This window comes from Notolepis coatsorum (assembly GCF_963971535.1).
Source record: "Notolepis coatsorum genome assembly, chromosome: 11".
NCBI lineage: Eukaryota > Metazoa > Chordata > Actinopteri > Aulopiformes > Paralepididae > Notolepis > Notolepis coatsorum.
Genome location: NC_140175.1, coordinates 80,257,777 through 80,329,865, shown reverse-complemented (window position 1 = coordinate 80,329,865; position 72,089 = coordinate 80,257,777). Strand labels below are relative to the sequence as shown.

Below are 72,089 nucleotides of genomic sequence, written 5' to 3'. Positions count from 1 at the left end.
GTTTATGGTGGGTTTTGAGCATGGCCTTAAAGGTCCGTAGAGTGCTTGCAGATTTCAAGTTGAGTGGGAGCTTGTTCCAGAGTGTCGGTGCTGCGACTGCGAAAGCCCGGTTTCCCTTCATCACCTGCAGTCTTGTGTGGGGGATTTTTAGGCAGATTTGGTTGTTTGATCTAAGGGATCTGGAGCTGGTTGATTGGACAAGGAGTTATTTTATGTAGGCTGGGGCGAGACCGTTTATGGCTTTGTATGTGACCATGAGGATCTTGAAATTAATTTGTTGTTTTACCGGGAGCCCTAGTGGTCAACAGTGTCAGACTGTGGCTGTACTGGACAGCTCCTAGTGGTCAACAGTGTCAGACTGTGGTTGTACTGGGCAGCTCCTAGTGGTCAACAGTGTCAGACTGTGGTTCAGCTTCTTCCCCCAGGCCATCAGAGCCTTGAACACTGAACTCTCCACACACAAGCACACATGAGCACACACACAACACACACACTGTACACGCTCACACACTAGCAGCCACTTTAACATGAGCAAACACACACTCATGCTGCACACGCTCACACTTATGGCCACTTTACAAAAGGAAAGGTCACTTTAAGAATAGTATAGTATAACTTGAGATTGTATAATATAGCATGTACATAAAGACCCAGTGCCTCATCCGTAGCTAACACAGTGTATTGCACTACCACAGGACCTAGCATGTCCTACCATGCTCTGTAAATAACTCATGTACATATACCGATATGCCCTACTCTGTTTACTTGTTTTATTGCACAATGTCGTTCTATTGGATTCTATTATATATTACTCTTGTATTATGCACATCGTTGCGGGCAAGACCACCCGCATTTCATTGTATACTCGTATGCCGTGACAAATAAAACTCTTGACTTGACTTGACTTGACTACTGGGCAGCTCCTAGTGGTCAACACTAAACAGTGTCAGGCTGTGGCAGCTCCCAGAATGTATGTAACTGTGTTAAGGAGGGCATTACTGAAAAAGAGCATCTGTGCTCAGAGAACCTACCATGGTAAATAAAGAAGAAAAGCATATATATATATATATTTCCCTCTCTGACTCTTTTGTTGAATTTCTTGATTTTTAAGCCAGCAATTCTGCACAACTCCAACTCCAGGTTTAGGGGGAAATCTTTCCATTGAACAAAATAAATAAATGCAGCATCATGTGACTTGAGTAACTGCAGTAATCAATTGTGCAGTTTGGATTTTTAGTTACATAGTACGTATTTATAATATATATTTATTTATTTGTCTTAAAAGTAACATACTACATAAAACACAACACAATGCCACACACACACACAAATGCACATGCGCGCGCACAGGGAGAACTCACAATGAAGGAGAACCCTAGTTGTATCTTGGCCGTGGTGATTTGTTTCTGCTGACTGCTGTAAAGCAGGAGTTTGTACTGAAAGTAGAGAATAACATGTTTACACATAAGATAATTTCATGTGGTCATTATTGGCAATGGTATGGAAATGGATGTGACTGCTTCCAATTTGGTGGATTTTTATTTTTTAAATGTTTACAACAGAAGACCTACAACCAGGTTCCATCTGTCTTTTGTCTCCAGAGCAATAGTAGTGCTGAATGAGAGGGTCGTGCTGAATGAGAGGGTCGTGCTGAATGAGAGGGTCGTGCTGAATGAGAGCGTCGTGCTGAATGAGAGGGTAGTGAATTAGGAGACAGCATGCTGGAGCCCATTGTCTGTCATTTACATTTTACACAAGCATGGAATTCAAGATAAGCTGCTTCCAATTTGGCTGCAGGAAACGTCTTGTTTCCTCTGCTTCTCGCTGGCTGGATATGTGTCTGGATATGTATTAACCTAAGAGCTGTATCCATTATCTTTATGTAATTATCTAGTGGCCAGTGTTGTAGACTAAGACCAGCTGGATATGTGTACAAGAATATGTTGTGCCAGTGGGACGTACGGTGTACAGGTAATGGCTTTTCAAAGCTGTACATTTTATAATCTTTGAATGTACAGTAGCACCATCATTTGGCCAACATGTGTGAAATTTGGTGTCAGGCGTTGGCACACCGATAGTGTCATTGTGGCAAATTTCATGTCTCTATTGTGTGATTTAGCGCCACCATGTGGCCAGATGACACAAAACGTTGCACACCTCTTCCCCATCACAGAGGAAATGTACAGGACAGAAACAGTACAGGTGCATGAATGAGCCCATGAGGTCAAGACTCTCAAGAGGACATACTGTAAATAACAGACTGGGGAGGGTATGAGTTTCACAAGGTGATGTTTCCTAGGAGTGAGGTAGAGTCTATGGAAATAATTTAAGTGAGTATGTTTGTGATTAGGGTTTTTAGATGTGCAGTCTAAAAACCTGGTACAGAGAGGGTTAAGTTACCTCTCTGGTGTACTGTAGTGGTTAAGTTACCTCTCTGGAGTAGTGGTTAAGTTACCTCTCTGGTGTAGTGGTTATTAAGTTACCTCTCTGGTGTAGTGGTTAAGTTACCTCTCTGGAGTAGTGGTTAAGTTACCTCTCTGGTGTAGTGGTTATTAAGTTACCTCTCTGGTGTAGTGGTTAAGTTACCTCTCTGGTGTAGTGGTTAAGTTACCTCTCTGGTGTAGTGGTTATTAAGTTACCTCTCTGGTGTAGTGGTTACTAAGTTACCTCTCTGGAGTAGTGGTTAAGTTACCTCTCTGGTGTAGTGGTTATTAAGTTACCTCTCTGGAGTAGTGGTTAAGTTACCTTCCTGGAGTAGTGGTTAAGTTACCTCTCTGGTGTAGTGGTTAAGTTACCTCTCTGGAGTAGTGGTTAAGTTACCTCTCTGGAGTAGTGGTTAAGTTACCTCTCTGGAGTAGTGTTAAGTTACCTCTCTGGAGTAGTGGTTAAGTTACCTCTCTGGAGTAGTGGTTAAGTTACCTCTCTGGTGTAGTGGTTAAGTTACCTCTCTGGAGTAGTGGTTAAGTTACCTCTCTGGTGTAGTGGTTATTAAGTTACCTCTCTGGTGTAGTGGTTCTATTTCATACTGGTTTCCGCTCAGCATCATTCTGCACTAACCTCACTTCGTGCCCAGCACTGAATAAAAAACTCCACAATGTACCTTTACATAGCGACATCTGTCTGGCCACACCCCTATCCGCTTACCTTCATAAGCAGGTGTGTGGTCACCTACTCGCCTCCTTCTTCACTTTCACCACAAGGAAGTGCCTTGGTATATACCCACACTTGACGAGGTTGTTTAGTCGAAGAAAGTTGATACGTGTTTACATTTTTTCTTGCTTTTTTCTTCTCTCATATATTTAAAAAGAAAAAAGCTAAGTCATAATGTTTACCTCGGAGGGTCGCGCTAGCAACGTCACCCTTCACCAGCGGTTCTCCATTGCCTCCTCTGTCGTGCGTCTTGGAGCAGGGTTCAAGTTCAAGTTTCAAGTTTCTTTAATAGTTGTCATACAGAAGTACAGAATACTTTTATACAAAATGCTTCTTACTGTTACGCTCCAGAGACTGTGCAAGACAAGATAAGTATGAAATAAAATAACATAGTATAGCATGTAAATTAGAAGTAAAAAAATGAGGTCACAGTGTTCAGTATAGACATATGTACAATGTTCGATGCAGAATAGACGTAGAGGTTGAGGCCTCTTTCGTGGTCGGCAGCCACGCCCGGTAGGCGACCGATGGATAGTTTGCCTCTCCAAGGAGCTGGTGCACCAGCGCCGTCTCCTGTGCGATGGCCTGGTTCCGGCTCTGGTTCCTCTGCCTCCGGGGAGTCGTCCGTTGTTGGGCGGCCGGCTCCTCTGGTTGCGGGGGATTTGAGACGCAAACTTTTTGCGTCGGCTCGCTCCCGTCGCAAGATGGTGGCTTGTAGACGCGAACGGCCTGGTTTTGGTGAGTTGCTGGAGCCGGATGAGGATGCATCTGATTCTCCATGGCCGATGGAAACAGAGGACTACATGGTAGAAGCGGACGGGTTCTTGTTCGAAGCCCCGGTGGAGACATGTCCCCCGCCCGTCCAGGTAACACTGGAGGGGGGTGAGATGTCTCCTTGGGATTCCTCGTACGCAGATGTTGGGTTAGAACCTCTGACTCGGAGGGCGGTCAGGTGGCGTAACGGAGATTGCGTTCGTCACCAAACCCCAAAGCGGCTAGATTCGCCTGTTCGAATCCAGCTCACAGCTCCGGGGTTGTCACCAGCTTGGCTGGCCGTTCACACTAATACAATTGGCAGTATTAGAGGGTGGGAGAAGCTGGCGGGGTGGGTCCGGGTCGTTGTAAACAGCGACTCCTACAGTTCGGTCGGGGCGCCTGCTAAGCGCGGATAGGACTTGAGTGGGATAGTGTGATCCTTCCACACGCTACGCCCTCTCAATGAGAATCCGCGCTGCCAGGTGAAAAGAAGCGGTTGATTGGCTGGACGTGTGTCGGAGGAAGCACGTGATAGCCTCCACTCTCCCAGACCGACTGTGGGGGGTAAGTGCGCAGCGACCAGGAAGGGGATTGGGAATTGGCATAACGACTAACATTGGGATGGGAGAAAAATCGGAGGAAAATGGAGGGGGAAAAAGATCACTGCCTGTTTCTATTCCTGACGATCTCATAGGTCATCTATGGCAACGCCGTCCGGTGAGAGGGGTGGACGTTGTCTGTCCATTTTTCCCCTCAATGGAGGCCTACGTCCGTCAGGGACAGGTGGTCTCCCACATCATGGGCCTTACCCCCGCCTACGTGCAAGTCACGAGGGTGGTGGGTTTGGTAGAAGGCATGAAGGAGGGCGTGCCTCGGCTTGATAGGCCGATGGCGGCGCTCCTTTGTCCTGAGGTGGTGTGGGAGCCGTTACGGAAGCCGGTTCCCCAAGGGAAATCGGCGAGGCCGTTGGATTTTTGGAGTGACTAGTCATTAATCTCCGCGACGCAATCTCTGGCTGCCACTTCTAACATCGCGCAGCTGGCGAGATTCATGTCCGGGATACTGACTGATTTGCAACATGATCAGCTCGCCCAGTCGGCAGGAGCCATCCTGCATCTGATCCAGCCGCAGGCCATAGCCGCTGGGAAAGTACGTGCCCTGGCCACTCTAATCCAGCGCCACCTTTGGCTGGAGCAGGCGCGTGTGCCGGAGAAGAAGAGGACTCCACTTCTGACGGCACCCCTCTCCGATGCTGGACTTTTCGGGTCGGCACTGCAGCTGATGACCTCAACCTGCAGGGAGATGCAGGAGGAGCGTTCCGTGCTCCAGCCTCATTTCCCCCCGCCCGATGTCGCCGGTGGAGTCAGATGGCAGGCTCATCGTCGGGGTTCCGCCGCCATAGCCGCCGCTGCTACCACCGCCACTGCTGGACCTTCGGCAAAGAAGGCCAGGAGGAGAGAGGGCGCCTCCGCCACTGCAGCCGGCCCATCTACGCCCGGAAATGACGTAGGGATCGTCATGACCAGCCTCCGATCGTTTACCGTCCCTCCGGGGCTCCCCGGGGTGGTAAGTCCCGAGTGGCTCGTGGCAGGCGTCGCTGAGAAAAAAAGTTGACTTTTTCCCTCTGTGGTCTCCCCTAGTATGGGTTTGATGGGAGGGCTAGACGCTACATTCATGTTAGAGCTTAAGCAAGGCCTGCAGCTTACACTCGGTTGAAAAAGGTTTTTTTCTGCCTCGACCTGAATCTTCACATAAAGGTAGAGGTTAGTTGTGTGCTCTGTTGCTTAAACAGTGATATTGAGCCGCAACACTATTGTGTTGGTCTGCAGTAATGCTCGTATGAAAAAGTACCGCGGCTCATGCCGCTCTCTCTCTCTATCAGATTTTCTGTGTCTTACAACATGGATACGGGTGTCGGGTTCAAACATACATAACTTGGCCTTGTTATAAACCCTGTTCACAGATGTGTCTGTGGCTAGCGTGCATTGAATTAGCTTTGCGCTGTTCATTAGCATATTGGCTACTTAAGGTATCATATGGCTGTTTGTTGTTGTCGTATGCAAGGGTTGGGCTTGCGAGGGGGTACCGGATAAACCCCTCCTTCCCTCTTCTGATTGGTCAGGGGGTTTATTGGACTCTCTTTTCATTCGGTCAGGGCCAAGCTGTTAGGCAGCTTGGCACGGGGGGGGGGGGGGAGGGTTTCCCTGACTCTGCACCTATCACAGGCGGTTGAGTCCTGGGTTTCCCCCCGTCATAGCAAACGTCACTAGGCACGTTTCTATTGGACGACGGCTTCTGAGTTTTTTCAGACCCGTATGTAGGGTCTGTTATTGTCAAGTTGTCGGGGCAGAGCGTAGGAACTTACTGTTCTACTACGCTCGATATACGTGTGACTTGAGTCTGTTGGTCACATGACTCAATGTTACCGTGACTTTTCAATCTATGGCTCACGTGGGAAGTCTCTCTGAGGATTCCCGTCTCCTCTCTGTGGTGAAGGTGGCGGGATGTAAGAATGTAAAAAAAATTTACCCTCGGCCACGTCACGTGAGATTCATGTCAGTCGGTGTTTCTTTCTTTTTAATAATAAAAAGAGTGAAGAATATGAAGCACGACAAACTTCTTGTCGTTCTCCCAGGCGACTTGAAGGACCAATGTCTGGTGTCTGGTTAGACTATCCATTGATGTGTTTGGGTCTCGACGCGTACATAGTGCTGGCTCGGGGTGTTTCTGATAAGAATCATGCAGGAGGCTAGTACGCCGTGGTTGCTCGTTATTAAAACAGCGTTTTTATAGGGCAACTGGGATGGGGGATTTTTTCCTCTTCAGAGCGCCTGTTACTGGGTCTCGACGGATTCTCGTTCATATCTGGGGGATGTTAACGGAATAGATCAGAACATAGGTAGAGGGGTCTCACGCCCGTGGGGTGGACCACTGAGCGCGGTACAAATGGGACCGTCTGGGTGGCGCCCTCTTTTCATATTTTAGATCGACACGCATACCTACCCCCTCTCCTGGAGTGGGCATGTCGGCGTGGTTAGCGCACGGGACTGGTTCTGGTCGCGCTGGTCCAGGTCAGTTAACCCGTTGTCCGCCGGGGACGCAGATCTGCTGTTCTGGTACCCTGAGGGACTTGTGCTTTTTTCGGGGGGAAAAATGCCGGGTCGGCCCGGGTGTCACAGGGTTGGGCGTTATGGAGACCCTTTGTTGGGTACATGTTGTACTCTGCACTATCATAAAGGGGCTGGTTATCCATTCTTTCGCTCCTCTCTCACGCATGGCGAAGAGGGGGCTGTTGGTGTGGTCTTCTGGACCTCCTCTGGTAACCCTGTGTGCTTCCCGAGCCGCCGGGCCCGGTCCGAAGTAATGTTTCGTTGAACCGTAGGCCTGGAATAACCCTTTTTGGAAACTGAAACACTTGTACTGCGGTATAGCTGGTGTATACCCGCAGGTGTGTTTTGGAGTTTTTTCTTGAGGGGTTATAGGAACAACCACCGTATGTGGTACCAAGAGGGTGGTTGATTCCCTGGTGTGTTGGAGCAGAGTCGACTCCCGGGTTACCCGGTTGAGTGTGCCCCTGCACATTCATGACGTCTGCCAATCGTGTCAGCCTTCTCTGCCTCGACCCCTCTAGGTGGGTTTTTTTTTATTTTTTTTGAGGGTTTGTCATGGTGCGCAACAATGCCAGCATACGCCCCTTCCGCCGGGGTGCTGTTTTCAGTTGACCCCTTTGGCACCTGTCTCGTCCGCAGTGCTCCAGGCTCGGGTCTAAAGCCTGCTGCCTGGTTTCCCTGGTGCGCTGCCTGCTTCCGTTATGGTTAACCTTTTGAGTGCTTCAAAGTTACGGCCATGCTGACTGCCTGTGTTGCAGGGTCAGTGTGCCAGGCGGCGTACTAGTGGGGGGAAGGGCCCGCTCTTGGAGGGGCCCTGTCCGAATACGCTGGCGATGTGGGGGGCGGTGTCACTAAGTGACCGCCTGGTGAGGTCTTGATGCTTGGCGTCATTGACCTCTCCGGGCCCCCTTTTTCCAGGGGATCCAGTCCCTTCAGGGGGTCTGGGTCTTCCTTCGCGCTCCGCTGCTACGGCCTTGCTACGGGGTTGAGTTTGCTCTTGACCCCGTGATTTTGGGGGCAGTAACGAGGGTTGTTCCTTCCGTTCGTTCCCTGGTGGCATGCGGGTTGTGCGTGTGCGTAGTCGTGGGGTCAAGCCACGGTCTGCTCACCCTGTGCGTTGAGTTGCTCGAGTTCCTCTTCGCACGGTCGGATCCGTCTCCCTCCCATCCTCCAATAGGGAGGGTATCCCTCCATTAGGGAGGGTCGGGGGGCTCGGTCCTCTCCGGTCTGATGGTTGTGGGGGGCCTCAGCGGGGTACATTTGTCGAGCTTCTGGCTTCCGCTCAGCTCCTGTTGTGCAGAATGACTCTGAGCGGAAACCAGTATGAAATAGAACGTAAGGTTATGTATATAACCAAGTTCTATGAATACTGGTGACGCTCAGTGTCAGGACGCCACTGCGGCCCTTGACCTCGCCTTGTGGTGAAAGTTTGGGAAGGAGGCGAGTAGGTGACCACACACCTGCTTATGAAGGTAAGCGGATAGGGGTGTGGCCAGACGGATGTCGGTATATAAAGGTACATTGTGGAGTTTTTTATTCAGTGCTGGGCACGAAGTGAGGTTAGTGCAGAATGACGCTGAGCGTCACCAGTATTCATAGAACTTGGTTATATACATAACCTTACGTTAAGTTACCTCTCTGGTGTAGTGGTTAAGTTACCTCTCTGGAGTAGTGGTTAAGTTACCTCTCTGGAGTAGTGGTTATTAAGTTACCTCTCTGGTGTAGTGGTTAAGTTACCTCTCTGGTGTAGTGGTTAAGTTACCTCTCTGGTGTAGTGGTTATTAAGTTACCTCTCTGGTGTAGTGGTTATTAAGTTACCTCTCTGGTGTAGTGGTTATTAAGTTACCGCTCTGGTGTAGTGGTTAAGTTACCGCTCTGGTGTAGTGGTTATTAAGTTACCTCTCTGGTGTAGTGGTTATTAAGTTACCTCTCTGGTGTAGTGGTTATTAAGTTACCTCTCTGGTGTAGTGGTTATTAAGTTACCTCTCTGGTGTAGTGGTTATTAAGTTACCTCTCTGGTGTAGTGGTTATTAAGTTACCTCTCTGGAGTAGTGGTTAAGTAAGTTGGTTAGGTTACCTCTCTGGAGTAGTGGTTAAGTTGGTTAGGTTACCTCTCTGGAGTAGTGGTTAAGTAAGTTGGTTAGGTTACCTCTCTGGAGTAGTGGTTAAGTAAGTTGGTTAGGTTACCTTTCTGGAGTAGTGGTTAAGTAAGTTGGTTAGGTTACCTTTCTGGAGTAGTGGTTAAGTAAGTTGGTTAGGTTACCTTTCTGGAGTAGTGGTTAAGTTGGTTAGGTTACCTCTCTGGTGTAGTGGTTATTAAGTTACCTCTCTGGAGTAGTGGTTATTAAGTTACCTCTCTGGTGTAGTGGTTATTAAGTTACCTCTCTTGTGTAGTGGTTATTAAGTTACCTCTCTGGTGTAGTGGTTATTAAGTTACCTCTCTGGTGTAGTGGTTATTAAGTTACCTCTCTGATGTAGTGGTTAAGTAAGTTGGTTAGGTTACCTCTCTGGAGTAGTGGTTAAGTAAGTTGGTTAGGTTACCTCTCTGGAGTAGTGGTTAAGTTGGTTAGGTTACCTCTCTGGAGTAGTGGTTAAGTTGGTTAGGTTACCACTCTTGAGTAGTGGTTAAGTAAGTTGGTTAGGTTACCTCTCTGGAGTAGTGGTTAAGTAAGTTGGTTAGGTTACCTCTCTGGAGTAGTGGTTACGTAAGTTGGTTAGGTTACCTCTCTGGAGTAGTGGTTAAGTAAGTTGGTTAAATTACCTCTCTGGAGTAGTGGTTAAGTTGGTTAGGTTACCTCTCTGGAGTAGTGGTTAAATTACCTCTCTGGAGTAGTGGTTAAGTTGGTTAGGTTACCTCTCTGGAGTAGTGGTTAAGTTGGTTAGGTTACCTCTCTGGAGTAGTGGTTAAATTACCTCTCTGGAGTAGTGGTTTCCCAGGATGGCGACACCCACCCGTCCGTGTTTCACATACTGGTTGTTCACACTGCGAACATACAATTCAAACTGTCAATATGTGACGGATCATATTGGGTCTGCGTTGTGTTTGATGTTAAATGAGAATGTCCCGAGGGGGAGTCGAACAGGGGGCTCCCGCGTCCGCGGGCGACGACACAGGCCGCTGCACTAAGAAGTGAATTCACTCCTAACTACCGTACCTATGCGTCTGTTAACCCTGTTATGGGGAAGGGAGTTTCATTTACCAGCCCGCACTGCCACAGTCACTCGTCAACACACCTGTTTCCGTGACTGTGGACATACCCACGGGCTTCCCCGTTACAAATACACACCTGAACACACCCACCCACATCCCAGGTAGGCAGTGTTCCTGGCTCCAAAAAGCATCTAACTGATTAATCAAAGCTGATTCATTGACTTTCTTTGTTGCAAAATCCATACAAAGACTAGGAAAAACCCATTAATATGTCCCCTTTAAGTTATTCAAAGATTCAAAGATATGATTAAACTGTAGCCTATAGACCTGTTCGCTGTATACGTCAGACTCAGTGTGTGCGCGCATCACTGGGGCACAAAGGAATGTAATCCTGGTCAGAACAACGGGCAGACTACAATATATTTGCGATCTAAACAATCAATCCATGCCAAAGCTAGATATGTAAAAGGTGAAAGACACACTCACAGCCATGCTGATTTGGCAATATTAGCACATCCAGCTGTTTTCGTTTGAAACTACTTTTAGTCAGGGGAGTGCCATGGCTTCTCCATAGAGCCCTCTTCTAGCGCAGCAGCTTGCGCAGGTCCGGGGCAACTTAGTCACATGACTCAGTTGGTATTGCTGATTGGCTCAAACACGGTATGTTTGTATACAGCAAACAGGTCTATGGGCTTTGTCACAGATTCAAAGAAGTCATAAGAAATTGTTGAAAATATCATATGTCTTTAAAAATGTTATTCCTTGTGTGACATGGTTCCTAATAATTTTATGTATTATTATTATTTAGATGTATCTTCTAGAAAGACTCTCCAGGCCAGGCAGGCCTGTGTAAGGACCCTGAGTTGAGTCCAGCTAAAGTAAGCGACAGAACAAAAGATACAAAATCCTACTCACAATTGGAACGCCTGCACAGCGGTGGCCAATAGGACGACAGGAGCGGTGGATGGGGGAGGGTCTGGTTTTTGAGGAAATGGGCCTTCAATGCAAAACAACAACAACAACTATTAAGATTACGGTCTCACTAGACATGACTACATTGTGTTTGAGAGATTTAAAGAGTTGAGATATTCAAACATAATGTCTACTGTATCTCTCAAACACAATGTAGTCATGTCTTTAAAGAGTTGAGTTATACAAACATAATATCTCTTTCTGCCTCACCGTCTTACTTTAAGGTGCATTATGTCGTTTCAGAGAAGTGTTCTATGGTATATTTTCAGAACAGAATTTAACAAACTGTCCAATTATTGTGTCCCTAGAACTCTGAAGCTAGAAAGCTACCTGAAAAATTACTGTAAACCTTTATGACACATTTTAGTCAAATGTAGTGACTTTCTTCAGTTTATGTGGTGTTTCAGATACACTGGAAGTCAATGTCAGTGATGAAACGGCAGAAAGTAACTACCAATGTTTTCAGTAATGGTAAAGATTATGAAAAGATAATGTATAGAATGACTTGGAACCCACATGTCAAAAACACTGATATGGTCCTCTAACCCTTGTGTGGTGTTCAGACCTGTTTTCAATGTTTACTAAAAGAGAAATGATACAACTCATTACAACATTAAAAAAACACATTTTCATTGAGTGCACTCTGTGATACATTTATGAATCAATAATTATTTTTGGGAAAAGCAATCTGCACCTTTCTAAAATCTCTGTGGATGTATTAATGACTACTCTACATAGAAATGTTATCTGTTAAGGTATTATTTTACATGAATTGTTATGGCTTTATTGTTTTAAAATCCCATAAATGTTGTGGGTCCACCAGACCCGTGAACATTGGGCAAGTAACAAAAACGCCAAAACCTAAAACGACTTAAAAACTAAATACTTGGTATCTCATACAGGAGTCATGTACCACATCCAATGGCTGGTTAAGGTTGGCGTGTGAGATCCAGTAAGGTTAAGATTAGGGTTAAAATAGGGGTGGGTTTATACAAGAGATAGATGTCGAGGTACTTCCCAAAGGTCAGTGAATACCACGATCACAACACCAGAGGGAGTTCCACAAATCATGTTCAACCCAGATTCGGGTCAAACAAGGGACTAAATACATTTCGCAATTATGCCACATCAATGTGGAACGCCCTACCCACAGCCATAAAAAATGTGAATCCCTACCCACCTTCAAAACCGCTCTCAAAGAGCACCTACGGGAGGCTGCAATTCGAACTGGCCCCTGTAAATGTCCAAACCCCCCCTCCCACCCCCTCCTAATGTACAGTTTCCTCCCCCTCGTATGTATATATTTTCTGTTAGGATCTCTGTTTAACAGTACTGTATATTTGCATATCTTGTATGTCTCAAATGTAACAGTACTGTATATCTGTATGTCATGTATGTCATAAATGTCATTATGAATTGAAAATGGGGGACCCTGATGTAAACAAGACGAAAGTCTTTCTCTGGTCTGCATCCCCTTAACAATTGTGTGTACTGAGCCGTACTGTATTGTACCCATTCTGCAATCTGTTAATAAAGTTTTCAATCAATCAATAAATCAATCCCTTAAATCAGCATTGCTGCCATTGTGGGGTGTAATCCTAAAGTCCCATGGAAAATATGAATCGCATTTGCATGAATTTCACAAATCCCCAGGTGGTACTACCTAGAGTGGAAGTGACTCTCTTGGGTTGTTTGGGTGCGGTGAAATGGAAGGACCTGTTGCCCTGACTGGCTTCCTGGTCCAGGCCGAACAGAGAGGCCAGCCTGGCCCTGTGAAGTGAAGCATGCACACATAGACATGGCCATTAACACGACACATAAGACATACTGTACAAGCAGGGCTGGATATCGTCACCGATTACCCCATACTAGGGCTGGGCAATTCATACATTTCAATTATTATTTTGGCTTCCCATGAATACAATATAATAGAGTAAAGTGATTATTGTGCTGCATGCAGTGTTGCTCTCATTTTGTCTTGTGTTGTAAATGCAGCGCACCCTTCCTTCACATCGGCGCTCCATTTTGGTGACCCCATGACCTTTCCTCTAGTGCCATCAGTCCAAAATGTTATGCACAATTAAAATGTTCTAATTAGAGTGTCTCGAATAGCTTTCATTCAAATATTTTCAAGTTGGCTGTGCACATTCATGACCCCTAGAGGAAGAAGCCTATTTATTTAGGTGACCCCATGCCCTTTTGTCTAGTGCCACCATCAGGCCGAACTTTACATTTTCAAATGAGTTTATCTCCTGATCCATTAGTCATATAGTCAAGAAAGTGCTATCCAGATGGTGCCATAAGGACCTATCCAAGTCTGCCATATTTACACAATCTTGAATTTTTGGAAAAACATATTTTTCCTTACTCTCCCTAGCCTTCACCTGATTCTCACCAAACTTGCTGTGTGGAATCGGAGTCACATCTTCTAAATGTGTAATTTAGATTATTGATGGGCCAAACCATATGACTGCCAGATACAACCACATTTCTGAAAGACGCATTGGTTAACAGGAAATTATTTGTTACTTGTGAATGTTACCAAGTTATATGACCATATCTCTCCTCTCCTGCTATCTACTAGATGGACCACATCTCTCTGGCTATCTACTAGGGATGGACCACATCTCTCCTCTCCTGCTATCTACGTACTAGAGATGGACCACATCTCCCCTCTCCTGCTATCTACTAGAGATGGACCACATCTCTCCTCTCCTGCTATCTACTAGGGATGGACCACATCTCCCCTCTCCTGCTATCTACTAGAGATGGACCACATCTCTCCTCTCCTGCTATCTACTAGGGATGGACCACATCTCCCCTCTCCTGCTATCTACTAGAGATGGACCACATCTCTCCTCTCCTGCTATCTACTAGGGATGGACCACATCTCCCCTCTCCTGCTATCTACTAGAGATGGACCACATCTCTCTGGCTATCTACTAGGGATGGACCACATCTCTCTGGTTATTTACTAAGGATGGACCACATCTCTCCTCTCCTGCTATCTACTAGATGGACCACATCTCTCTGGTTATTTACTAGAGATGGACCACGTCTCTCTGGTTATTTACTAGAGATGGACCACGTCTCTCCTGCTATCTACTAGGGATGGACCACATCTCCCCTCTCCTGCTATCTACTAGGGATGGACCACATTTCCCCTCTCCTGCTATCTACTAGAGATGGACCACATCTCTCCTCTCCTGCTATCTACTAGAGATGGACCACATCAGTCCTCTGCTGCTATCTACTAGAGATGGACCACATCAGTCCTCTGCTGCTATCTACTAGAGATGGACCACATCTCTCCTCTGCTGCTATCTACTAGAGATGGGCACAGACTGGTATTTGTATATTAGACTATTCTAAATTATGTTGTCATTGGACTATAGCTGATGATTCTATTCTAAATTATGTTGGTATTGGACTATAGCTGATGATTCTATTCTAAATTACGTTGGTATTGGACTATAGCTGATGATTCTATTCTAAATGACGTAGGTATTGGAGTGATATGATATATATATTATATGATTATATGATATGATGTTATGTTATGATATTTTGACCATATCGCCCGCTCCTCTTGGCCTGAACTATGGTGATCAGTCAGAGAACTACAGTAGATGATCAGGCCTGTTCTCTGGTACTTCAAGGGTCAAGGGTTAGAAAGAGGAGTGATGCAAGACACTCAAACCTGGCCTGGCTACTTTACACACAAGGACACTCTGTCTGGCTGCTGAAACCTTCTCACATGCCCCAGACAAAGCTGAAAACTATGGGGGAATGTGCCTTTTCAGCACTGGATCCACGACTGTGGAATCAGCTCCCAGAAACAATTGGGGCCTCCGATTCCCTTACTGTTTTTAAATAAAAACTGAAGACACATCTCTTCCAGTGATTTTCCCTAGGATCCTGGTGTGTTCTACTTATGTGCTTTCCTTGGCCATTGTTTTAATTTATCTGCTTTTTAACGTTTTATTATGATGTATATTCTATATAGTATGCCATGTTAAAGCACCTTGAGACTACATTGCATTTTAAAGTGTTAAACAGGTCATTGTTGTTACTCTCATCACATAAAATAGGTCGTTCATAATCCACAATTGTTATCAGCTCAACAGCTGATGTTGGTTTTCATATTAGCTCACAACAAATCGCCATTGTCTCAATCTCCACACGAATGACACTGATCAAACAATACAAGATTAGAGTGAGGAGTTGAGCTATCTGTATAGAGATTAGAATCCGGAGTCCAATGTGTGCAGTCCAAACTCTCATAGTGAATTGAATCCATCAAAACGTAAATAGTAACAAAAGCTGTTTTTCAATCTCATCTATCTCATTGCATTTCCCTGTGGGAAATGTGTAGCAAATTGGGATGACTCACTCACTCACTCACTCATCCACCTCCTCACTCACTCATCCACCTACTCACTCACTCACCTCCTCACTCACTCACCCACCTCCTCACTCACTCACTCACTCACTCATCCACCTACTCACTCACTCACTCATCCACCTACTCACTCACTCACCTCCTCACACTCACCCACCTCCTCACTCACTCACTCACCCACCTCCTCACTCACTCACCCACCCACCTCCTCACTCACCTCCTCACTCATTAATTCACTCACCCACCTCTACTCACTCACTCACTCACTCACTCACTCACTCACTCACTCACTCACTCACTCACTCACTCACTCACTCACTCACTCACTCACTCACTCACTCACTCACTCATCCACCTCCTCACTCACTCACTCACTCACTCACTCACCTCCTCACTCGCCCACCTCCTCACTCACTCACTCACCCACCTCCTCACACAGACAATCTGGCAGAGACGTTTTGTCTGACTCATGCGCAGGTAGCGTTGTGGGTCTGTGCGGTTTCATGCTCGTTTTACAGAAGGTATGTTAATGCAAAATTACCCAGCCGTTGTTGTTGTGAAAATGATGACTAAAGCATTATCTACTCGGGTTTCCCTGATTAGCCCCTCAGGCAGTCTGTCAATTAATTTTTCACCCGCGATCATAGTTAGCCAATGTTAATCTCCCATAGCAACCAATCACACTGGTACGATGAATGTTTATATTTGAAAGAAGTATTATGATATTAATTTCACATCTCCTTTCAATAAAGAAAAGCTGAAGGCCACACACCCTCAACATATTGAGAGTTGGCTTTGCTCAGACAGGGTGCAGCACTAAACAGTTATAACAAAACAAATGATAGATCTGAAGCTGATAAAATGACACTCTTGACATTAATGTCCCACAATACGTTTTTTTTCAGACTGAGTTTTACATCATTGTACTGGCTCTTTTGTTACATTGTAAATTGCAAATCTTGACCTAGGTTCACAAGTAACTCTTCCATACCTTCAAAAGCAAGATCTCTTACTTTCATAAAACATACTCAACTATACCATTCACTTTGCAACGGTCTTGCACTGTATGAATCCCAGTTGTGTGATCAGGTTAGAATGAGGACTTTTGTACTGACCCATGGATCTCTCTCCATAGGTAGTCCGTGTTCCACACAGAAGACATGGCCGCAAGCTCCGGAAAAATAATGCCAAAATGACAGAGCGAGTCTCTCTCCCTCTCTCTCTATTTCTCTCCCTCTCTCTCCCCCTCTCTCTCTCCCTCTCCATCTCTCTCCCTCTCTCTCCCCCTCTCTCTCCTCCTCTCCCTCCCCTCTATCTCCCCCTCTATCTCCCCCTCTCCCCCCTCCCTCTCTCCCTCCCTCCCTCTCTCCCTCTCTCTCCCTCTCTCTCCCCCTCTCCATCTCTCCCCCTCTCTCTCCCCTCTCTCTCCCCCTCCCTCTCTCCCTATCCCTCTCTTTCTCACACACGTAAAAACAAACACAATCTCTTGTTTGTTTCTGGACCGCTTCGGGGCAGCTGGGTCACCTGACAAACTCTAATCAAGTCCCCTGTACACGTCCATAAGGAGCGGCATGTGAACTGCATTAAGGCGACATGACCGCTTCCCGTTTCTCCTCCATCAGAGGCCTCTCCTCCGAATACTAATGATCACTATCAAATAATGTCTTGATAACTTATTTGTGAACTTATAATGTTCTCTCATAACTTTACCTTTGAATTGTAAAACACCATAGCTTTCAATAGTAGCCATTGTGACATTTAAAAATTCTAATCTCACATGTGAGCTTGTACACCTGAAAGGGTTAAATGTTATTAGAAAGTGCTTATTGTGGTGCATTTGTACAATTGAACCCTTTGCACCGAAGAACCATATAAGTAAAATTTTTTAATGTTTGGACAGCCCATGTATTTGCAGTTGTGAAGTTAATCTAAAAACCACTTGGAGTGTGAATGTATACTCAACCTCGACTGTCTTTAACTATGAATGAACACAACACTAACACACCATATTTAGATAATAAAGTACTCAACCTCAACTGTCTTTAACTACACAACACTATCTTTAGGTAATACAATTTGAAAACATTGTTACTATGAAAACGTAAAATGGACTTATATGGTTCTGTGTCTGAGGCACTCAATGATTATGTTTCTGTGTCTCTTGATTCATTCAAACCTTTATTTATTCTCGAAAAGACAATTGAGGTCACCCTTATTTTCAATGTCGTCGAGACTTTACAGACATTTCAATGCACACATTACTACAATATAACAATAATAAATATTAATAACTATCTATATAGTACTTTTTTTCACACATGGACCGCAGTCCAGAGTGCCCCACAGAAATTAGTATAAAATTAACACACAATTGAAAATCAGCACACAATTGACAGAATAAAAAACAATGCATAAATTGCAGACATAAGACTATAGGTATAAAAGACAAAAAGTAGTGCAATGTAAACGTGCAGACTTAATAATGGCATAAAATAAGTACAATGTCACTCGAAGCATCTCATGACCCAACACAAACAAACCAACACAAACAAAATTAAAACACAACAACATTTTAGCCTTCCAAAAAGAAAAAAGGACGAGTGATGATACTTATTTCAATTCAAGCCTTTTGATCAAACCATTCTAATTGCCCATCATTCTTTACAGTAGCTCCAAGACCAATGTAGCAAGCATCTGACTGCTCACATTTTAATTTGAATATCCCAAAGATTGGTATGTCTTTTGCACAGAACAGTATTATTTTACAATGACATGACAGAAGGGTGAGCGTGTGCTTCTTGTAAAGCAGTGTTCAGTACGAGCTGATAAGGAACATCAGTGCATCAATAAATGACCTGTTCAGATCACCTATCAGTGTGAGTACACTGGGCCTCTGTCTGTTGATAGTCTCTGATATATCAAGCGGTTTACTACATAGCTTTACTTTGTTAAGACTTCAGTTGACAGACTGGAGAATTCGGACAGATCTTTACCTAAGACGAGCAACTAACTAACAAAGGAGCATATAGTACAGTAGGTATCCAGCCATATCTCACATTAATTAATTATGCACAACTCACCCGCTTTTTGGAAACAATACTTTTCCATCTTGATATGAGCAAAACATGTCAAAAGGGTTATTTCATTTTCAGCAAAAAAAAAAAAAAAAAAAAAAAAAAAAAAAAATATATATATATATATAGGCCTATATAGAGATAGATGTTCACGTCGCACCGCCGCTCACTGCTCCTCACTGAGCCGCATGAGTTTGACAGCTAATGATGGTGTGTTCGGTCGATCCTCGTCAACGTGTAAAGTCAGGACGAATCAGATCACAGACAGCAGATTCAACATTTCCCAGTAAGCACTAGACAGACGCATATATAGCCCAGAATATGTCAGGCTAAATATAGACCACTTTTAGCCCAAGAAGTTTAATTCATTATTGCATTTATGATATCACACAAATAACTGTAAATGTGTGAGATGCACCACTGAAGTCCATATCCCATATAGCCCAATTCTAGCCCAAACATTATTACGTATTTTGTATCACCCAAACAGCATTAAATGTCCAGAGATATCACAATATAAAAAGAGCTAGAACATGCTTATTTCATGTTGCAGGTGATTTAATCTTGAACTTGTAAGAATCCCGGTATGTCAACATCATATTTCCGAGGTTTCGTGATAATGCACATAATAAAGTGTGTTTTTGCACCACAAAAGGTACATTTACCACTTGGTCGGCCCGTTTGAGTGCAGTGTCCCGATGGTAAACTAGGGGAATATCCGACTTTACGAATGGACGGGCGGCCGATCGAACGCACCACACGTTGTTCACCTACTGTCGTAATTACGACACAGGAACCAATCAAAACTCAATGCGGTTCAGCCGTAAAGTGAGACGTGACAATATTATGAGGTCGGGAGTAGCTAAGTAAAGAAGGGTCACTTTGCTAATATAATATATACCTTTTTGTCATAACTTGAGGCTAGATTGACGAAACGTTAAAAGGCGAGTGTCTTGCTTCATTTAATTTGTCGTTGTCATTTGCTGAATTGTTCGCTATTTACAAATAAGCCCGTGGTAGATCCAGATGCTACAGTACTGTTGTAGCTGTAGCCGTTCCTGTGTCATTGATTGGTTGATTGAAAACTTTATTAACAGATTGCCGAATGGGTACAGTACAATACAGTACAGCTCAATACACACAATTGTTAAGGGGATGCAGACCAGAGAAAGACTTTCGTCTTGTTTACATCAGGGTCCCCCATTTCCAATTCATCATAACAGATATATTCATACACCACATACAGATAGACAATACTGCTACATCTATACATTTATGACATACCAGATTTACAAATATAGTACTGTTTGTGATAAAAAAAAATTGTCAAAAAAATAGACTATATATACATTTGATGTAGACTGTACATTGGAGGAGGTTGGTTAGGTGGGGGGGGGGGGGGGGCTGTACATTGGAGGTGGTTGGGTGGGGGAAACTGTACATTGGAATATTGACGAAACCATACTTGGTTCCAAGAAGAGGGTCTCGTGTATTATTGGGTTAGGACATTTACTGTACATTGGAGGGGGTTGGGTTAGGACATTTACAGGGGCCAGTTTCGAATTGCAGTCTCCCGTAGGTGTTCTTTGAGAGTGGTTTTGAAAGTGGGTAGTGATTCACATTCCTTTACAGCTTTGGGTACGGTGTTCCACATTGTTGTTGTGGCATAATTGCGAAACGTGTTTAGTCCCTTGTTTGAGCCGAATCTGGGTTTAACATGATTTGTGGAGCTCCCTCTGGTGTTACTTGTTGTGGTCATGGTATTCACTGACCTTTGGGAAGTATTTTGACATGTACATGGGTACCTTAGTCGTGTAGTGTATCTTGTAGACCAGGCCCATTGTAAGTTGCTGTACTCTGTCGTCTACTCTAAGCCATCCTAGGTTGTCAAAGTGGACAGGGGTGAGGTGGGTTCTAGGAGTAAGGTCAAGTAGTAGTCTGACCAGTTTGTTTTGTGATGTTTGTAATCTTGTTTTTAGCGCCTTTGTTTGAGGTGCTTTGGTACCATGAGGTGCAAGCATAGTCGTAGTACCCTTGAATGAGTGCTCCTGCCAGAGTCTTCAGGGTATTCTTGTAGATCCGGTACAAGAATCTAGTTGGTTGGTTGACTTTTTTTATTACATTGGATGCCATTTTGTCACAGGAAAGATTTGCCTCTAGGATGGATTGAACCTAGGTATGCAATTTCATCTTTCCTTGTGACAATATTGTCACCCACTGTAACTGAGAAGCCGTCGGTCTTGCTGAGTTTGTTATTTGATCCGAAGAGAATGGACTCTGTTTTACCCAGGTGTAATGATAGTTTGTTATCAGCGAGCCAGGTGCAGATTCTGCCGAGTTCTGAGCTGAGGGTTTTTTTAACCTGTAACTTGTTCTTGTCAGAGACCAGCAGAGTCGTCCGCGAACAAGAATAAGTTGCAGTCACAAGCTGACAACATGTAATTTGCATAAATTAGGAACAGTAGCGGCTAGTATGCTTCCTTATGGAACACCACAGCTCACTGTCAAGCTAACTGATATTCCATACATTGCATGTATTCCGGGGCGACAGTGGCTCATGAGGTAGAGGCAGAGCAGACTGAACAATATAGACTTAGACCATCAGTTTAATTGAACAGTATAGACTTAGACCATCACTTTACTGAACAATATAGACTTAGACCATCAGTTTAACTGAACAGTATAGACTTAGACCATCACTTTACTGAACAATATAGACTTAGACCATCAGTTTAACTGAACAGTATAGACTTAGACCATCAGTTTGACTGAACAGTATAGACTTAGACCATCAGTTTTACTGAACAGTATAGACTTAGACCATCAGTTTTACTGAACAGTATAGACTTAGACCATCAGTTTGACTGAACAGTATAGACTTAGACCATCAGTTTGACTGAACAGTATAGACTTACTGTAGACCATCAGTTTGACTAAACAGTATAGACTTAGACCACCACTGAACAGTATAGACTTAGACCATCACTTTACTGAACAATATAGACTTAGACCATCAGTTTAACTGAACAGTATAGACTTAGACCATCAGTTTGACTGAACAGTATAGACTTAGACCATCAGTTTTACTGAACAGTATAGACTTAGACCATCAGTTTTACTGAACAGTATAGACTTAGACCATCAGTTTGACTGAACAGTATAGACTTAGACCATCAGTTTTACTTAACAGTATAGACTTAGACCATCAGTTTGACTGAACAGTATAGACTTACTGTAGACCATCAGTTTGACTAAACAGTATAGACTTAGACCACCACTGAACAGTATAGACTTAGACCATTAGTTTGACTGAATAGTAGAGATTTAAACCATTCGTTTGACTGAAGAGTATATACTGGCTCGTGGTATTGGGTTTTAGTGGTATTGTGCATACCTAAGAATGGGGCTACTGTCCTTTGTATCAGTTTTCTGTCTGTTTTAGTGATGTGACGTTCACGAACGATCCGATTCTTTTGAACAGCTCTTTGGTACAAACGAAGGGAAGCGAGTCATACTTGGTGGGAGCCGCTATTTTTTTTGTTCGTTGTGCCCATTTCACACCTTGCCCTAAATCCATTCCCCTTTATCTGAAGACATGTGGAATCCAAATACCACGTGCACTTTTATTGTTCACACTCAAAAGTTGTTATGAATCTAGTAAATTCATAACCAGTCAAATTACATGTCACGTGGGAGCCCTTCTGCCAGTGCCTTATATAACGCGATAAGGAAGGATATAAGCAGTTGTTGTTTTTTCTGTAAGAACGAATCAGGGATGTTTCCGGGGACAGGATATGGTCGAGGAAAGATGACTTAATTGGGGGGGTCAGAGTGAGCATGAGCGAAGTAAGTGAGAGTAGCAGTGTTTGTCTGTTTGCATGATGCACAACCACTATGTTGTAACAGGAGTTGTGTACTGTACTAGAGATAGACATTAGACGCTGAAACTTAAACTTAAGTATCCATCTCATCACGCAAGTATTGATCAATACCTATATCAACGTTGGTATCGATACATCAATATTTTAGATAGATCCGCCCACAATCCCACAATGCTAGGCTAGTTTTGGCTGGCGATTTTTCCTTTTTTATTTATATATATATATAATTTTTTTTTTGTATTATAAAATTACATCTTATCAGAGATATAAATGTATATTGGAAGTAGGGCTGTATCGAATGCTTCGAAGCTTCGATCATAATGTTGACATTCAAATTCTAAATCAACATTCAAATTTTTAATTCTTAATACATTTTATTTTATTTTTTTAATCTTTTTTTTTTGTGTCTATTCAATCTGTTTAAACCAATGGGGGTTTTCTTCACAGTTGCAGTTAAAGATTAGGCTACACTAATATTATAATATTATACTATAAGACGTCACCATCACTTTCATACCAACCGTGCCCTTATTGATTATTTATGTTGATGCAACTGATGAGTTATATTCATTATAGAAAGTTGATTTAATAATAGAAAAATACAAATTTAATCAGATTAATCACTTTATTCAAATTGAGGATTTAGTTTGAAAAAAATATATATATATATATATTATTATTATTTTTTCTTTTTGAAGTAAATCTTTTTAATAGACATTTCGAAGCTTCGTTCGAATACTTCAATCGAAGCTTCGAATGTTAAAAAATAACATTCGGTACAGCCCTAATTGGAAGGCGTTTTAAGGGACCACAGCTGCATTAACCTCAGATGAAGCTAGGAGCGATCTGTTAATAGTTTTCCTAGAGCTGCAGCAATGACTGGACACTCGGGAGCTGCCATCTATTGCTAGTCCGTGTCCCTCTGTGCTGCTGGTTTATTATGTGTGTCCCTGCCTTCCAGTCAGCATGTCAAGCCCCACGCTGCTCATCCTGTACGGGAGCCAGACAGGAAGTGCCCAGGACACGGCCCAGCGGATTGGACGACAGGCCCAGAGGAGGAGGCTGCAAGTCCAAGTAGAGGCACTGGACAGCTACAATGTGGTTAGTCAATGAGGCTGAACGATTTGGCATATATCACATTTATTTGCAGGATAACTGCAATTTAATATTTTGTCCATATCGTACAGCACTGTCAATGGCCAAGATAGTGTCAGCATCAGGCTGCACTAGTCTAAACTGTTACAACATACCTCTCTGTTTCTCTTCTGTTGCATTTGCGTAAGTCAGTATCTCCAACCTGACTCATCACAAACAACCTTTGCATTTGTTAGCCGTGCTAGTGATCTAAAGTAACAATCAATCCATGCCAAAGCTAGATATGTAAAGGGTGAAAGACTCATGGTAAAGCCATGCTGATTTGGCAAAATGACATCCTGTACTTTTCGTCAGGGGAGTGCGAAGGTTTCTCCATAGAGTTTCATTGTACTTTTAGTCAGGGGAGTGCGATGGTTTCTCCATAGAGCTCCATTGTATTTTCAGTCAGAGGAGTGTCATGGTTTCTCCATAGAGTTTCATTATATTTTTAGTCAGAGGAGTGTCATGGTTTCTCCATAGAGTTTCATTATATTTTTAGTCAGAGGAGTGCCATGATTTCTCCATAGAGCTCCATTGTTTTTTCAGTCAGAGGAGTGCCATGTTTTCTCTATAGAGCTCCATTATACTTTTAGTCAGAGTGCCATGGTTTCTCAATAGAGCTCCATTATACTTTTAGTCAGAGTGCCATGGTTTCTCAATAGAGCTCCATTATACTTTTAGTCAGAGTGCCATGGTTTCTTCATAGAGCTCCAGTATACCTTTAGTCAGAGTGCCATGGTTTCTCCATAGAGCTCCAGTATACTTTTAGTCAGAGTGTCATGGTTTCTCCATAGAACCCCTGTTACTTTTTTAGTGCAGCAGCTTGCGCAGGTAAGGGCAAACTCAGTCACGTGATTCAGCGGTTATTACTGATTGGCTCAAACACGGTATGTTCATTCAGTTTGTTGTGGCAGGAACAATGTACCAAATGTTGACTCTCAGCCGACAGAGTGCTAAAAATAGTCCCCACTTGAAAAGACAAATATTACCGTTATAATTAGTTGTAGACTAATACATCCAATTCCTTGTTGTTGTTTTTGTTGTTGTTGCTGTCGTTGTTGTTGTCTTTTGGTATGAAAAGTTTAGCCCAATACGTGTTTACAAACATTACCAACGTAAACAAACATTTTACAAACACAAAATACATCAAGATACCATAATTATTTTTTTTTATTTTGTGTTAATTCTTGTATAAGAATTTCAGTCAATCAACTGGAGAATCAAAACCAGTCTCGGTTTCTATTCCGTGGGGGAGGTGGGTCTACCCTGTTGTTTTGTATCACTGACGGGTCATTTCAAGTTGTTCTGTGGTTTGAACTCCATTCAACCAGCAACCTGACCTGGTTATTTGTTTCCTTCCCGGTCGACAGGCTCAGCTGATCTCAGAGTCCCTGGTTGTATTTGTTTGTTCCACGACGGGGCAGGGAGACCATCCTGATAACATGAAGGTATGAGACCAGACCAACGGTACCTCTGTGAGGAGGCCTGGGGTGGGGCTGTGTGATTAATCACATTTAATTTTCAATTATACAACGGCATGCACATTTCTCGATTCTGATTGGCCATTTACACGTTTTTATTGGCAACAATCCACGGTCCTGGGCTCAGGACCCGCCCACAACCGAATCACAATCACTCCGCCGGCTCACTCCGGGAGAATGTTGATAGCGCCAGAATGTTGATAGCGCCATAAGCCCATAACGACTAAATATGAAGCGATTCTGTCAAGGGGAATGTGTTAGTCCTTTAAACAATGTTGGATGATGTAATTGATGGGTCTTGAGTCAATCTAGAACAAAAGAAAAATCGCGGATTGATTGATAGATTAATTGATTGATTTAAATTTCTACTTCCTTCCCACTGACTGCAGCGTTCACTCTCACACTGTCCGACGCTGGCGTACCCACAAACACACACACACACACACACACACACACACACACACACACACACACACACACACACACACACACACACACACACGCACACACACGCACACACACACACACACACACACACACACACACACACTCCTGTCTGCAACAGCGGGGGAGTCAGACTGAGAGAGAAGCAGCGCTGTTTTAAGTGAGCATGGTCTATTGAATTGATTGATTGGTTGATTGCTAATTTTATTACTGTACCCCTGGTTTCCAACTGGTTAAGTTTAGGCTAAAAGAAATAAATAAAAAAATAGGGCGAAGAAAACGTTTTTTTTCCTATAGGGCAAAGAAACCCTTTTAATTTGTTTTACCTACTTTATATAGAAGCATCTAAGAATGAAGTTCTATGGAAAGTAGGTCTGCATTCCCTTAACAATTGTGTGTATTGAGCCGTACTGTATTGTACCCATTCTGCATCTGGTAATAAAATTTTCAATCAATCATTCCAATAATACACAGTTGGATGTGTTAGTTGGTTGGATGCACTTCAAGCTGCTTCCACATGAGGCAACTTCTCTCAATCATTCCAATAATACACAGTTGGATGTGTTAGTTTGGTTGGATGCACTTCAAGCTGCTTCCACGTGGAGGCAACTTGTCTTTTTTGTAGTTGTGGGAACTACTTTTTCTGGCGGATGGTTTTTTCAATAAATCTTCGATTAATGTGTGTTTATTGTATAGAAATAAGGTTGGATGAATCTGGCAGTTGTATAAAAGCTTTACACCACTTGCAGTCGTGATTTGTGACCAATAAACCATGCCTAGGGGGGTCTAACGACCCTCGGCTGCGCCTCGGGCCTAACAACCACCCCTAGGCATGGTTTATTGGTCACAAACCACTCCTGCGCGTGATGTAATGCTTAAGTACGATTTTGGCTTCCAACGATAATGCAAACAAGATAATTAAGATAAAACTATTGTGAAAATCCGCTGTTAAAAAGTAAATCCACTGTTAAAGGTGCTATAGATTATAACATTTTAATTCAAGATTCAAGATGATTTTATTCTGTCATGTGCACAGTTAAACAGACAGTTTGCCGTACAATGAAAAATGTATTATGCTAGTCCGCCCTACACAACATCACACAATCACACAATAGAATGAACAACTTAAATACAAGCGAATACTAAATGCAAAAATCCGGCAGCGTGGCTACATGAGTAGAGCTCCGGACTCATGATCGGAAGATCACCGGTTCGAGCCCCGGTCAAGGCTGCTGTCGGAAAGTGGTGTTATTGTCCAGCAGGGGGCACTCTGTCCTCTGGACTAGTCAGTAACAATGCCCCTGTTACAGTGATAGGGACACCGTACAGCTGCGAGTGCTGTCCTTCCGATGAGACGCTAAACCGAGGTCCTGACTGAATTCGGTCGTTAAAGAACCCATCGTAAAGAGTAGCGGGTTCCCCGACGTTCCTGGCCAAATTCCCAATCAAGGCCACCTAATCATCCCTTCCCCTTAATTGATTGATATCAATCCCTGTCTCCTGAGCCGTTCAGCCAATGTGTAGTGTGATGTGTGCCAGGTGCCAGTGTATGGTAGCCATTGAGCCTGTGTAGCCCAAGGCTGGGTGCTACCAGTGGTGGTGAAGGAGGCAATTTCCACCCTACATTGTAAAGCGCTTTGAGTGTCTAGAAAAGCGCTATATAAATATATAAAATTCATTATTATTATTAAAATAAGGAGATCTTAAAAAGAAATGGTAGGGGGACCTCCAGTAGCTCACCGCGTACCTCGAGCGCTATTTCGGCGCCGGGGACAACCGTGCTCGTCACGGATCTGGGGTTAGCGAGTTCGATTCCCGGACTGCAGCCGTATCTTTCTCAGAGTGTCTTCCCCCCATCTGTACCCATTCAAACCTGTTTCTGTCGGTCATTCTTGACCAGAGAAAATGCGATAAACGCAAAAAAGAGCCAGCGGAATGGCCAAAGTTTAAAAAAAAATAAAATAAAAAAATGGTAGAAGATACTGTATATACAAGGCACGAGTGAGTAACATTATTGCACATTCCGTTCACAGTAGTCATGTAAAAAGTAGTCATGTAAATAATTAGTTTACATAATAAATCCACAGAGCGTTTAGAAAGGTGCAGAATACAAGTATTTAGCTTTCCCCCCAAAATAAATGATTGATGAATTAATGTATCATTTCGAAAATGTTTGCAGGTCCAAAATGAATGAATGTTGCAAGCATGTATCCCCTCCCTACTTCCCATTCCCCCACATGGAATGCACCTGATTAGATAAAGGACATGCTGGTGCTCTAATGCAACATCTAGTGGCTGAATAGCACATACAAAAAGAAAGAAATAATTCTGTTAAAAGTTCAATAAATAATTGTGATCTCAATATTGACCAAAATAATTTTGATTATGATTTTTGCCATAATCAAGCAGTTAGCCTGGGGGAGATAGGTGGGAACCATTGACAAATCATATGTATCACAATATCTTTGGCACACAATAGAGAATGTCCATTTTTCCTCATGTTGGAAGAAACAATCATTGCTATGTGCAAAATGACAGTTGCTATGTAAGAGAAATTATGTAAATACAATTGTAATCAATTGGTGTTGTATTACTGGATCTTGTAAACAGGTCCCAGTGGAATAGTAATATTTTCTCCAAGGGGATCCATAAAGGAATATCTTATATTGTGCTTTTTCAACGTTTTACCTACTCTACCACAGAAGTCAGGCATTTTTTTTCCGAAAGTAGTTACAAAAAATTCAAATTGCAAACCCAGATTTGTTTTGGCAGTCTGAGAGCTGTATGTTGAGTTGTTTTTTTGTGGAGGACATCTTCGGTTTTGCAGGATTTTTGGAGAAGGCATGGCACCTGAGACAAAACACACTGTATCCTATATAATTGTATTTGAATTCACCTTGTTTTTCTGTTTTTCTGTTTATTTACATTGAGTACAGCTTGTGTTATATTACGTTTTATTGTATTTTCTTGTATTTTTCTTTTTTTATGGCCATCTTGGTCTATGTCATTTGTTAAGTAATTGGTAAAGTATATTATTATATACTTATTGTTATGTGTCTTGTAAGCCCATATGGGCTGGGCATACATCTGTATGTAAGACACGAAAATAAAAAATATCAAATCAAAAAAAAAAAAAAAAAATACAGGCATCCATGTTGGAAGAAATAACTACACAAACATTCTGTACAAGGCCTCCATTTCTATGATTATTGTGGTTTTTCCAGGTGTGGCAGATTTCAACTTGTTAAAGTGATTTGGGATGGCATGGAATGTTCTTGTATTGATTTTAACCATGGGAAATTTAAACAATTATTTATGTTCCCAGCTTTTATTCTGAGAGAGAGAGAGAGAGAGAGAGAGAGAGAGAGAGAGAGAGAGAGAGAGAGAGAGAGAGAGAGAGATGGGAAAAACAAGGGAGACAGGGAAGGGAAGCTTGGAGGTGCATGACACATGTAGATTACATTTGTTGTGAGTATTGCAAAAACATGTGGATGTCACCAGTATGTTCTTCATCACACCTAGATTTTTTTGTGTGTTCATTATCCTCTCTCTATCTTCCTTAGAATTTCTGGCGGTTTCTATTCAGGAAGTCTTTGCCTGCCGGATCTCTGTGCCGCTTGGACTGTGCCGTTCTCGGCCTGGGGGACTCCTCCTACCCAAAGTCAGTCTAATCCACCCTCTTGTCACAAAGAGCCACTGACCGACGACCGCAAATACCAGTACTTTGTTTTGAGTACTTGTCTGTACTTTACTTGATATTGACCGTTCTTGACAGCTATCTTGAAGTTTTAATCTAACCAAATACCAACCTCACATTTAGTCTTCTAATTTAGCTGCTAAATAATCCTTTCGTCATTGAGTAGCGTTGTGTTCAGTAGAGTTGTGTTCAGTAGAGTTGTGTTCAGTAGAGTTGTGTTCAGTAGAGTTGTGTTCAGTAGCATTATATTCAGTAGCATTGTGTTCAGTAGAGTTGTGTTCAATAGCATTGTCTAGCATTGTGTTCAGTAGAGTTGTGTTCAGTAGCATTGTGTTCAGTAGCATTGTGTTCAGTAGAGTTGTGTTCAATAGCATTGTCTAGCATTGTGTTCAGTAGAGTTGTGTTCAGTAGCATTGTGTTCAGTAGCATTGTGTTCAGTAGAGTTGTGTTCAATAGCATTGTCTAGCATTGTGTTCAGTAGAGTTGTGTTCAGTAGCATTGTGTTCAGTAGAGTTGTGTTCAGTAGCATTGTGTTCAGTAGCATTGTGTTCAGTAGAGTTGTGTTCAGTAGAGTTGTGTTCAGTAGCATTGTGTTCAGTAGAGTTGTGTTCAGTAGAGTTGTGTTCAGTAGAGTTGTGTTCAGTAGCATTGTGTTCAGTAGAGTTGTGTTCAGTAGAGTTGTGTTCTGTAGAGTTGTGTTCAGTAGAGTTGTGTTCAGTAGCATTGTGTTCAGTAGAGTTGTGTTCAGTAGAGTTGTGTTCAGTAGAGTTGTGTTCAGTAGCATTATATTCAGTAGCATTGTGTTCAGTAGAGTTGTGTTCAATAGCATTGTCTAGCATTGTGTTCAGTAGCTTTGTGCGAGTAATACTCAGGTCTTGGTGTAGTGATGTTAATTAATACAAAGTAGGAGTATTTTAGACTTGTAAGACTTACGTAGTTCTAATCTCATGATCACATATTACTATTTTATAGTATACCATATACTGTATATATTTATCAACAACTGTTGGATATATATATTAATATATATTTATATTTATATTATATATACAGCTTGTTTTATATATATATATATCACATTTAATCACTTGTACATTTTATATTGTTAATGCACTGCTACATTTGCACTCTGGTTAGACGTCAACATCTTTTTGTTGTTACTGTACTTGTGCTGCATGATGATGGAATCAGACACAATACATGTGCTGCTTGGCTGGAACAAGAACGTCCTCCTGGGTTTCTGTTACAGGTTCAACTTCGTGGCTAAGAAGCTTCACAAGCGGCTCCTGCAGCTGGGAGCAGGTCTGCTGCTGCCTGTCGGACTGGCTGATGATCAGCACGATCTGGGGTAAGAAGCACACTGAGGAGGTGCTGCTAAAGGGAGGTGTAGTCTGACGTCACTTTAGTTTCCCGCACGGTCCACCCGTATAGGGATTTATCATTGGGAAAATGTATTATCGGCTATTGTAATAATTCTGCCTCATGAACATTGGCAAGCTTTCCATTTTTGCACAAAATGAGTTCCCTTCTATCACTAACATTATTGTTAAGCATTTTTGGTTGAAATTAAATTATATGTAATTATTTTACGATTAATTGCGAATTGTTTCATGTTGAGCTATAGATTGTGGATGAATACACACAGAAAGGTACACCATGTGTTCATGCTTTATTTGTTTTAAACGACACGATTTAGAAATGTGTCCATTGGAAATACATTGCCATTTCAAGCGAGGTGGACCGGCCGGAAACAACAATGACGTAACCACTACACCTCCCTATACATGGCAGGTGAAACGTTCACAGAGATTTCAAAATAAAACATCTCATCTTTTTGTCAATGAACTCTCAAGTACAAGACTTTATTTTGACCTAACGCCTGCTCACTTTGGCAAAAACATCACAGTGACCACCCAGAGTGCAGGTTGACTTTGACACCATGCCTGGATGACCAACCGGGTATACCGGGCAAATGGCCTAGGACCCCTGGACCATCAAAGGCCCCAGGCCACCAAAGGCCCAGCGGCTCTCATTTTAATTGGAATATGTGTCCATGCAAGCATGGTTTTGATTGATAGGGGCCCCAGCATTGTTAAAAGTACAGTACATTTAGTCAGATATCCTTTACCAAATGGATACCAATTTCCGCAAGCTAGCCTAGCTTAGCACAAATAAATGGAAGCCGATACGGATCACTAGTCTAGCTTAAAACTCCAGGAGAGGTGTTTTTGGCCTACAGCTAGGCTAGCTAATCCGTATCGGCTTCCATTAATTTGTGCTAAGCTAGGCTAGCTTGCAGCCGGATAGCTTTCTACTGAAGGCACATAGAGGAAATTGTTATCTATCTTCTTGTCTGACTCTGGAGAAGAGAAGAATGTTGTCGTGCTCCTTTAAAAGTGTACGGTGTGCGGACATTACCTTTCTGTACATTGACCTTTTCTTTGGTTCAGCACCCGTTTTATCAATAATTGTGGGGTTTGTGCATCAGCTGCTGAGGTCAGGCAGACGCCTGCAAATCCCAGCTACTAGGACAGAGCGGCTTCGGCTCAGCTTCTTCCCCCAGGCCATCAGAGCCATGAACAATGTACATTGAGTGCTCAGAACATTGAACTGTCCACACACAAGCACACATGAACACACACACGACACGCACACTGTGCACGCTCACACACGAGCAGCCACTTAACACTTTAACATGAGCGGGCACACACTCATGTCGCACACACGCACACTTATGGCCAAAGGAAAGGACACTTTAAATTAGAATAACAGGAACAGTGTATTGCACTACCAAAGCTAACTAGCATGTCACACATGCGCTGTAAATAACTATGTACAGATACCGAGATGTCACTCCATGTTACCTGCTACCTGTTACTGCACAATGTTGTTTCTTCTTTTGATTCTATTATATGTACCACTGTATTGCACATCGTTGCGGGCAAGACCACCCGCATTTCATTGTATACCTGTATGCCGTGACAATTAAAACTCTTGACTTGACTTGACTTGACTCTTCTCACTTACCACAGAATGCCTCTGAGCAAGAAAAATTAAACATATTGTCTAATCAGGCATCCTTAGAATAATTTCTTTTACATTTATTTATTTGTTTATTTGTCAGGGACATGTCCCTGGTTAGACGGTTACTTGTCTTTGATTGACATTCTCTTGATGGTTTTTACACAAATGCACATTGTCCAAAGTGTTGTCATTGAATCTCTGCGTTCTAATAGGCCAGATGGTGTGATTGACCCGTGGCTCGCCTCGTTCTGGGAGAGAGCATTAGCCCTGTACCCGCCTCCCCCTGGTCTGAGCCCGCTGAGGGACGATGAGCCGTGAGTACTGTATGTAGTGGTTGAGCATAGAATATAGAAGGATCTACGGTCACCAATGCCGTTGAAACAGACCATACTAGACTAGGAGCCGAGGGCTGGATCAAATGCTAAAACATCATTTGGGAAAATTGTTGCCAGTGATTCAAACAATTTCTTCCCCTATGATATGCATATTATCTAGAATGAGAAAATAGTTTTCTTTATGAGAAAAGAAGATTCTCATATAACTATCAGGTGACTAACATAAACGCTGATAGCTAGTTAAAGTGTTACCTTGTGGTTCCCTTTATGCATGTAGCAATGTGAGCTTTGCGCTGGTCTACTTTTGTGGGGACAGACTGACACAGACATACTGACAAACCCTGTTCTAGACGGATCATGGTCAGCGCCACGGCATACAAATGATTCTTTGTGTGTTTCTTGTGGCAGACTTCCTCCCAGGTACATTTTTCACTTCCTGGAGGACCTGACAGACAAGCCAGCTGATGATAGGCCGAGGATGCCTGAGCAACAGACCCCGCCCTCTCAAAGCCACCCTTTCCCGGCGAGGGTGGTGTCCAATCGGAGAGTAACGCATGCCTCCCACTTTCAGGATGTGCGCCACATGGAGTTTGACATCACAGGCTCCAACATTGAGTGAGTATCCTTGTCAATGTGAAACACATTAACACTATGGCGTCCGTTCACGAGTATATACGTGTTTCGATTCCATGCGTTGTGGTCCAGAGCCACGAGTATACTCGTGACGAGTTGTTATTGTTTTATTCCATATTTATAACGCTTATTAGGTACCCGATCCACTAGCAGGATCTTTCCACATATTTGATTTTAGAAACATGCAGTACCGGCCAGATCCGCTTAGGGGCGCCATCGCTCCACTGCAGTATCATTGATGCTTTTACAGTCCTGTGGGCGGATCATAGATCCTTGATTCCAAAAGAAGACCCTCCATCTTGGATCAGCTTGCCGAACGTTTTTTTCAGCGTGGAATAATGGGATTTATGATTAGGCAATGTGCATATCGATCTACCAGAATCCGATGACTGGTGAGGAAATGCTGCTGGCGATCACATGGCCTGACGGTAGGATAATATTACCCCAAATTACAGCTGGATTGGACATTGTTTTATAACCTAACGTGATAGACTACTGACATTGGCTACCGGAACGCACACTCTATTGCTAATCAATAATACTGATCGGTGTTCCCCGCCGCCCCCATTTCATCCATAGATGCTCTGTAATTGTCCGGATGCTACGCAGTTTGTTTTATTTCATTCGTATATATACAGCAGAAATGGCGTTTGATATAACGGCGCCAACGTTTAGCCTTTTTTGCAGCCTCCTGCAGAAAAGCCTAGACGAAAAGCGCGATATACCTTATATTCACGACGCTATAAAATGACAACCAACCGATGGATTTTTATTTTCTTTAAGCCATTATGAAGGCACGGTTTATGCACTCAAGTGACAATGAGAATGGACAGATAGCAATACTATAAATGATATATAAAGCTCTTAGAAAGTACATCGGTTTGTTTACAATCCTCTGTCCTCTGAGGCCTAAATCGCAGCGGGGCGCCGGTCGCCATAGTGTTAAAGTAACAACAACAATTTATTTTATAAAATGTAGCGAAGTGATTTGAACGTATAGCTGAACTAAACCTACCAAATGACATGATCTTGCATGACATGATGGACAAGATGACATTTGGGGCTCCAAAACCGTGGAAAACTTATTGAATATGTTTTCCAGGCTTGGACATGTGAAGGAAAATGATGATATACGTACCCATAACGTTTGTAAAAGTCATGGAATTTAATCATGTACATCATTCATGTACATTTGAAAATATAAATTACAAGAGTTGTAAGGAGAAAATAGGTCACATATCTTTTTGTGTGCAATTCCAACATCTAGGCACAGTAAGGGCTAGATCCACAAAGAATGGATTGCACGGCACGGTGATTGATTGAATGGAAATTTGATTAACAGATTGCAGAATGGGTACAATACAGTACGGCTCAATACACACAATTGTTAAGGGGATGCAGACCAGAGAAAGACTTTCGTCTTGTTTACATCAGGGTCCCCCATTTTCAATTCATAATGAATTGTAAGTAAGGGTGCAATTAGCACCGTGCAATCCATTCTTTGTGGATCTACCCCTAAGGCTTTGAAAACAAGTTTACAATGTGATAACAGTGAACGTATAGGTTGTTAATAATCCATTATATCACAGAAATGCAGTGATGGAAATTAGATATGAAATAATGGAAAGGTTTTGGAATATAATGGGAAAATAAGTGTGAGAAACCCTGACAACCATTCACTTTGCACACCTGGAGGTAAAATGATGAAATGGTTTTCAAAATGAGCTCCTGGGGACCTCTGTACCTCAACCTCTGAACCTCAACCTCTGAACCTCAACCTCTGTACCTCAACCTCTGTACCTCAACCTCTGAACCTCAACCTCTGAACCTCAACCTCTGTACCTCAACCTCTGAACCTCAACCTCTGAACCTCAACCTCTGAACCTCAACCTCTGAACCGCCTGCAATTCAAATAAGTGTTGAAGAGCAACAGCACCTCAATAAACTAAAGGAACATTTCCATTACTGCAAAACTCGTGGTTAAATCCACTCCAACACCTACAACACCAGAATCAGTCATAAGTAGAGGGCCATCGTGAATTGTAGTGACGTCTGCTGGTGCTCAGTTAACAGGGCTGTTCATTGGGTGCCACAGAAGTTGAAATGGGGAAGCCTACAAGAAGCAGACAATGAATCACTACGACCAGCAGCTTTAACACTCCTAGTGAATCCTGTTGGGGAAGATCTTTACAGGCCTGAGGAGTGGACACATTGAACAGAGAGATGCGCGCTAGTCTTGTACAAGGCTAAATACCGGTATTGAACAGAGGTTCAAATTCAAACGTTTTCGCAAACCCTGGGAGAGTGGATTTGGAGCTTTTGAGGAACAAATTTTTTTTCTGAAAGCGTTATAAACGTCAAAGGTTTTATGAGACCTAATGCGGGACAGTTAAGTGTTAATGATGTTCCTCAGTCCTTCTAGTCAACCACTGCAATGCAAAGCATTAAAAACATCCTCTTTCACTGTTAGCTAGCACAAGCACCCAAAATGACAAAAGGTTAGAGCTAATGTCAGCTATCAAAGAGAGAGAGATTTAAGCTTCTTGCTGCTTCAGGTACTGTTATATTTGTTTATGGTGACATTTTGGGGGGCTGGGTGTTTTGCAGGTTCAGTGCTGGTGACGTGGTTATGATGAACCCCTGCAACGCAACAGAAGACGTCCAACAGTTCTGCCAGCTGCTGAGACTGGACCCAGACGCCCAGTTCACCCTCAGCGCCACAGACGCAACTGCAGGTGACAGCATTTATACATGCATACTGTAAGAAAACTGTGTTTTTTTTCAGCCTTCATCTGCCCTTCCGTGAAGTTTCTGCGTTGTGTTGTTTCGTTGGTTGTGAGGCAATCGTTCGGTGAAATTCTGTCCTCTGGCTGGAACACTGTGTCCCCCCCCCCTCCCCGTTAATGCATCCGGACAAAAATGTAACTGGAGTCGTCGTCTCTTTATCGGAAAGGATGTTTATTTTCCATAAAAATAGCATCTTGTACAGAATGAAAGTTGGTGGTATAACAAACTAGATTAATAGATTCGATCTCCGTCGATCACTTTGGTGGTTCTGCGGTCTGTCCTGTTAGACGAAGCCTGTCTGTTAGCCTGTAGCTATGTTTCTACCGCGTGGTCTTTTCTCTCCCCCTCCCAGCCCTCGTTCAGAGAGCTGGGAGCTCAGCTGCTCGGTGTGGTCCGTCTCACTATCAAAACTCTTCTGGCTCCCTAAAGTTTCTCTTGTGCGCGCGATGTTTCTCTAACTCTCTTCTCTCACCCCTAGCAACGGCCGTCTCTCTGTAAAAGGGACGCTGCTACTGCTCTCTTAACTGAATGTTGTTGTTAAAGCGCTTCTGCGGATGACCTCGGCCGCCGGCTCCTATCTCGTCACTATAGCAACTAGGGGTGGGAATCGCCAGAGACCTCACGATACGATACTATCGCGATACTTGCGTCACGATACGATAGTATCGCGATACTAAATATATCGCGATACGCTGAGTATTTGAGATCAAATTTAATTTATTACCTTTTTTCAACTGCAAAGTAAAACTTTGTCAACGTGTTTTATCTAATAAAATAAAGTTCAGTCTGTTCATCTCACTTCAATAATTTTTATTGCAGAACATGGTATTTTCTCAAGGAGACAGATGTAATCTGTGTTGCATGTACCTGACAAACTGAACTGTTTCCAACTTAACTGAATGCACATGTGTGTGTGTGGGCTACTGTACTATTACAGGTATTGAAATGAACAATGCAACTTCCTTATACAAATGTTATTTTTTTATATGAATAATTAAATATCGATACAGTATCGCCACACAAAGTATCGCGATACTACTACGTATCGATTTCCCCCCCCACCCCTAATAGCAACCACTCTTGCCCCTATCTCCCTGCTACAGAGGAATGTCTGTCTGAGAGTCTAACACACACACACACACACACACACACACACACACACACACACACACACACACACACACACACACACACACACACACACACACACACACACACACACACACACACACACACACACACACACACACACACACACACACAGGGTCCTTTAAACTCCAGTCTATATAGATTATTTACATACAGTACATGCATTTTATACCCATATGAAAATCAGTGATATATCCTTTAATACCATGTTTACTGGTGGTGGTGACTTACTCAGTCAATAAACCATACTGTTGGTAAACAATGGTTGTGTTTTTTGGATGCGTCCACTGGATGAAACCACATGACGTCTAGCATGCATTAGCACGAATGAATTTAAGTGGATACGGACCAGCTAGCCTGTTGGCCAAAAATAGCTCTCCCGGAGTTTTAAGCTAGGCTAGTGGTCCTTATCGGCTTCCATTAATTTGTGGCAAGCTAGGTTAGCTTGCAGCCGGATAGTTTCCTACTGAACGCACAGAGAGAAAATTGGTATCTATCTTCTTGTCTGACTCTGGAGAAGACGTTAAGCGCATTTCCCATAATGTTAACATTTTGAACTTCAGTGTTCACTGTGGTGAATTTCAGCAGTTAACCAAAATAAATGGCTGCTTTTTTATATAGCGCTTTTATCCAAAGCGCTTTACAATTTGTTCCTCACATTTTACCCATTCACTCACACATTCACACACAGACGGCGGAGGCAACCATGCAAGGTGCCAACCTGCTCATTTGGAGCAATTAGGGGTTAAGTGTCTTGCTCAAGGACACATCGACACGCTGCTCGGGAGGAGCGGGAATCGAACCGGAAACCTCCAGATTGCCAGACGACTGCTCTACCTCCTGAGCCAAATGTTAACATTTTGAACTTCAGTGTTCACTGTGGTGAATTTCAGCAGTTAACCAAAATAAATCTCAGCATGCTAGCATTTTATGCATTACTTAACACAAGCTACCTTACTAGGTGATATCCAAACAATGCTATCATCTTTTCTATAATTTGGCATCATACTGACTTTGTTTTCTTACAATTCAGAACCAAAACCTAGTCAAACAGACCAGGACTGAGCCAGCTGTGTTTTTCTGCGGCTCAGGTTATCTGCTGCTGTCCTGTGGCTGCAGTTCAGTCCATCCGTGCAACAGTAAAAAAATATATCAATGTCAAATATCTCTTCACCTAGTGTTGGGGAGTAGTTAACTACATGTAGTTCTATTACTAATTTAACTACAATTTGTAGTACAAGCTGCCCTAAAAACTTAGCATTTTCCTGCATTCTCCACCTCAGTGACTGCTCCCTGTCCTCAACACACACTCTCAGGCCTTTTTTTTTTATCTGCTCTCATCACTAAATCAAACATACCCACACTTTGTGCCTTATTTGAACTGTATCACAGACTCAAGTTGTGATTTCTCTTCACAGTTTGGTCTGCATTTTAGTTTAACTACTTTTTACAAGTTGTGTCAGTTTGACAAGCCACATTTTCTACTGTATACAGTAGTTAAGATGTAGTTTAACTTCTTTAATTGTAAATCAACTAGTAGTTTGGTTAAAGGTGCATAATAAAAGTATTGCTCCCCCCACAAAAAAACGATTGATGAATGACCACGTTCATTGAGACTGGAACGTCTACATGACTATGAGTCAATTACGTTCACAAAGTGATGTTTGTTTTACACAATACCATCTGAACTTCTTAACATTTTCAGCGCCAGAGGGCGCTGTTTACTGTTACTGTTGAAAGGCCACCACTTTAAAGTATGGGGATACATGGCGGTGTTTGCAGGGCTCAAACTATATTATATATCATAGCTATGGATATAATACTATTGCCCATTTGACATCGAGTATCTATTGTTCAATTTGTGAAAAATAAATAATCTTTTCATCCATACATTCCCGTTTTATACCGTGGTGAATATGAGTATAGTTTTCCTGTCTAATCCCAGAAAACTATGCTATGCAGCATTTAGTGCATTTCACAAAAAAACTTGGCGTTTTCTCGCCTGTATAATCAACCTGAAATCAACGCTATATTATCGGTATTATGTTTCATCATGAATGCATGAAAGGGTGCGTTTTTCTCTGCTTTGATCGCCACCAACGGAATACGTTACACACACATTACACACATACGGTCGGATCGCAGTGAATGGATTCTTGGATCAACACAAGATTTATACCATATAGCCCTTACCTTGACTAGGATTGGACTAATATTCCAATTATCTACACTATTGCCCATTTGACATCGAGTATCTATCGTTCAATTTGTGAAAAATAAATAATCTTCTCATCCATACATTCTCGTTTTATACCGTGGTGAATATGAGTATAGTTTTCCTGTCTAATCCCAGAAAACTACGCTATGCAGCGTTTAGTGCATTTCACAAAGAAACTTGGCGTTTTCTCGCCTGTATAATCAATCTGAAATCAACGCTATATTATCGGTATTATGTTTCATCATGAATGCATGAAAGGGTGCGTTTTTCTATGCTTTGATCGCCACCAACGGAATACGTTACACACACACATTACACACATACGGTCGGATCGCAGTGAATGGATTCTTGGATCAACACAAGATTTATACCATATAGCCCTTACCTTGACTAGGATTGGACTAATATTCCAATTATCTACACTATTGCCCATTTGACATCGAGTATCTATCGTTCAATTTGTGAAAAATAAATAATCTTCTCATCCATACATTCTCGTTTTATACCGTGGTGAATATGAGTATAGTTTTCCTGTCTAATCCCAGAAAACTACGCTATGCAGCGTTTAGTGCATTTCACAAAGAAACTTGGCGTTTTCTCGCCTGTATAATCAATCTGAAATCAACGCTATATTATCGGTATTATGTTTCATCATGAATGCATGAAAGGGTGCGTTTTTCTATGCTTTGATCGCCACCAACGGAATACGTTACACACACACATTACACACATACGGTCGGATCGCAGTGAATGGATTCTTGGATCAACACAAGATTGATACCATATAGCCCTTACCTTGACTAGGATTGGACTAATATTCCAATTATCTGATCGCCATTCCAAGTATTGATGTCGATCGTGTTGCCAACATAATCCACCAAAGAACATGAACCAGGAGTGCTCCTCAATCCATGCGTTATAAATGCTTGTCCTGGGGGGGGCAGGTGGCGCACGGAGATTACGTTCGTCACCAACACCGGGAGACACTAGGATTCGCCTGTTCGAATCCAGCTCCCGGCGTTGCTATCAGCTTGGCTGGCCTCTCACACTGATACAATTGGCTGTATCAGGGGGTGGGAAAGCTGAAGGGTGGGTCCTGGGCGTTGTGGACAGCGACCCCTACAGTTCGGTCGGGGCGCCTGCTCAGCGAGGGTTGGAACTGAGGAGAGATAGTGTGGCCTCCCACACGCTACACTCTCCCCGGTGAGAACCTGCGCGGCCAGGTTGGCCTGCCCCAGGCTGCACATGCGTCGGAGGAAAGCATGTGACAGTCTCCGGTCTCCCGGACCAACAGTAGGGGAAAGTACGCAACAACCAGGAAGGGTGGGATGGGAGAAAAATCGGGAAAAAGGAGGGGAAGAAAGATAAATAAAAAAAAAAAAAATAAATGCTTGTCCTGCCCGACAAGGAAAACCCGGCCCGGACTTTTTAGATCGACACACAGCCTAAGCCACAGTGTTTCAAAGGATGTGCAATACCGGCAGCAAAGCGGCAGGCGGCGGTATTGGACATTTGCGATCTCAGACCCATTCCCAATTATAACATCAGGCTCCCTGGATGGATAATCAATGGAAATAGCGAATAAAAGAAATAACGACCAAAACCCGACTATACTCGGGTCTGGCACCGAACGTTCGGCGAGTTAACCCGACTATACTCGGGTCCGGCGCGGAATGAGTTAAAGGTGCTATAGATAACAATTGTATGTAAAGTAATCACTTGAACAAATAAATAATACTAATAATAATATTGATTAATTAATTTATGATAATTTTTTTTTTTGACGGATCCAAAATGAACGTTGCATGCATATATCTCCTCCATACTTCCCATTTCCCCACGTGGAATGCACCTGATTGGATAAATGACATGCTGGTGCTCTAGTGCGACATCTAGTGGCTGAATGTTATCTATAGCACCTTTAACTACAGTGTTAGAGTAGTTTACCCAACACTGCCTTCACCCTTTGTGACGTGAGTCATCTGTCCTCTTTCCTTTTTTTTTTCTTCACTTTTTCTCCTCCTATTTTTCTGTATTTTCCTCCTATCCCAATTTAGTCGTTATGCCAATTCCCCCCTCCCCTTCCTGGTTGTTGCGCGCATTTGCCCCCTACTTGCCGGTCTAGGGAGCCCTGAAGTCTTATCAGATGCTTCCTCCGATACATAGGAGACAGCCAGCAGCCTCTTTTCACCTGACAGCTCGGATTCTCATTGCTGAAGTGTAACGCGTGGGAGGATCACACTACCTTCACCAGTTCCCTCCCTCGCTGTGCAGGCGCCCTGACTGACCTATAGGAGTCGCTGTTTACAATGACCAGAATACCACCCACCGGCTTCCCACCCGCTGACACTGCCAATTTTGTCAGTATGACGACCGACCAAGCCGGAGGTACCGCTGACAGCCGGATTCGATACCAGTGTCTCTGCGGTGGTAGACAGGCGCTTAGTCCGCTGCGCTACCTGGCCGCCGCTATCTGTCCTCTTTCCTTGATGAAGAAGTCTTTATTCATTGCACACATTGACAATGTCGTCATGCAGCGACACACACATGCGATGGGCGGCACACACAGGAACACACACATGCAATTATTTTGGGTCGCCGATGAAATTTTGTCTCTGCGCTTTGACCCATCCCGTCGTCCTTCCCCCCAAGGGCAGCCGGGAGCAGACATGGGCTGCGGCGTGTGGCCGCGCCCGGGGACCAATCCAAGTGCTCCTGTCCGTCTTCGTCAGGGACGCAAGTGTTTTACCATTGGGTTTATATTCTTGAGGGGAAACACTTGCGAGCACGGGGAGAACATGCAAACTCCACACAGAAAGGCCCGGAAGATACCCCACCTGGGTAACTGGTAACGCGACAACCTGGTCCCCAAGCGGGAATCGAACCCCTGGACCTTCTAGCTGTGAGGCGACAGTGTTAACCACTACCGTGCTGTCCTCTTTCCTCTCCACAGCTGCGGTCCCAGCAGGCCTCCCCCGGCCCTGTACGGTGCGCCGCCTGGTGGAGACGTACCTGGACATCGCTGCTGTGCCGCGGCGCTCCTTCTTCGAGCTGCTGGCCACCTTCGCCAACAACGAGCTGGAGATGGAGAAGCTGCTGGAGTTCAGCTCTGCCCAGGGTCAGGACGAGCTCCACGGCTACTGCAACCGGCTACGCCGCACCACCCTGGAGGTACCAGGAGCTGAACAGCACATGGAACCCATATTGGTGTTGCTGAATTAAATTTTCTTTTTTTAATTAAATAATAAAAGGAAAATAATAATAATAATAACCCCTATTATTATTCTCTCTTGGTTGTGATACAGGTGTTGTCAGACTTCCCCCACACTACAGCCGAGTTGAAGGTAGACTACCTTCTGGACCTGTTCCCTGAGATCCAGTCTCGCTCCTTCTCCATCGCCTCCTCCTTACAGGTTAGCTATGTGAAGCTCCTCCATCTCCTCCTTACAGGTTAGCTATGTGAAGCTCCTCTATCACCTCCTTACAGGTTAGCTATGTGAAGCTCCTCCATCACCTCCTTACAGGTTAGCTCTGTGAAGCTCCTCCATCACCTCCTTACAGGTTAGCTATGTGAAGCTCCTCTATCACCTCCTTACAGGTTAGCTATGTGAAGCTCCTCCATCTCCTCCTTACAGGTTAGCTCTGTGAAGCTCCTCCATCTCCTCCTCCTTACAGGTTAGCTATGTGAAGCTCCTCCATCTCCTCCTTACAGGTTAGCTATGTGAAGCTCCTCCATCTCCTCCTTACAGGTTAGCTCTGTGAAGCTCCTCCATCACCTCCTCCTTACAGGTTAGCTATGTGAAGCTCCTCCATCTCCTCCTTACAGGTTAGCTATGTGAAGCTCCTCCATCTCCTCCTTACAGGTTAGCTATGTGAAGCTCCTCCATCTCCTCCTTACAGGTTAGCTATGTGAAGCTCCTCCATCTCCTCCTTACAGGTTAGCTATGTGAAGCTCCTCCATCTCCTCCTTACAGGTTAGCTATGTGAAGCTCCTCCATCTCCTCCTCCTTACAGGTTAGCTATGTGAAGCTCCTCCATCTCCTCCTTACAGGTTAGCTATGTGAAGCTCCTCCATCACCTCCTCCTTACAGGTTAGCTATGTGAAGCTCCTCCATCTCCTCCTTACAGGTTAGCTATGTGAAGCTCCTCCATCTCCTCCTTACAGGTTAGCTATGTGAAGCTCCTCCATCTCCTCCTTACAGGTTAGCTATGTGAAGCTCCTCCATCTCCTCCTCCTTACAGGTTAGCTATGTGAAGCTCCTCCATCTCCTCCTTACAGGTTAGCTATGTGAAGCTCCTCCATCTCCTCCTTACAGGTTAGCTATGTGAAGCTCCTCCATCACCTCCTCCTTACAGGTTAGCTATGTGAAGCTCCTCCATCTCCTCCTCCTTACAGGTTAGCTATGTGAAGCTCCTCCATCTCCTCCTTACAGGTTAGCTCTGTGAAGCTCCTCCATCTCCTCCTCCTTACAGGTTAGCTATGTGAAGCTCCTCCATTTCCTCCTTACAGGTTAGCTATGTGAAGCTCCTCCATCACCTCCTTACAGGTTAGCTATGTGAAGCTCCTCCATCACCTCCTCCTTACAGGTTAGCTATGTGAAGCTCCTCCATCTCCTCCTTACAGGTTAGCTATGTGAAGCTCCTCCATCTCCTCCTTACAGGTTAGCTATGTGAAGCTCCTCCATCACTTCCTCCTTACAGGTTAGCTATGTGAAGCTCCTCCATCTCCTCCTTACAGGTTAGCTATGTGAAGCTCCTCCATCTCCTCCTTACAGGTTAGCTCTGTGAAGCTCCTCCATCTCCTCCTCCTTACAGGTTAGCTATGTGAAGCTCCTCCATCTCCTCCTTACAGGTTAGCTATGTGAAGCTCCTCCATCACCTCCTTACAGGTTAGCTATGTGAAGCTCCTCCATCTCCTCCTTACAGGTTAGCTATGTGAAGCTCCTCCATCACCTCCTCCTTACAGGTTAGCTATGTGAAGCTCCTCCATCTCCTCCTTACAGGTTAGCTCTGGGTTTGCAGGGATTTAAAATGTGGTGTGTGCTACACCCACCAAAGACGGTGTGTCCAATAAAAGGGAAGAAAGGTGCCAATAAGTAATCAAAATAGGTTTAGACTCATTTCTTTGCATAAAACCTAACAAACATTGTGGTAACCTTTATAAATAATAAAGCCACACAACACACTTGTGATCCCTTTGGTTTTGTAGTTTACTGGAAACGGGAGCATGGAAGGTTATACAATAAACAGGTGCGTCTTACACTCAGCGCACGTTAGTCATACAGGTAAGAACTCAGGTACCGGATACGAAAATACCTCACGTATATATCTGTAGTCACTCTGTAGTCCTTGAAATAATATCCCCTAACCGATAACTCCCTCTAGTGGGAAAACATAGATATTGCATCTCAATATTAATCATAGGTATAATGCTGACATTATAACACCCCTCCCCCTTTAAATTTCAACATTACCAAATGTCAATGCAATACAAAAAGAACAGTAGTGTCTTACCCTTGTACGCTTTCCCAAAAAAATATATATATACCAAAATAATTTCTTGGCAACAGCTTACCAAATAAAGCACTTGAAAACATATTACCAGCAGTCATTACTCTCATAATTGTCTCGTTAAATGTTCAGTCTGTCTGGAGGTTTGCGATCAGTGTGAATGAATGAATGAATGAAAAGTTTATTAACAGATTGCAGAATGGGTACAGTACAGTACAGCTCAGTACATACAATTGTTAAGGGGATGCAGACCAGAGAAAGACTTTCGTCTTGTTTACATCAGGGTCCCCCATTTTCAATTCATCATAACATATATGACATACATGACATACAGATAGACAGTACTGCTACATCTATACATTTATGACATATCAGATTTGCAAATACAGTACTGTTTGTGATACAAAAGTGTCCAGAAAAAGAGTGTATATACATTTGGCATAGAAACTGTACATTGGAGGAGGTTGGGTGGGTGGGGTGGGGTTGGGTGGGTGGGTGAGGGCTGTACATTGGAGGTGGGGGGGGGGGGGGGGGGGGGGGTTGGGTAGGGGACACACACATTTTACACTGTACATTGGAATACTGACAAAGCCTTACTTGGTCATTTACTGTACAACTAGGTTAGGACATTTGTAGGGGCCAGTTTCGAATTGCAGTCTCACGTAGGTGTTTTTTTAGAGTGTTTTTGAAAGTGGGTAGTGATTCACATTCCTTTACAGCTTTAAGTAGGGCGTTCCACATTGATGTGGCATAATTGCGAAACGTGTTTAGTCCCTTGTTTGAGCCGAATCTGGGTTTTACATGATTTGTGGAGCTCCCTCTGGTGTTGTGATCGTGGTATTCACTGACCTTTGGGAAGTATTTTGACATGTACATGGGTACCTTGGTCGCATAGTGTGTCTTGTAGACCAGGCCCATTGCAAGTTGCTGTACTCTGTCGTCTACTCTAAGCCATCCTAGGTTGTCAAAGTGGGCAGGGGTGAGGTGGGTTCTAGGAGTCAGGTCAAGCAGTAGTCTGACTAGCTTGTTTTGAGATGTTTGTAATTTGTTTAGTGCCTTTGAGGTGCTTTGGTACCATGAGGTGCAAGCATAGTCGTAGTACCCTTGAATGAGTGCTCCTGCTAGAGTCTTCAGGGTATTCTTGTTTACCAGAGAGGAGATCCGGTACAAGAATCGCGTTCGTTGGTTGACTTTTTTTATTACATTGGATGCCATTTTGTCACAGGAAAGATTAGCCTCTAGGATGGAACCCAGGTAGGTAATTTCATCTTTCCTTGTGATAATATTGTCACCCACTGTAACCGAGAAGCCGTCGGTCTTGCTGAGTTTGTTATTTGAACCGAAGAGAATGGACTCTGTTTTGCCCATGTGTAATGATAGTTTGTTGTCGGCGAGCCATATGCAGATTTTGCCTAGTTCCGAGCTGAGGGCTTTTTCAACCTGTAACTTGTTCTTGTCAGAGACCAGCAGGGCTGAGTCGTCCGCAAACAGGAACAAGTTGCAGTCACAAGCTGACGACATGTCATTTGCATAAATTAGGAATAGTAGCGGTCCTAGTATGCTTCCTTGTGGAACACCACAGCTCACTGTGAGGGGGGGGGATAGGGTACCGTTTACCTCCACCATCTGTTCCCTCCCCTCCAGGTAGGATTGTATCCAGCTCACTGATAAACTATCAAAACCAATTGCTTTTAGCTTGTCAATCAGAATGGTGTGATTGACAGTGTCGAAGGCCTTTTGTAGGTCCAGCATGACCATGCCGCAGTATTTGCCCGTGTCCACCTCTTGTTTGATGTGGTCGTTCAAGTTCAAGTGTTCAAGTGTCAGTGTGGGGAAGTCCAACTTCTCTTGGGGACACACAGTCACTGGCGAACAAAATTCTCCAATAGTCTGTTCCACACGGGTATCCACCGTGGGGCGATCTGTCTCTGAAACTGTGTCGTGGACTCGTGGCGCAGGCGTACATGGTCCTGGTGTCTACGGAAAACACGTCCATCAGTCATTTTAATGACATAGGAGACTGGGCCACTTTGTTTCAGAATAACGGCAGGCAGCCACTGTTGCTTGTTGATGGTACAGAAGTTCCTCACATAGACCTTGTCCTCAGGTTTTAATTGTCTCTCTTTTGCGTGCTGGTCATGATGCTTCTTCTGCTTCTCCTGCTTCCTTTGCACTTTCGCCTTCATGTCTGGACGCAGCAAGTCCAATCTTGCCTTGGGCCTACGCCCCATCAGCATCTCTGCTGGCGTGCGCGCCATTGTCGTTTGAGGCGTGAAGCGCTAGGTAAACAGGAAGCGTGAAAGTTTAGTGCTTAGAGAGTCTCCTGTCATCCTCTTTAACCCCTCTTTCACTGTCTGAACAGCCCGCTCAGCCAAACCATTTGAGGCTGGGTGGAACGGCGCCGTCCTAATGTGATTAATGCCATTCTGGTGCATAAATTCACTGAATAGCTCACTGGTGAAGGAGACCAGGGTGTCTGGCAACCCATGGACTGCGAACACTTGTGTGAGTTGGTCTATGGTTGTGGGGGCTGTGATATTGTTCATGATATGGGCTTCTATCCATTTTGAGTGTGCGTCTACCATTATCAGAAACATCTGTCCCATAAAGGGTCCTGCAAAGTCTACATGCAGCCTAGACCAGGGGCGGTCTGGCCACTCCCATGGGTGCAACGGGGCAGGCGGTGGATTGTTCTGATTCAGCTGACACTGTGTGTATGATTTTACCTTGCTCTCCAGATCATCGTCCATTCTTGGCCACCAGACATACGATCTTGCTAGGCTTTTCATCCGGGAGACTCCTGGATGAGTCGCATGTATCTCCTCCACAACTTGTGACCGTCCTGGGGGCGGTACGATGACCCTTGACCCCCAGAAGATGCAGCCGTCCTGCAGGCTCAGTTCTGTTTTGCGTTTAGCATACGGCCTCAGTTCCTCTCCCTCCACAACACTGGGCCAACCTGGCAAAAGGAAGGTCTTGACTTGAGACAGGACCGGGTCCCTCTCTGTCCACTGTTTAATCTGTGTCGCTTTTATAGGTGTCTCTGCTAGCCTCTCCAATGAAAATACAGTCTCTGGAGGCACATATGTAGCGGCGGGTGTCTCTGGTAACGGCAGTCGACTCAGCGCGTCAGCATTTGCGTTATCCTTGCCCGCTTTGAACACTATAGTGTACTGGTAGGCTGAGAGTGTGAGAGCCCAACGCTGTATCCTGGCTGAGGCCAGCGGTGGGATGCATTTTGTCTGACTGAACAAACTCATCAGAGGTTTATGGTCTGTTGTGATAGTGAATGCCCGTCCGCTTGAAGCCTTTTTACAACGCATCGGCGTTTCCGGGTTCCCGTTTTGCGCTCTGATTGGCCAGGCCATGTGACATGAGCGCCAATCGTGGGACGGCAAGTTTCTACACTGCTTAAGCTTAGGCACTCTTCGAAGTTGGTTAAGGTTAGAGGTTGTCTTAGAGCGTGACGGCAAGTTCTTTCGCCGGTTAAGCTTAGGCACTCTTTCGAAGTTGGTTAAGGTTAGAGTTTGTCTTAGAGCATGGCGATAGAACGCCAGGTAGTTTGCAGGCTGTTTCGACGCGGAAATGGGCAAACACGCTATTGGGCGCACATGTCACATGACCTGGCCAATCAGAGCGCCGGAAACGCGGATGCGTTGTAAAAAGGCTACACGCTGCCCGTCCATATAGGTATTGATGGAAACGCTTCACAGCAAAAACAACAGCTAGACCTTCTTTATCCAACTGAGAGTACCCCTTTTCCGCTGCTGTTAGGGTACGTGAAGCAAAGACAACAGGCTTCTCATCTCCATCCTCCATGACTCCATAGGGCGGGGCGTCACTCGAGACGATGATCTCTTTGTCTGGGTCGTAGTGAACAAGCAGCTTTGCAGACTGGAGCAGCGCTTTCACTTCCTTAAAAGCTCTCTGCTGCTCTCCACTCCACTCCCACTTTTAGTGTCAATGTGCAGGAGCTTGTACAGCGGGGCCAAAACATTTGATAAATCCGGCAGAAACTTGCCATAATAATTCACCGATCTTAGTTCATGGACACTCTTTGGGCTTGGAGCCTCCTTTATGGCTCTCACCTTGTCTTCCAAAGGGCTGAGCCCCTGTGCTGTGATCCTGTGTCCCATGTAGGTCACGCTCGGTGCTAGGAACACACACTTGGCACGTTTCAAACGCAGTCCTGCGTCTGAGAGTCATTTCAACACATGCGCTAGGTTAGCCAGATCCTCCGCCTCCGTGGCCCCCGTGATGAGGATATCATCCAGATATACCGCTATGTGCGGGATACCCTGTAACAGCGTGTCCATTGTTCTTTGAAAAATGGCGGGGCTGGATGCCACTCCAAACACAAAACTATTGTATTTGAATAAGCCCTTGTGAGTGTTGATGGTGACATACTCTTTTGAGTCTTTGTCAAGTTGCAGTTGCTGGTAAGCATGGCTCATGTCTAGCTTTGTGAAAAGCTTCCCCCCTGACAAGGTTGCAAACAGGTCATCCACTCTTGGTAGTGGATACTCCTCCAGCTTAGAGACCTGATTTACCATCACCTTGTAGTCTCCACATATGCGTGCTGTATTATCCTCTTTCAGGATTGGGACAATGGGAGGCGCCCACCTTGAGAACTGGACGGGTTCAATGATGCCTTGCTTCTGCAAACGTTCCAGCTCCTCCTCCACTTTGACCTTCATGGCATACGGCACCGACCTAGGCTTGAAAAACCTTGGGGCGGCCTCAGGGTCAACATGGAGTTTCACAGTTACCCCCTTCAGTGTGCCCAGCTTGTCCCTGAAAACATCACTGTAACGATGCAGGATGTCCGCTGTCGTGTCTGTCGTGTGCACATATTTAACGTTATGCCAGTTTACCTTAATTTTCCTTAGCCAATCACGGCCCAAAATACTTGGCTTAGCTATAACCAGCCTGGCCTTTGCCTTCTGATTCCCTGCTAAAATGTCCACATATAGCACTCCTATATGAGGTATGGGCTGACCTGTGTATGTCCTGAACCTGAGCTTTGATGGGCTGATGGGTGGTAGGTTAGACCCCCATGTCTTCCTGTAGGTCTCCTCACTGATGACCGATGCAGTAGCCCCTGAGTCGATCTCAAACTTTACATCCTTTACATTACATAATAGGGTTCAGGTGGCTCCTCATCTATTCCCACCCCGAACATGTTGTATGCACACCAGGGGCGGATTTAGGATTGTAGGAGATCCGGGGCTTAGCCCAGATCGATTTTTTTTACTTCGACACCACAACCTTTAACTTATACCACCACCTTAAAGCGGACAAAAGAACACTTAAATTCACACCCTTTAATTAATGAAGCAAACTATAATCATTTATAATAATAATAATAATAATAATAATAATAATAATAATAATAATAATAATAATAATAATAATAATAATAATAATAATAATAATAATAATAATAATAATAATACACTGTTTGTATAGCACCTTTCATACAAGAATTGCAGCTCAAAGTGCTTCACAGCAGTACAAAAAGACAGGCATAAAATGAGCACAACATTGGCAGATCAAGAGCAATGCATAAAGTGAAGACATAAAGCATAAAATAGATAGCAGTATAATAGACAAAGTCAAGGTAAGACATAGAACATTAAATCACATCGTTTTTCATATTAGGATCTAAGATCTAGGGTTAACTCGCCGAATGTTGAGCGCCAGGACCCCCGAAAACCAGGGTATAGTCGGGTTTTCATCGTTGTTTCTTTTATTCGATATTTCCATTCATAAAGACATGCCAGCAGCCTGTGTTATCACTGGGGATGGGTCTGAGATCTCAAAACTCCAATACCGCCGCCTAACAACTTGCGGCCGCTATTGCACTCCATTTGAAACGATGTGGCTTTGTGTCTGTCATTTTGGAAATGACACCAGACCACCCTGAAACTACACTCATATTCACAACGGTATAAAACGGAAATGTATGGATGGAAAAATTATCTGTTTTTTGCATCTTGACCGGAAGAAACTCAATGACAATCGACTATATTATTAGATCCATGGCTATAATATATAATATAGCTTTAGGCCTGCAAACACAGCCACGTATCCCCATGTTAAAAGGCGCTGGCCTTTCAACAGTAACAGTAAACAGCGCCATCTGGCGCTGAAAGTTAATATGCATCTTTGTTTACGGTTTGATTATCACTGATACAAAGTAAAATAGTGCAGTGCAATAAAATAGTTAGTAAAATAGAATAAAATAATGCAATAGTGCATTGCAATAAAATAGTTATCGTATTTTTTCGGGACGCCGGTAAGGACTGCATTACAGTAGTCGAGTCGGCTTGAGATAAAGGCATGGATCTGGTTTTCAGCGTCCTTTTGATTGATAAATGGCCGTACTTTAGCTATGTTTCTAAGGTGGAAGAATTATGTTTTTGTCAACTTGTTGATTGTGATTTAAAGCTTAGGTCTGAGTCTACCATAACACCAAGACTTAACTCACTCAAATACAGTTAGCAGCTGGATAGACTACAGATGAAAATTAGCTTCTGCTAAATCTGGTGCAAACATATTTTCATGTAACAATGATTAATTGTCCAAAAAAATTAAATAAAAATAAAAATAAGAAAACATTCAGGGCTTGAGCCCAAGTAGCCACCCCCTAGCCCCGCCCCTGATGCACACGCTGCTTCCTCATCTGTTTCTTCCAGGTGGTGTGTGGAGGCTTGAGCCTGTCGCTGCTTTCCCTGCCAAGGCTTGCCCCTGCCCATTTAATTACAATTATGGCAGACAGCCTCTTTGAATCTGCAGTCATTTGCATAATGCGACGACCCCCCACACCTAAAACATTCCACCCCTTTTTTAAAGGGGACATGCATTGCTATTCCTAGCACTATTTGGGAAACTTTACACAATTCCTGTGAGTCTATTGAACACACCTGTAAGCTTTTATAAAAAAAAAATTCATTGTTTTATATTTCTAATCAAGTACTCAAAAGCCACATTTTTCTCCCTTTGGATTTCAGGCTGTGTTGGCCTGGCTCCGCCTATAAGCACTTTGAGTGACAGTCATCCACACAGTCTGCGACTGGCACAGAGAGAGATAGAGAGAGACTGAGGGGGATACTAATTAATTTCACCGCGGGGGGGCATAATCCCACGGGACAATGCATTGGTAACTTGTTTCAAATGACAATATATACCCCTGTGATTATTATTGTACGGATCGTAATACGGGCATGCGCGTGGGAGCATGCACAAAGATATTACAGTGATATGCTGGTGCTCGACTCCGAGGGAGATAGAGAGAGAGGGAGAGAGAGAGAGGGGGACACAGAGGCACAGAGTACTGTGTAAAACGCTGCGTGTGTGTGTGAGAGAGAAGACGGGTCCCTCTCTCTCTCTCTCCTCATCTCTCCCTCTCTATCTCTCCCTCTCTCTCACTCGTCCGCTCCCTGCTCGCAGTCAAAACCCCATTTGAGGAAGTGTCGGGTTACACTATGCGCTCTCTGCCTCGCTCTGTTTGAGGAAGTGAAGATATTTCCACTCGCTCTGCTGTCGCTGTCAACCATAGAGGGGGCGTTAGTTATGCAAATCAGTGCTATATTCACGTCAGCAAAACTGTCAAATCAGAACAGCTTAGTTGAGTGAGGGAGGATCTCGTGAACTCGAGACTAGACTGATGAGTCAATATGATAATTAACGACACAGACCACATTGATATAATCCCCAATTGCTAGGAAAACATGCTTAACACTGGAAAAGGCAATTTATAATGCATGTCCCCTTTAAACATTTAATTTTTACCAGTCTCTTTATAGGTATGATCCCTTCTGACTTGGTGCACTGTCGCTGTCTGTGACAACCCATTCCCCCTTTGTATGTCCCTAGCATTGCTTGCAGCCATCTCCATACCTTGGGAAATCTCCAGCGCTTTTTTAAAAGTCAGTGTTAGGGCTTCCCCAAGCAGGCGGCGCTGTATGGGGTCATTGTTAATGCTGCAAACTAATCTGTCACGGAGCATGTCGTCCAACACTGCCCCGAATTCACAATGTTCCGACAGTTGGCGTAGCTCAGCTACAAAGTTGGCTACAGACTGACCTTGCTTCCTGAACAGACTGTGGAATTTGAAACGTTGCACTATCACAGAGGGTCTTGGGTTGTGGTGGTTCCCAACGAGCTTGACCAGGTCTTCATATGGAATTTCCCCCGGTTTCAGTGGTGTGGCTAAATTCCTTATTAGCTTATAAGTCTTTGCCCCACACACACTCAGGAGAATAGAGCGCTTTTTCGCCTCTTCATTAATTCCATTCGCATTGAAAAAGTGTCCCAACCTTTCCTCGTACTTTGTCCAGTCTTCATTCGCTTCCACAAACTCGTTGATAGTCCCAAACGTTGCCATCTGAGCGCGAGGCTCCTCTTCTTCTTCCGATGCTCTCCCGTCCCTGTGCGATGCCCCTTCAGTACCACTGCCGGCATCGCTCATACGTTAGCTGTCCAGCTAGCTAGCTTTAGCCTAGCTCACGCTAACAAACAAACAAAAAAAAACGGGATGACACGTCGAAAATCCAGTTTATCCTCGTCGCCAAAATATGTGGTAACCTCTATAAATAATAAAGCCACACGACACGCTTGTGATCCCTTTGGTTTTGTAGTTTACTGGAAACGGGAGTATGGAAGGTTATACAATAAACAGGTGCGTCTTACACTCAGCACACGTTACTCATACAGGTAAGAACTCGGGTACCGGATATGGAAATACCTATATCTGTAGTCCTTGAAATAATATCCCTTAACCGATAACTCCCTCTAGTGGGAAAACATAGACATTGCATCTCAATATTAATCCTAGGTATATAATGCTGACATTATAACAAACATGTTACACAGATTCAAGGAAATCATAGAAAAGATACAGTACATAATATATAACCTTTAACATGATCTCTCTCCATGCAGGCGCACCCCAATAGGATTCATACTATAGAACCTTTAACATGATCTCTCTCCATGCAGGCGCACCCCAATAGGATTCAGATCCTGGTAGCCGTGGTGAGCTACAAAACCAAAATGCAGAAACCACGCAGAGGCCTGTGTTCCTCCTGGCTGGCCTCCCTGGACCCCACACAAGGTCTGCTCCGACCCAGTACCCAGTGTGGGCTGTTACTAGCAATGCTTGATCGGTATCAGCTACAGATGGTCCTGACAGTATAGATCCATATACTGTAGATCAATTTATGCCTCAATTAGTCCAGCAAACAGTGCTTGCAGGCTACTCTGCATGGTAGAATGAGTCTAGTGTCCGTCATGGGGGCCGGACTAATCTCTTGAACTGGCCAGGCTTGAGAAAGGTACGACAGAGACTATAAAGCTGGTTACACAATGATAATGAAGCTTTATAGAAATACATATGATCACCCAGACATTATTTGACACTTATGCATACATTGAAAATGTGTGAAAATATCTTGGTTGGGTTGGTTTTATTGCTTTTCGATTGATCATAATGATGCATGTAGTATGCAGCTGTTTGGGCTACTTTGCTTCAGAAATCAGTGAATGGAGTTTAACAAACAATTTATTCAAACGTGTGTTCAAACTAAGCATTATCTCCAGATTTGACAGTTTGTAAATTACAATAATCACACAATCACTTTTCTCCTCCAAACTTGTTTCAGAGTTTCGGACACATTTTATTTCCCTTTTTTATAACCAGAATACCATAATCATGTCGCAAATCATTTGAACGTCTGTAAGTCATAAAACATACTATACACAGGAAATGGAATACCTTTATCACAAAAAAAAAGTATGCTAATAATATGTGGGTTTTATATGAAAGATTTTATTGGACTATTTAAACATAACTCACAGAAGACAATCCACATTATGCACCACGATCCACTAGGGGTGGGAATCACCAGAGGTGGGAAATACTAGAGTCACAATATTGTGCAATATTGTGATATATTGCGATTTATTACCCTTTTTAAACTGCAAATTATGTCCCCAATGGAAAACTTTGTTAACATCTGCTATAAAAATATATATGTATCATCTGTTTCATCTAATAAGATAACGTTTTCAGTCTGTTCACCTCATTCCAAAATGTGATTGTCAAGTAAACGTTTTTTCAACCGTGGAAATAGGTAACATCTCCTCGACAAGCTTCTCCAGATCTTCTCCACTCACGGGTGGTGTTTGCCCTGATCTTAGATCCACTTTCTGTTGTTTTGCCGGAGTACATCCTTCACGTTTTTTATGTGTCAAGTTTCACATTGTAGGGCTGCCATGCCAGATGCTTCATCAAATTAGATGTTGTAATTCTTCGCTGTTGCAAACCTTTTGCTCCCCCCTCATAGTTTACAATGGACAGCTGTTGAATGCCTGCTGGTCCGCTCGCACACATCATCTACCGAGGACCTTGTATAAACGTAATCTAATGTTATAGGAAGACAAACAAAAACACATTGCATTCTGGCAACGATGTAATGCAGCATTACTTGGATTTGTAACTGTAATATAATTACTATTTTGGAAATTGTAAAGCCTTACTTTACTTGTTACTATGAAAGTAATACAATGACAGTAACGCGTTACTGCCCAACACAGTACATTATGTATAGATTGTCTTCTGTGAGTTCTGTTTATTTAAGACCAATAAAAACCCTCCATACTTTTAGACCTGGTGACCCTTTGATCGAGAGCAATCGTGACGATGATCATGTTGCTTGTTTTTTGTATTGTTTTGTATGGGGCTGTGCCATATCATAGGGGACGTGTACGTGCCGCTGTGGGTGAAGAAGGGAAGTCTGAAGTTCCCAAAGGACCAGGACACCCCTGTGATAATGGTTGGACCCGGGACGGGAGTGGCGCCATTCAGGTCGGCCTTGCAGGAGAGAATAGCCCAGGGCAAAACCGGTGAGAACTCTTACCTCTCTCAATCTCTCTCTCTCTCTTCTGTCTATCTCTCTTTCACTCTTCATCTCTCTTTCACTCTTCATCTCTCTCTTTATTTCTTTCTGTATCTCTCACTCTCTCTCTATGGATCAGCTTATGCTGACTAGACGATTAGCCAAGGACAGGCATCGCACACTAAACAATAGAACTGAAATGATCTTGCAGATCTAATGTAACACCGGTCAAACCCCTGTTATCGCACACAGCGTTTCCTAGGTTGAAGGACATCTCCCGGGGACAGCGGCACTTGCAGGCTTTGCTCGCTCATGTCATGCGCAGGTGTAGGCGTCTCTGTGGGTGCTTATTCTAATTTCTTATTGTCAACATAGCCTACGAAAAGACCAAATCCAACATTCATCTGATTAAGAGTCTGGTCTATCCTGCCAAATCATAGAACTCCATTGTTGTCCAACACCCGTTAAAACAAGTCACAGAGCCGTTACTGTTTGGTTTGGTCAGTGTAATTGAGATGAACACTAGCGTCTTAGTTTTCCCCCCCAACTACTTTATGAAGTGACAGCGATCACCTCAGGAGTAGCTCCCGGGTTCAGCCAGACTCAAGGCGATCGCTGTCACTTCATACATATAACTTAACTTTATTACGAATGCAGAAAAGAACGAGAGCATAATGCAAAAGGCTGATATTTTCCCAGTTGTTCTTGGCTGCGGGCCCCGCAGTGTGGGGTCTGGTATACAACATAGCAGGTTTGGCTCTAAATGCATAGGTAATACTCCATATCCCTGTCTATACCCTCGGCCACGCCAGAGATTTGCCCTCCTATTGTCAGGAATAGACCAATCAGGGGCTAAATCGGTCTGGTAATCCTGTAGTGTGTCCCCATTATAAATGAACTCTACATGGTTACAACATGCTGTAAATAGCCTTCCTCTCTCTCTGACATCATCAGCCAACATGCTCTTCTTCGGCTGTCGCTCTGAGTTCAAGGACTTCTACTGCCAGTCAGAATGGGAGGAGATGGTCAGCGCGGGACATCTGGCCCTCTTCACTGCCTTCTCCAGAGACCAGGTCCACACACACACACGCACTCACACACGCACGCACGCACACAGATTCAGCTACACTGAAAGCTGAGATACCTTTAGATTCAGCTACACTGAAAGCTGAGTGAGACACCTTTAGATTCAGCTACACTGAAAGCTGAGATACCTTTAGATTCAGCTACACTGAAAGCTGAGATACCTTTAGATTCAGCTACACTGAAAGCTGAGATACCTTTAGATTCAGCTACACTGAAAGCTGAGATACCTTTAGATTCATTTACACTGAAAGCTGAGTGAGACACCTTTAGATTCAGCTACACTGAAAGCTGAGATACCTTTAGATTCAGCTACACTGAAAGCTGAGATACCTTTAGATTCAGTTACACTGAAAGCTGAGTGAGACACCTTTAGATTCAGCTACACTGAAAGCTGAGATACCTTTAGATTCAGCTACACTGAAAGCTGAGATACCTTTAGATTCAGCTACACTGAAAGCTGAGTGAGACACCTCGGGCGTCACAACGGATTTCATGTTGTATTCAGCGTTTGAATGACACTAGATCGAAGGGGGTCATGTATGAAAGTTTATGCTGATATATTGATTAAATTATCTACAGTATTCAAATTTGTTGATGAAAATGATTGTTGTTATTGACTAATACATTCTGTAGTTAAAGGTGCAATATACCGTTTTGGGGGAGGGGGATTTCTTTTTACATTTGCATTTGTACAATTATGGTAAAAAAGATATTTACTATACATGTAATCCCTAGAATTATTATATTTTATGTCAACATAAATCTAAACAAAATCATTTGGAGGCATTGTGAAACAAACTGGATGTTTGTAAACAAAATTGCGGGCCCTGCCATTGTATACAACCGCAGTGAAACGGCAACTTTAAAAAAATATATATATTAAATAAAAATATTAGAGGTTCAACATGTTCTTCTCTGCCACAACGTCTGACACACACACACACACACACACACACACACACACACACACACACACACACACACACACGCACGCACGCGCGCGCGCGCACACACACACACACACACACACACACACACACACACACACACACACAGTCTTCTCAGACAAGCTTAGAAACACAATAGTACATGTTTTTTTCTCATTTTGTAAGACATTTTCACTGAGAAACACCAACAGCTCAATTGATGACCAATGTGTGTGTGTGTGTGTGTGTGTGTGTGTGTGTGTGTGTGTGTGTGTGTGTGTGTGTGTGTGTGTGTGTGTGTGTGTGTGTGTGTTTCTTCAGGAAGACAAGGTCTATGTGCAGCACCGTGTGAAGGAGCAGGCTGAACTTCTGTGGGACTTGATTGCCAATAAAAATGCCTGCTTTTACATTGCAGGGTGAGTCCATCAGGTTTGATACTGAAGTAGAAAGGTTTACTGGGGAGTTATAGAAATCACAATATGGACTAGTGCAAGAGTCCAAATCACAGAAAAATGTGTGTCAAAACACTGTTATAAATGAAGTATTGTGGTGTGGGCCAGTCACAATGAATTTCAATATTAAAATTAGAAGAAAAAAAAAAGTTGAATTCCAAACTTCAGTCTAATAATATTAAGAACTGAAAATGCATCACTGGTTCTGATTCAGGAATATATGTGCCTGTAATACAAGCCAAATAAATGGGTGTTACAAAGCACAGCCCAATGCCTAATGATAGTTTTCAATTGGTACTACCCATAATAGCAAATACAACACACAATGAACTTGTAAGCATTGCCTTGATGTAGTAATAATATGTCAATTATATTGTTAATATTGACATTTTATTTGAATTTGCCTCAGTTCAGCCTATTCATATTCAAATGGTGTTCTTAGGGACAATTTACATCACTATTGTGGTGCAGCAGAATTGCTCCAGACTACAAATCATATTCAAATGTCAGAAAACATCTTTTTTTGGTACAGACTAATCATCCTTTTAATACTTCAATCAGAGAAATTAAAACAAAGACACAAAAATACAATTCACTCCAATACTCTGAATCATATCACAACTGCAATATGTCAAAAGGCTACTCTACTCCCTCCCATTTGAAATATAGGTTATTGTTTATAATCATTATGCATCACCCTTACATTGTACTGTAAGTCATGAATGGGTCGAGCGACAACCTCATGGTTAGAATCCGATGGTGCGTGAAGTGGTTTAACAGAATACACCATCAGAGTTAAAACAAGAGGCAGAATACACCATCAGAATCAAAACAACAGGCAGAATACACTGTCAGAGTCAAAACAGGCAGAATACACTATCAGAGTCAAAACAACAGGCGAATACACTATCGGAATTACAGACTCAGATCATCATAGTTTTGGTGTTTTGAAATGTATGGGAGTGAATTAGTAATCAGCTCAGTAAAATACATGCATAACAATCTAAGAAAATAACGCGAGTCAAGGAGGATCAGTTATGCAAAGGATTTCCTCTCATTATTTTCATAACCGTGATGCTAGAGGAGTTATATTTGAATGACATTCGAAGCTCTAACATCAATGTGTCAGTGTGGTTCTCCTGGTTTCCCCACACTAGCCTTGTCTCGGTGTCTCTAACGTACCCCGCTTCGTCTCTCCACCCAGCAACGCCAAAGAGATGCCGGCCAGCGTTTGTGACGCGCTGAAGGAGGCCTTTCGGAGCCAAGGGGGCGTGTCTTCAGAAGAGGCTGACCGTATGCTGGTTGCCATGGAGACGACGGGTCGATTCCAGAGCGAGACGTGGTCCTGAGTGATCACACACGACCTCTGCCGAATGCCAGACACTTTAACAGCAGCTTTGGGACCGATATATCCCTAACGTTGTTTTGGATAGAGGACATTTGCCACTTGGCCATACTGTGTGATCGCCGATCGGGATGTCCTAGGTTTGAATCTGTCCAGAAACCTTTGTTGCATGTGACCCCCCTTCTCCACCAGATCCACCTGGTCTCACTATCCTATCGAATAAGCCAGAAATAACCTAAATATATATATATTTACTATTTTCAGTTCTGTGCGGCTCAGCGTTCCTGTGGAACATGTGTAAGAAAACGGCTTATTATCACCTGTAACCTACCGTACTGTATGGTTTCTCTTTCTTGGGCAAATACCGCCCCCTATCGTCTCCCGGATATGGGTATTGCACCCATTGGATTGGAGTCAATGAAAATGCATGAGAAAAAAAACTCCAGATTCCACATTTTACTTCTGAGCCATGTAACCTGAGACTATTGCATTCATTGAGGCAACCAAAAGCAGCGTGTATTATCTGTTTCGAGGTCTAACGTTGGATCAATAAACGCGATCGATATTTGGAATGGCGATCAGGAATTGGATTAATCTTTTTGCAGAACATCTGGTAAGGACTTTATTTTACCAGTCTTGGGGTAATCAGATGTTCTTTCATATTATTTCACAACATGTCTCATATGTGTGTATGTGTGCGTGCGTAACGTTAGCGCCAGGCAGGGCATAGATAATCGATTTTTCAGCCCGCTTCTCTAGCATGCATAAGCACACATATACTATCGATAATCTAGCGTTTATTTGAAAACGATAAATAGGCCAAAAAATGACAACGTGTTTTGTGTATTCCAGTAAATTGCTATTTTCATGGATTTTTCTGGAATCACTAGAAATTTCCAAAACTATACTCGTATTCAAAACGGTATAAAACGGAAATGTACTGATGAAAAAATTATCCGTTTCGTACATGTTGACTGCAAGCAAGTCATTGATAAGTGACGGTTGTATTAGACACATAATTTAAGATATAGTTTATGCGTTCGCAAATATCCCTGTCCTCTCATTCACTAAAGCGCTGGCACTCAAGCGATAAATAGCGCACCCCCTGCTGGCAACCAATGTGTTAAGACAGTAGGAAGGCTGAGAGGGAGACATAGGAGAGAAAGTTCTTTATTAAGACAGTAGGAAGGCTGAGAGGAAGACACAGGAGAGAAGGTTCTTTATTAAGACAGTAGGAAGGCTGAGAGGGAGACACAGGAGAGAAGGTTCTTTATTAAGACAGTAGGAAGGCTGAGAGGAAGACACAGGAGAGAAGGTTCTGGCGGGATTCAATCATATGTCGGATGTGGTTCCAGAGGCAGGGGCGGCTCTACCACTACATTATCTCAACACAACCTACCGTATGTTTGAGTGCAATTGGGAGATGACACCCATTGGTTGGAAAACAAAGATGAAGGCCTACAGTACATATTGTCTCCCCTTAACAACCATGGATGGAATCCTACCTGGGACCATAGTTTTCTATATGGACATGCTCTGAGCATGCCTGAATAATGGTTTAAAAAAAGGCTATTTGACTGAACAAGATAAGTGACTTATTGTAAACTGCCAAATCCTAATGGAAACTATTCATTGTGCACTTAGTAGAAATAGGCCTTAGGTTATGTATATGCCACTGGATTTGGATTTGAAATAAATAACATGTACAGTATACAATCATAAGATGAGGTGCAATACCAGGTGCGGCTGGGTAGCGCAGCGGACTAAGCGCTCGCCTACCACAGATACTCTGGTTTCGAATCCAGCTGTCAGCGGTACCTCCGGCTTGGTCAGTCGTCGGGTGGGAAGCAGGTGGGGTATGTATCCTGGTCGTTGTAAACAGCGACTCCTACTGGTCGGTCAGGGCACCTGTTCAGCAGGGAAAGGATCTGGGGGAGGTAGTGTGATCCTCCCACGCGTTACACTCCCCCAGTGAGAGTCCTCGCTGTCAGGTGAAAAGAAGCGGCTGGCTGACTCCACATGTATCGGAGGAGACATGTGATAGTCTTCAACCCTCCCTAGGCCGGCAAGTGGGGGAAAAATGCGCTCAACGACCCGGAAGGGAATTGGCATAACGACTAAATTGGGATGGGAGAAAAATACGGAAAAAAATTATCAAAAAAGATGAGGTGCAATACCCATAAAAACATAAAATTTACTTAATTCTATTAATTGGCCCTAAATCTTAGAACTAGTGTGGCCTTCAACAGTCAACACTTAAAGGTAGAATCTGTAATGCCGTCAAATAGCGACCTCTAGGCAAAGGAGCCCTGCTTGGTACTGCACTTTGTTTATGTTTTTTTTGTTTAGGTCTGATGTGTGGGTTGGACTTGAATAGGGTGAGGGGTTGCTACTGCTGGCACTGCCAAGAGGTCGCTGTTTGACAAGCATCACAGATTCTACCTTTAATGGACCAATGAAGTTGCAGTGTGTATGAAGTTATGCTCATGTTGGTGTAGCCGGTCCAACGCTGAACCTGCCACTATTTCGACCATGCCTTGAGTGGGAGTCGAGCCCCGGGCGTCCGCACCGGGGCCAGCAACACAAACCGCTGCGCCAAGAAAGGAATTCCTCCCTAAGCGCTCAGTTTGGATGCCTCTGGGGAGTGAGTTTTACTTCCATGTACCGTAGTCACACTATCGCGGTACATATCCGTTACATTGGGGTTGAGTTCAATTATGTGAATGCATGAAAAATAAACCATGTTGATGCGAATGATCCACTAATCAACAACAAACATTACCATGTAAATACATATTTTATTTTAATCAAATTAAAAACTTTATTATTATACTTTTTTATTATGATTATTATGTTCAACTGTATCAATTCATTGTTACAAAATAAATAACATGTCACAGGCTTTATTTTCGCTAGCTAGAACTATCACTTGGGGTTTAATCAGGAAATATTTTTTTGCTCAAGACACATTGACACGCTACTGGGAGGAGCCAGAATCAAACTGGGAACCTTCTGATTACCAGACAACCGCTCTACCTCCTGAGCCACTATCACCCCATTATGATTATGAGAAACCTGGTTAAAATGCTTGGCTTACTCTTATATTCAATGGGTTAGTGTCGCACAGAAACATGTTTCTACGTGTACTGGTGACTCCCCCCCCCCTCTGTGCAAACTAAGCCTTGCAGTCATGTGTCATAAAGAAAACATGGCGGAAAGCCTTAACACTTTCGCGGCCACTGGGATGAGTCTAATTAATCTCAAGAGGACCGGTAAATGTAAACAGACGTGGGGCTGTTTGTAGAGCTAAATCTATACTTTATAGTATTGCTATCTGTCCATTCTCATTGTGAATTGAGACCATAAACCGTCCCTTCAAAATGGCTTAAAGAAAAAAATATTTCATCAATACGTTCTCATTTTATAGCGCCGTGAATATAAGCATTATACCGGATTTGGTCTAGTATATTTCCTGGAAGCCGAGATAATGGGCTAATAGCTAATAACGTTAAATCCAATGGCATTTCGGTTATAGATACGCTCCAGTTAAAACTCAAACTGCATATGATCGGCATGTTTTGCAGAACATCTGGTAAGGACTTTATTTTACCAGTCTTGGGGTAATCAGATGTTCTTTCATATTATTTCACAACGTGTCTCATATGTGTGCATGAAAGGGGGGGGCAGGGGACGTCGTTTCTGATTATTGATTACCAATAACCGCGTTAGCCTCATTAGCCTCATAGACCGAACGCCTGGATGGCTATCAAAACAAGGCCCGATCGGGATGTACTTTACGTGAAAAAGATCTTACCGTGGTCCGGTGGGATCCCCCCGAGCATTTCCCCGTTATCAATCGCCATCTGGTAGATCGATATGTCCATTGGCTGATGATAAATCCCCTTATTGCATGGTGAAATCTGCGATGCAAAACGTAATCCAAGCTAGAGGACATATGCCACTTGGCCATACTGTGTGATCGCCGATCGGGACGTCCTAGGTTTGAATCTGTCCAGAAACCTTTGTTGCATGTGACCCCCCTTCTCCACCAGATCCACCTGGTCTCACTATCCTATCGAATAAGCCAGAAATAACCTAAATATATATATATTTACTATTTTCAGTTGTTCTGTGCGGCTCAGCGTTCCTGTGGAACATGTGTAAGAAAACGGCTTATTATCACCTGTAACCTACCGTACTGTATGGTTTCTCTTTCTTGGGCAAATACCGCCCCCTATTGTCTCCCGGATATGGGTATTGCACCCATTGGATTGGAGTCAATGAAAATGCATGAGAAAAAAAACTCCAGATTCCACATTTTACTTCTGAGCCATGTAACCTGAGACTATTGCATTCATTGAGGCAACCAAAAGCAGCGTGTATTATCTGTTTCGAGGTCTAACGTTGGATCAATAAACGCGATCGATATTTGTTATGGCGATCAGGAATTGGATTAATCTTTTTGCAGAACATCTGGTAAGGACTTTATTTTACCAGTCTTGGGGTAATCAGATGTTCTTTCATATTATTTCACAACGTGTCTCATATGTGTGTATGTGTGCGTGCGTAACGTTAGTGCCAGGCAGGGCATAGATAATCGATTTTTCAGCCCGCTTCTCTAGCATGCATAAGTACACATATACTATCGATAATCTAGCGTTTATTTGAAAACGATAAATAGGCCAAAAAATGACAACGTGTTTTGTGTATTCCAGTAAATTGCTATTTTCATGGATTTTTCTGGAATCACTAGAAATTTCCAAAACTATACTCGTATTCAAAACGGTATAAAACGGAAATGTACCGATGAAAAAATAATCCGTTTCGTACATGTTGACTGCAAGCAAGTCATTGATAAGCGACGGTTGTATTATACACATAATTTAAGATATAGTTTATGCGTTCGCAAATATCCCTGTCCTCTCATTCACTAAAGGCTGGCACTCAAGCGATAAATAGCGCACCCCCTGCTGGCAACCAATGTGTTAAGACAGTAGGAAGGCTGAGAGGGAGACACAGGAGAGAAAGTTCTTTATTAAGACCGTAGGAAGGCTGAGAGGGAGACACAGGAGAGAAGGTTCTTTATTAAGACAGTAGGAAGGCTGAGAGGGAGACACAGGAGAGAAGGTTCTTTATTAAGACAGTAGGAAGGCTGAGAGGAAGACACAGGAGAGAAGGTTCTGGCGGGATTCAATCATATGTCGGATGTGGTTCCAGAGGCAGGGGCGGCTCTACCACTACATTATCTCAACACAACCTACCGTATGTTTGAGTGCAATTGGGAGATGACACCCATTGGTTGGAAAACAAAGATGAAGGCCTACAGTACATATTGTCTCCCCTTAACAACCATGGATGGAATCCTACCTGGGACCATAGTTTTCTATATGGACATGCTCTGAGCATGCCTGAATAATGGTTTAAAAAAAGGCTATTTGACTGAACAAGATAAGTGACTTATTGTAAACTGCCAAATCCTAATGGAAACTATTCATTGTGCACTTAGTAGAAATAGGCCTTAGGTTATGTATATGTCACTGGATTTGAAATAAATAACATGTACAGTATACAATCATAAGATGAGGTGCAATACCAGGGGCGGCTGGGTAGCGCAGCGGACTAAGCGCTCGCCTACCACAGATACTCTGGTTTCGAATCCAGCTGTCAGCGGTACCTCCGGCTTGGTCAGTCGTCGGGTGGGAAGCAGGTGGGGTATGTATCCTGGTCGTTGTAAACAGCGACTCCTACTGGTCGGTCAGGGCACCTGTTCAGCAGGGAAAGGATCTGGGGGAGGTAGTGTGATCCTCCCACGCGTTACACTCCCCCAGTGAGAGTCCTCGCTGTCGGGTGAAAAGAAGCGGCTGGCTGACTCCACATGTATCGGAGGAGACATGTGATAGTCTTCAACCCTCCCTAGGCCGGCAAGTGGGGGAAAAATGCGCTCAACGACCCGGAAGGGAATTGGCATAACGACTAAATTGGGATGGGAGAAAAATACGGAAAAAAATTATCAAAAAAGATGAGGTGCAATACCCATAAAAACATAAAATTGACTTAATTCTATTAATTGGCCCTAAATCTTAGAACTAGTGTGGCCTTCAACAGTCAACACTTAAAGGTAGAATCTGTAATGCCGTCAAATAGCGACCTCTAGGCAAAGGAGCCCTACTTGGTACTGCACTTTGTTTATGTTTTTTTTGTTTAGGTCTGATGTGTGGGTTGGACTTGAATAGGGTGAGGGGTTGCTACTGCTGGCACTGCCAAGAGGTCGCTGTTTGACAAGCATTACAGATTCTACCTTTAATGGACCAATGAAGTTGCAGTGTGTATGAAGTTATGCTCATGTTGGTGTAGCCGGTCCAACGCTGAACCTGCCACTATTTCGACCATGCCTTGAGTGGGAGTCGAGCCCCGGGCGTCCGCACCGGGGCCAGCAACACAAACCGCTGCGCCAAGAAAGGAATTCCTCCCTAAGCGCTCAGTTTGGATGCCTCTGGGGAGTGAGTTTTACTTCCATGTACCGTAGTCGCACTATCGCGGTACATATCCGTTACATTGGGGTTGAGTTCAATTATGTGAATGCATGAAAAATAAACCATGTTGATGCGAATGATCCACTAATCAACAACAAACATTACCATGTAAATACATCTTTTATTTTAATCAAATTAAAAACTTTATTATTATACTTTTTTATTATGATTATTATGTTCAACTGTATCAATTCATTGTTACAAAATAAATAACATGTCACAGGCTTTATTTTCGCTAGCTAGAACTATCACTTGGGGTTTAATCAGGAAATATTTTTTTGCTCAAGACACATTGACACGCTACTGGGAGGAGCCAGAATCAAACTGGGAACCTTCTGATTACCAGACAACCGCTCTACCTCCTGAGCCACTATCACCCCATTATGATTATGAGAAACCTGGTTAAAATGCTTGGCTTACTCTTATATTCAATGGGTTAGTGTCGCACAGAAACATGTTTCTACGTGTACTGGTGACTTCCCCCCCCCCCCCCCCCCCCTGTGCAAACTAAGCCTTGCAGTCATGTGTCATAAAGAAAACATGGCGGAAAGCCTTAACACTTTCGCGGCCACTGGGATGAGTAATTAATCTCAAGAGGACCGGTAAATGTAAACAGACGTGGGGCTGTTTGTAGAGCTAAATCTATACTTTATAGTATTGCTATCTGTCCATTCTCATTGTGAATTGAGACCATAAACCGTCCCTTCAAAATGGCTTAAAGAAAAAAATATTTCATCAATACGTTCTCATTTTATAGCGCCGTGAATATAAGCATTATACCGGATTTGGTCTAGTATATTTCCTGTAAGCCGAGATAATGGGCTAATAGCTAATAACGTTAAATCCAATGGCATTTCGGTTATAGATACGCTCCAGTTAAAACTCAAACTGCATATGATCGGCACGATCCTCACGCATGTATGCATGAAAGGGGGGGCGGGGGACGTCGTTTCTGATTATTGATTACCAATAACCGCGTTAGCCTCATTAGCCTCATAGACAGAACGCCTGGATGGCTATCAAAACAAGGCCCGATCGGGATGTACTTTACGTGAAAAAGATCTTACCGTGGTCCGGTGGGATCCCCCCGAGCATTTCCCCGTTATCGATCGCCATCTGGTAGATCGATATGTCCATTGGCTGATGATAAATCCCCTTATTGCATGGTGAAATCTGCAATGCAAAACGTAATCCAAGCTACAGGCTGCAGATCCAGAATCGAGCTAACATAAAACGCCATTGAAAGTAAAAAAAAAAATAGTCCACCGTTCGGCCACAGGGAACACTGCATTATCGCGATAGCGCCCCTAAGAGGATCTGGCCGGTATTGCACCTTCTCGAATTCAAAGAGTAGGGTAAATCTGCAGTGCCGCTCTGCGACCTTGAATAGGTTATTAAAATGGAATAAAAGCAATAACAACTTGCCACGGATTTATCTGTGCTTCTGTCCACAACGGGTGGAATCGAAACACGGAGATCTCCGTTGTTCGTCCCCATTGTGTTAAAGACATGTTCTCTATCTTTGAATCTGTAGAACTGACTTTTTAAGTCTTTTTGCAAAGAAAAATCGAATTTAAATCATTTATTTTCCAGCACCTCTCTTCCCTTGTATTAAACGCAGTGTTTTTGGTGGCTGTCGCAACACACCATATTTTCAATAAATTATTTCCTTCCCTGCCTGGCTACCCCACACCCAAGAGTACATACTGGGCAGTAGACTGGGTTGGCAGTGTGGCCTGGTTCCAAAAAGCACAGCTAATTTATTAATTAAACCTAATTTATTGCTTCTGACCCCCTTGTGACATCACAATGAAAAAGTATTCTGAACAGCTTGTTTAGGCTTGTTAATCTGAAGACTTCAAACCCTGGCCAAATGGCAGAGAGTATCTAACAGTATGTGATTTTCCCTCAGCGCCTAAATAACACTAGAGACTGTCAACTCCATACAAAGACTTGATCTCCCCAGAGATGGGAATTTAAACCAAAAAAACTACAATGCATTAACCAATTTATTTTGCAGTCTCACACAAACTGTTTTGTACACGTTCATTTATTTTTGAGTTATTGAGAGTAAATGTGTTTGAATATGGCCACCAGTGGTCATCAGAGGACACTGAATGAATACCGGTACTTGTGTTGTGTTAATGGGGATTGCTATGTTTTCATCTACATAATTTCATTGAGCTGTACACAAGGATTCAGTGTCCTTTGATGACTTCACATATTCAAACTCGTTAACTCTCAATAACTCAAACTAAATTAATGTGTACAAAACGGTTGAGCCATGGGATGTGTGTGAGATTGCAAAATAAATTGGTTAATGCATTGTATTGTTTTTGTTTAAGTTCTCATCTCTGGGGAGATGAAGAATCCTCATTGTTCATTTCCATGTATTGGAAGTAATTCACTATTGCTCATACAAGGTAGCTGGTACCTTTTGATCCTTTTTGCAAACTGACCGTTCTACCTGTGGGCGGGATAACCACAGGTGGATAGGAATGTTGTGTTATTGGTTTATTCCTGGCGTTAGGGATAACCCTAAGCCAATAGCAGGGCTGTGCTGTGCATACAGTCAGCCTTTGGTGTATTAACCAATCACCATCTGTTCTTCGAACTACAAGACTAACCCATCTTCAAATCAGTCTACAACAATCGTGAAAAGGCATGGGATGTTTTTATGAATATTCAATCAATGCAGACATACAAGTCTCATAACCACAGATTATTTTCTTTTTTTATAAAGTTCTATTTCAAGACATTCAATTGCTCATTCTATGGAAGGCTTGAGAGAGATGTCCGTATTTCATCTTTAACGTGTAAACCTCAGACATATGAACAAACTGTATTATGACTCATTTCATGTTTTCTGCATAAGATAATTAAAACTAGGCATGTGGAGTAACATTTTTCTTTTAACCAACTGTTGCTGTAATTCATATTATTTACCAGATGCATTGGTGTGACAGAGCAGAGGTGTTTCATTTGGCATGCAGACTGTCACTCGGCTGTCAACAAGGACCGCATATCCCAAAATGTCACAATCTTCTTAGACATTCATTAGTTTGTCATTGGTCATTCTTACTAGTGGTCAGCCGATATGGGGTTTTCAATGGCTGATACTAATACTGATATTTAGAGAGCAGGACGGCCGATATAATTATAATTTTTTTGTATCTGATCAAATACAATTTAATAATAACAAAATGAGACACAAAATTGCTGAACTTCACCCAATTTAAGAATTTATACATGTTATTCCTATGGTCCAAAAATATGAGTGAACATGAGCAACTCTCTGGAGCTGCTCCATAGACAATGCATTGGGAGATGGTAAAGCTGACAGTGAGAGCACCCGGGGGAATGTTCAGAGTATATGGGCACATTTCTGAGAATAAAGCTCATTTGGGTTTAGAAAATAAAACAAACATTCCGTGGGTCCTCAACATTGGTCTGATTCATTGTCAATGGAGCAGCTCCACACTTCATACCTGATGACATCACAAGTCTGAGTCTTACTTCTCTGGTTTCTGGCATTTGAATAGAGGAGCTCATGTTCACAGATATTGATTCGACTTCCCAAGGCCATGGACATAACATGTTGGAATTCTTAATTTGGGTGTTCCCCCGTTAAGTTCACAAACGTTAGCTATATTAGCTTGCTAGCTTAGCTGGTGGATGACAACTAGGTTTGCACTTGCTAACATAAACCTAAATAAATATAGAGTTAGTGGCGGCTGGGTGGCACAGCGGACATTGCGCTTGTCACCAACACACGAGACACAGTTATCGAATCTGGCTGTCGGCGTTGCCTCCGGCTTGGGCCGGCCGCCATACTAACTCAATTGGCAGACTTAGCGGGTGGGAAGTCGATGGGTGGTAATCTGGACATTGTAAACAGCGACTTCTACAGGTCAGTTGTGGCGCCTGCACAGCAGAGACAGGAAAATGGCGGGGGCAGTGTGAGCCTCCTACACGTTACTCCTCACCAAATGAGAGTCCGTGCTGGCAGGTGAAAAGCTGCCTCCTCGTGTATTGGAGGGGACATGCGATGGGCTTCTATCCTCCCTACAACCGGCCAGTGGGGGGCACATGCGAGCAACGTTCAAGACAGGGGAGAATTGGCATGGCTAAATTGGGATGGGAGAAGAAAAAAAATTAAAAATAGAAAGAAAATAAATAAATATGGAGTTAGTATTACATTTGGATATAAAATATTGCAGTATTTTAAAAATATCTGGCAACTTTGGAGCCTGCCTATTTAGCTCTTTTCCAGGTAAGCTATATAGCGGTATCAACAGATTCATTGTGATCTAATTTCATAGGACACCATTTTCGCTCTAGCATTAAAATGAAGCCTGCGAAAGATGGTAATGATGACAAGCCTATTACCAATGTTTTCTAAACAGGCAACATCGGCAAACCGATATGGTCGACCACTATTTTGCACCGGTGCATCCGTCTACAGCATAAAGCAGTAAAAAATCTTCAAAATAAATCTTCAAAAAAACACACGTACAGTGAGCCCTACAAGCCTTCTCTCAGCTCAAGGAGGCCGGTGATCAAGGAAAGCAGCATGTGACAAGTCTCTTCCACATCTTCTTTCAACCCAATTCCCAAATGTCTCGGGTCTAAATCCTCAAGTACATGCCAAGGTCTAAGAAAACTGGACAGCCAGGTTCAGAAGAATCCAACTCACCTCTCCAGAGGTTAAACGCTGGGCAACTGCTAAAGGTCTATGGATATGTAAAGGAAAATTATATCAGTGACCCCTTCAGATGAAGAGTCATAACTCAAGTTTCAACTCATATTTATATATTGCTAAAGACTATAGATTAGGGTTAGCTAAAGACAAGAGAGGTTTAGCACTTTTATCACATTCACACTCCAACTGATTGGTATTGACATTATAACTGACTTTTATGGTTCTTCATCTGAAGGATTGAAATGTGTTTGTGTCCAGTGTTTGACATCATTCATTCAGTCTCCCCGACAGTCAATACTTCCAACGTATTTGCTACTTGTCTCGGACAGGTTATTATTATTATTTGATAAGCTTAGCTAGCATTAGCCCTAATACTGTGTAACTAATGTTAAGAGTTAAAGCTAACACTAGCTAACAGAGAAGCAAATGTTGCATTCAACTTTTTGCGCTGTGGGGTAGACAGAATGACCATCAAACATGAGAAAAAATGTCCTCGTCTTCCATACATCCCTCCCTCCCTCCCTCCCTCCCTTAAAAGGGGAATGCCACCAATTTATGCTATTTGTGTTCCCCCGGACAGCTCAGTCAGTATTTGTGAACACGCACCTCTCTCTCCTAGAAAAATTAAAGAAAACCCTCTAATCCGTCACTGGGATGTAAAATATGGGGCTGCTTCTTACACAAATGAACGGGGCTCTGACTTTGAGGTCATAAAATGTGTCTTAATCTTTGCAATTGTGTTCTAATGCTGCTATTTGAGCTTGTTTTGTCTATAGGTCTCATTTGTAAAAGAGGTTTTAATGTCAATGTGACTTCCTAGTTAAATAAATAATAAAAAAAAAATGGTTTTAATTCTGGTTGATCATCTTCTGGCAATGCTAGAATATAAACCTCATTTGGTTGTAAGGGCTCACACAAAATGTTTCTGGCCTCAGAATTCAGATACTGACTGAACTGTCCTTGGGCACAGGACAGCCGGATCTCACTTAAATGTTTAAATAAAGTACTAATCAACCATGTACCTTTTTTCCTGTGGTCAATTAGTACCTTTCTGATCAGACCGTGTTACAGCACAGGAAGAACATATGTGAATTCTTAAAACAGGAATAGCCTCCTAACACATTAATCTGGAACGGAACAGCGATGTCTGTAGTAGTTGGATGGGATGTGTTCTGATGGTTCTGGTAGTCTGTTCAACCCTCCCCTATCTGAGGGCCAGCGTGTGGACTTGGTAG

General features: G+C 43.3%; 2 protein-coding genes across 2 annotated transcripts in view; one reads left to right on the top strand and one right to left on the bottom strand.

Moving 5' to 3' along the window:
* Positions 1-19,433: 19,433 nt before the first annotated feature.
* On the top strand, positions 19,434-62,403 carry ndor1 (NADPH dependent diflavin oxidoreductase 1). Its single transcript, XM_084324225.1, has 15 exons — positions 19,434-19,559; positions 23,458-23,597; positions 25,001-25,078; positions 29,119-29,216; positions 30,502-30,600; positions 32,489-32,590; positions 33,020-33,226; positions 35,852-35,979; positions 42,352-42,569; positions 42,704-42,811; positions 53,913-54,027; positions 55,671-55,817; positions 56,765-56,883; positions 58,144-58,238; positions 59,479-62,403. Exons 2-15 carry the CDS (start codon positions 23,463-23,465, stop codon positions 59,621-59,623), a joined length of 1,794 nt encoding a protein of 597 aa, XP_084180351.1. The 5' UTR covers positions 19,434-19,559; positions 23,458-23,462; the 3' UTR covers positions 59,624-62,403.
* Positions 62,404-71,429: 9,026 nt separating this feature from the next.
* ntmt1 (N-terminal Xaa-Pro-Lys N-methyltransferase 1) overlaps positions 71,430-72,089 on the bottom strand; it is a 12,488-nt gene continuing 11,828 nt past the window's right edge. The window contains exon 4 of the mRNA XM_084324092.1: positions 71,430-72,089. This exon is cut by the window's right edge and continues 226 nt beyond it. Within this exon, the coding sequence (XP_084180218.1) occupies positions 72,059-72,089 (31 nt within the window). The 3' untranslated portion in view covers positions 71,430-72,058.

What these genes read in the sequence shown, in the direction of transcription:
- ndor1 (XM_084324225.1), top strand. Translation starts at nt 23,463, where the DNA reads ATGTCAAGCCCCACGCTGCTCATCCTGTACGGGAGCCAGACAGGAAGT. An exon ending in ACCATCCTGATAACATGAAG is followed by an intron (nt 25,079 to 29,118) that starts GTATGAGACCAG and finishes TATCTTCCTTAG; the next exon opens with AATTTCTGGCGGTTTCTATT. An exon ending in CGCCACAGACGCAACTGCAG is followed by an intron (nt 35,980 to 42,351) that starts GTGACAGCATTT and finishes TCCTCTCCACAG; the next exon opens with CTGCGGTCCCAGCAGGCCTC.